Genomic DNA, 68,689 nt, shown 5'->3' on the forward strand with positions numbered 1-68,689 from the left:
AATAGAACCTTATTAAAATAGTAAAAGAAGTTTCCTATCAACATTTTTTAGATCTCAAAATCCAAAAAAAGAGTCATATCTTACAATACAACACATAATAATATGGGGTGGTACGATAATTCCGTCCCAATCACAGCCGTCTTGTCTACAGAGGCCTCATAGCTTAGGTTGCACCCGAGGGCAGCTTTCCTCGTTCAGTTGATATGGCACCCCCTAGGCTGCTAGTTTCAGCATCCGCACGCTATCGCTCTACTTTGGTCTCTAAATGTGCAGTTTCTGTGATCATTCTACTAAAAAAATGATTGAATTGATTGAACAACTCCTCGTGACTATGGTTCTTTAATCACTATTGATCTTTAACCCACCCGATCGAAGGTGCCCATTAGGGCAATAAGCGATGGACTTAACAAATACTTGTTTGTTATATAAGAGTGTCAAGGGCTAACACCATCTAAGGAAGTGAGTGCCCCCTATCGTCTCGTAGACTGGCTTGGTTATCCACTCAAGTGCTCCTTTAAGTACCCGGAGCGAGGCACTCCTGGGAGGAGGAGGGCTGAAGCGCAGCATGGTTTAATTAATATATCTATTAGGGCTGGGACGCAAGTAAGTCAATCAAGGAAGTAAGTCATGCCTGCCTGCCTGCCTGATACACATGTATGCTCCTTTCTATTGCATAAGAAGGTTGTATCATATCTTATGGACCTAATATACTACAACTTGTGGTATTCTTATCATATGTTTCTGTACCGTTTTGCAACATTGCATTGAACTATAAAGAGAGGCGGTAAACACATTTGAACGTCAAACAACAAAAGGGACGCAAGTCAATCGAGGAAGTAAGTCATGCCTGCCTGCCTGATACACATGTATGCTCTTTTCTATTGCATAAGAAGGTTGTATCATATCTTATGGACCTAATATACTACAACTTGTGGTATTCTTATTGTATGTTTATGTACCGTTTTGCAACATTGCATTGAACTATAAAGAGAGGCAGTAAACACATTTGAACGTCAAACAACAAAAGGGATGTCAAATTAATGAGACTAAAATCATTAAATTTGTGGCAATTCTTTCTTCGGCGATTCACACAAAACAATAAAGATATGGTCAATATGAAGTTAATAAGGTGCTTGTAATTTTAGACAAAATTAAAAAACTTGACCATAAAATTTTTGTTTAAATCCGAAAATGGAACACTTATGGGTGCATGCACAAAAAAGACTTATTTAACATTTAACAACCAATTAAACTAGTAACAACTAGGAAGATTATGTGAAAAAACCTAAAATTACATGGTTTGGGTGGGATATTGGTTGGACCCAACTCGGCTCGGTGTGGGACCCAACCCAGGGTATACCCACACCAAGTCTGGTACCAATACCGATGTCCTGTCGTGTCGACACAGGGGTCCTATGACGTGTCATTGTGACATAGTTGAGAAGTAAAAGAACTAAGGGCATGTTTGCAAGCCACCCTCTTGAGAATCTCTCTCAGGTTTTTGAGAGAATGGTTCTTTGCGCATCCATTTTCTCAATTTCTTGCCAACATGAGACAATGAAGCCTGTCATCCAATGTTGTGAAAAGTGTTGAGGTGTAGCATAGTGCTCCACCAAAAACTAAAATGAGGCGTAAGCCTCAAATTTTTTTTAAACTTAAAAAAAGCATTTAAAAATATCTACAAATACAAACAAATAAAAGAAATGCTTTATTGATGAAGAAATAACCAATAAAAAATAAAAAATCTCAAATAAATGCCGAAAATATGAGATTAACATGTAAAAGTAACATTAATGCAACAACTTGATCTATGTAGGTATCTAAGAAACAAAATATGAACATTCAATAAAAAATTAAGTAACAAAATCACTAATAATCAAAATTTTCAACATCTTGTTATCATCAGAAAATGCATATTGGCATTAACAACCAAATGTTAGTGTATTTGTCCAAGACAAAATTAACTATGCGTGCTTTCGGGCTTTTATAGAAAAAAATAATCAACAAAATTAACTATACATGCTTTCACAGAAAAATAAAAATCCAACTAATAAAATTTCGAAAAAATAAAAACATACAAATAACAATTAAAAGAAGAGGGAGGAGGCAAGCGAAAGGGAGGAAGAACAGGGGAGAAAAAGAAGAAGAAAAATAGGCGAGAAAAACAGGGAGAAGAGGAAGAAACAGTGGGGAAAGAATAAGAGGCGGAGGAGGAAGAAGAGAAAATACAGAGGGGGAGATGGAAGAAAGGAGAGGAAGAAGAAGGGAGAAGAAGAAGAAGAAGAACATGAGAGAAAAAAAATAAAAAGTGGGGGGAGAAGTGGCGGAGGAAGAAGAGAAAATACAGAGTGGGAGAAAGAAGAGGGGAGGAGGCAAGCAGAAGGGAGGAAGAACAGGGGAGAAGAAGAAGAATATGAGAGAAGAGGAAGAAACCGTGGGGGAAGAGGAGGCGGAGGCAGAGGCGGAGGATGAAGGAGAATAGAAAAATGAAGAGGGGGGAGAAAGAAGAAAGGGAAGGAAGAAGAGGGTGTGGTACCTGTAGGTCTGCTTCTTCTTAGAAACGAGACACGAGAGAGAGGCAGAGTCGAGATGTAGAGACAAAGGAGAGATGAGACGCGAGAGAGAGGGAGAGTTGAGAGGCGAGAGAGAAGAGGGAGAGATGCAGAGAGAGGGATTGGCAAGAGGCAAGAGAGAAGAGGGAGGGAGATGTAGAGAGAGGGAGAGACATAAGGTGAGCGAGAGTGAGAATCGAGAGGCCCCTCAAAATCTTGGTCAAATGGGGTTTTTGATCCCTATTTGACTTGGATTAAATGAGGCGCACACCTCATAACCCATGAGCCGTACGCCTTAGGGCTTTTACGTTATATTCCTGCACCTCAAGGCACAAAGGGCCTTGCCTTGGGGTGAGACACATTTTTTGCACCTTTAGGCACATTTTTAATAACACTGTTGTGATTTGCCTCTCACCTCAAAAAATGGAGGTCCAATCTCCCAAGAAAGGGAGTCACAAGTTAGAACCTATGGCTGCCTACCACCAGTCTACTGTGAGTGAACAGGTGTTTTCAGGTTGTTTTTGCAAATCTGACCCTACAGATGTGTTCAACGTGGTCGATTTGCTAGGAAATGAAACTTGGATCATGTTTTCTTGATAAAATAAATTATTTTTTTTAAACCTTGAATATTTATAAAATCTTAGACCCTCAATTTTATACCTTATAAAAGCCTACCTGTGTGTCGGGTGTGATCCAAGAGTCGACTTCTACAAAATCATGTAGAATACATTTGTACGGTAGGATTTAAGGAAAACATGGAAAAACACTTCAAAAGCTTGGTAGGTTCACGGTAGGCCAGAAAAGTGGCATGCAGCTACCACCTATATATATATATTGGATACTAATGAGTGGAAATCACTTTTTTCTTCAAAAAACACTGAGTTTTTTGTAAGTCAAATGTTATGAATATGATCTACATGGTTTGTTTAGTAGGAAACTTGTTTTGAATCATGTGATTATGGCAAGTAATTAGGTTTTTAAAGGGGTTAAAACATCAACGGCCCACAATGTGTCAAAATTTCATAACTCAAAAGATCACATTTTTATATCACAAAAGCACGATCCAAAGCTTAATCCTTAGCAAACAAACCATGCTGAACACATCTGTGTGGTTAGATTGAGTCGATACAACTTGCACCTATGATTTCTATTGCAAAAAAAAAAAAGATTGTGAATTACATGTTTGTGATTTTAATTCACATTACACTTCTGCAACATTAGAAAGTTGTGTCCTGGGAAAGATGATCATATGATTCACATTCTCAAGGAATCAACTTTCTCAGATGATTCATTTTCACAGTTTGCATGGTGCTTTCAAATGTTCCTGATAAATTGGTATATCTAGAAGGCAGTATCGTGTTAGTGTCATTTGTTAGTTCTGGATGTGGTCCACGTGGATAGAGTTGGCTGGTAGGCTTGTCCAGGTTATGTAGCATAAAAACTTGACAAAGGGGGTCAGTACTTTTCAAGATGAATGGTGAAGAACTCTAGGTTCTAGGTTATGCTGGTTTGTTTTGTCTTTTCTTTTCTTTTGCCTTATCTTCTTATTTGGTCTGGCTGTCTAACTATTACATCGATCAACCAAAATCCTTTGGTTGCTGAATTGGCTGCATAGATGATGGGAGAGAGTTAGAGAAGGGGCAATAAAAAAGTTTTGGGGTCGTTAAGATTATATGAGAATTTAAAAAGAAACTCTATTGACATGAAACAACATGAAGACATGTCTGGGGCAATGTAGAAAGAAACACAAGGTGTAGTTCCTCCTGCCTTCTAGATGATTCATCCTGCAGTGGAGAAAAGAAGATGCAACGAAGCCAATAATTCAAAAGCCTTGCAAAAAGACTAGATAGTTGAACATTGCAAGCTCCAAATATCTGGATGGGAACCTCAAGAACAAGCACCTGAAGAATTAATTGCCACCGTTGTGAGTCTTGTGACCCAGCAAGGCATGAACTATTGACTCGTTATTCATGTTACTTTTGAACCATATTGATATTGGGCAGCTACAGTGATGGGGGCTGGCTATTAGTGGAAGCCCCCTCCCATACTCCCAGATGAAGGATTTGAATAGCTTGGATTTGAAATCTGATCATGTCACATGGATTCTCCATTTTGGTTCCTGTTCCACAGCCTCTTAAATGTTAGTTGTGAAGAAAAACTTTATAGACATGTTTGTATCCTTGTGTATGCAGCAGTATCCATGTGACATAGAAATCTGATGATGTATCCTGATGTATCTCTGTGTAGGCTCCAGAAGGAGACATGAATGTCAAACCATCAAAAAGTATGGACTTGAAATCCTTTTTGAGTCTAAAGCCTAAGCTCTGAAACTGGTGCTATTTGGTTTCGGCCACCAATTTAGACACCTCAAATTGTCTACGAATACACCATTATTTGAGGAGGGAAACTTGTTTGTGTTTGTTCAGGAAATTATTAATTAACAGTGTTTACTGATTACAATTTTTTGAGTAACTGAAAGGGTAGTGTTTGGTTTTAAATTTAGAATGGTTGTGTGCTCCAAGCCTCCAAAGAGGACAACCATGAGATGGCTTGATGAGAATAGTTAGTTTTGGATGTTGTTTCTTAAATATATCAGGGGCCATTTATGTGTTTGTCAGACCACTTGATTTTTAATGAGTTTGTGCTGGTATTGCCACTGTTTCTCTTGATTAAGCTGTTTGATTTTGTAGGATGAGACTGGAGTGTACAAGAATTTGCTCCAAGAAACAGCACACAGAGCTGGTTTAAATCTACCTGTTTATACCACTGTGCGATCTGGACCAGGCCACATGCTGGTCTTTACCTGCACAGTTGAGCTTGCCGGGATGAGCTTTACAGGAGACCCTGCTAAGACTAAGAAACAAGCTCAAAAGAATGCTGCAATGGCTGCTTGGTCAGCACTTAAACTATGTAAGCAGTTTTTAGTTCTTTACTATGCTAAAAGCTAATAAGGATTCCTGATTTTTCTGCTGACAAATTTTCTCAAGTCTGAATTGCCCAAAACTGGGCAGCGAATCTACATTTTAGTTCTTTAGGCACTTAATTCCATAATCAACAAAGAGTAGTTGCTGGCTCCTCTCTAAAGCAGGAAGGTATTTTTCTAAAGACAGTTCAATATAAAAAGTGAAAGGTTCTCTCTAAAGCAAAATCAGCTACTGTGTCGGATGCATTGGCAAGTTTTGCATGTAATTTCACAAGCTTTTGTTTCGTAAAAAAGCATTAGATATGATGTTTAATGAGCTGTACAAGAACTGCTGTACTTAGTCCTGTGAAGGCTGACTTGTTTCCATGGTGCATGCATATTCATTCACAGCCTTGACTTATTTTATCTCTATTGCTTGTAGTGCCACATTCGGGTACTTCTTCGTCCTCAGCATCATCAGAGTCCGGATCCAATGAGGAACAGGAACAGGTTAGGATTGCTCGTGTATTAGCTAGTTTGAGACCCCCAGATGAAAATAGACAACTATCACAGCATGACTCTCAGCGTGGAAGGAAATCAATGCCAGTTCCAAGAGATAATAATTCATCCAGTTCTGTATTCTTGCATCCCATGCCATACCAAAGATGGTCATATCCCAGCTTCTCTCCAGAAGTTGCTATGTTCCAAGTGTGGCAGCAGCAGCAGACTCACTTTTTAGCACTTCCAGGACCAGCTCCAGTTACAGATCCAATGATCTTACCATTTATGCAGTCAATGATCCCATCAAATGATGCCCAATTTTTCCCTTCAATTGAGCAAGAACCAGGGCCTTGTGTTCCTTGTTTCCCATTTTATTCATCTCGCAGACCCATTCCCGTCCAAACCAGAAACAGGTCACAAGCTAAAATATTGGAGATACATGAGGAGAACCAGATGGAAGATAAGCACTGGGTTCCTGGTGGTTCTTCGGAGAACGTAACAGTTTCCAGTGGCCAAAATATTGATTTCAGTCCAAGGACCCAGAGCTTCCATGCATTCACTGTGCAGGGTTCTCATGTTGCAAATGATTTTCCGGAGCCGAAAACTCTGGAAACCGTGGATGAAGCACGAAAGGACAGTGGTTCAGATATGGATCCTGGGACTGCCGGTTTCAGGTCAGGAACATTAGGTTCATGCCCATCTACCACGCACAGCACCTGTTTCCCTAATGACATGCATGTGCATCCAAACAGACAGGAAACTCAGAGGGTGCACAGCCAGAAGGATCGACTTGATTGGGCATGTGATAGTTCAACAGATTCTTCAGTTATTCCACCGGATACAAATAACATGTGCAGTGATGCTGGATTTAGCCTTAGAAGGCATCTCCCTTCACATGGTCCACACTTATTTGACTCGATCCCATCCAATCTGGGACATCGACAGGCGGTGCGATCAGGTCCTTCATCTGTTATCAGAGGTTTCAGGCACCCTCGTACAATGGCTCCTCCCGTGACAATCAGATCAACTATTCCAGTGTGTTCGGCGAAGCCCAGGACAGACGGTTTAGTTAATCAGGTTCCTTCTGTTAATTTCATGGCCCCAGCGGATCAAATCAGATCTGTTGCACCAGTTTGTTCAGCACCCCAAGTCAATGAGTCGACAAAGATGAATGATGAACTGTTACAATCAGGTGAAAAAAGAGGTAGTGAGTCAGAAAGCATCTTAGTGATAAATTCTGAGCTTGGTAAGCTTCAGATATAATCAATATTAATTTTGGACCTTCCGCATCAGGCCTTTTTTAACCTTTCCTCTATAGAATTCATTGTCATTTTTGTGCAATTCCCCATATCCTTTTCGTGTAATTCTTGTTGGGTTGCAGTCACTGCCCATTCAGAGTCTGATTGCCGTATTTCTGGCTGTCACATGGATACGGATGTGGGAATGGAATAAGGTGCTGATACGTTTGGTATGACATACGATATTATTTCTCAAAAATTTATATCAAGGGGGCTTGTCGTACACATGTGCGTATTTGAAACAGTTCTATTCACTATAATTAGGAATATCAAATAATAAAACTAAGTTAAAATTGAAATGCAGTGTAATGAGTACAAATTTCTAAAAGAAAAAGAACTCAAATAAATACAAAATAATTAAGATTATAAGAGAAAATAAATAAAGGTAATTACATAATGTTGACCATGTGATTGTCAGGTCACAACGTTGCAAGTTCAAATCCCAATGGTATGGTTTTAGGGGAATGACACAATGTTGACTGTGCGAAACTAGTGTGATTGTATCCATATGAAGTGTGAGTGTCCACGCGGGATATGCATGCCAAGTGTATGCGATGTAGCATTCAGGCCACTTGAAAGTCACATCTTGAAGCCTCAACATATGGTTTGCATTGTTGACTATAAAAAAATATAGTTTGCATTGTCCTAGAAGGGATAAAAATGGCTTCTTAGCTTGGCCAAGAGGTTTTGTTGGGGATTTTCCAAAATATATCACCTGTGTCCAAGGATAATCCAAGATCCAGAATCAAGGATTACCAAAGAAGAGCAGCATACACCTAAGGAAGCTAAAGCTGGATGTAATCCAAATGATGATGGAAAGTTAGTAAACAAGGAAACTCGGTTACGTGAGGAATATCACAATCTTATCAAGAAAACAAGAGATGAGGATTGCCATCTCTCTCAAAATATATCCCTGCAATCAGTGAGACATATGAGTTGAAATTATAAGAATACCTTAGTGGAACCTCCATTGATATCATCTTGAATCAGTGGAGAGATCAATAGTTGAAGTACTAGGTCTCTGACCGAACTACTCTAAACATAGAGTGCTCTCTCTCAGCTCTGGTCTGTCGCGTTTATGGTATTAGAGTCATAAACGATCAAACGAGCCGTCATTTCTGCTGTTTCCATGGCCCCCTCAACCCTCTTCTCCCAAAGTTGGCAGCTCCCAACAACCTCCAACACTTTCTCATGATGAAGCTGTCATCCAAAATCTTCCTTTGGGAGCACCAGCTGAAGCCGCTCCTTAAGAGGTACGACCTCATGGGATATGTCGATGGCTCCAACCCCTACCTTGTGAACTTCCTTCCTGCTGAAGCTAGGAAAGAAGCATAGGTGAACCCGACTTTTCTCCAATGACAACGATGGGACCAACTCCTATTGAGTTGGTTGTTGTCATTCCTCATTATTAAACTTCAATAACAAAGATCGTGGGTTGCCCACCATTTGTGTTGTCTTATCTTTATCATGTATTTTAAATATTTTGTTGCAACTTTCCTATTTCGTAGGAAGTTGTTTTATGTACAAATAAAGCCAACATGATAATGTATCGTATGTAACGGTCTTTACTAAATAAAGAGAAGAGAGCTAGTTATTTTTCACATGGTATGAGAGCCAGTGGGATGATTTTAGTTTCGAGCACTCTTTTCAACATGATAGATGAAGGTGCTAGGTCAATTCAAAGTAGCGGATCTGGTGGCTATTAATCAAACTCAACTATCGACGAGTCGAACGATAATCTATTTTTTTTTACATCATTCGAATAACCCAAAACAAATATTGGTTACGAGCCCTCTCACGGGTGATAACTATGCGTCATGGAGTCGTGCCATGATGGTAACTCTATCAGCAAAAAATAAACAGTCGATGGAAAGTTATCAAACACATCTTCACCCACTTTTGCTATCTGAATCAGATGTAATAATATGGTCCTTTCATGGGTTTTGAATTCATTATCAAAGGACTTGATGGAAAGTGTAATTTATGGAAACACAACACTCGACGTATGGAAGAAACTTCATAAAAGTTTCTCTCAAACTAATGGACTATGAATTTTTCAAATTCGTTGCTCCATTGTAACCCTACATCAAGAAAATCTCTCTAATTCAACCTATTATACCAAGATAAAAAATTTATAGGATGAGTTGTCAACACAACTTGCTACCCTGGCATGTGTTTGTGGGGCTTCCAAGTTTCTCTCGAATTTACTCCAACAAGAAAGGCTCATAGATTTTTTGATGGGTCTCAATGAATCCTATGCTTTCATGAGGAGTCAAATTTTGATCATGGCGCCATTGTCGAATGTTAATAAAGCCTACAACTTATTGTTGCAAGAAGAAAGGCAAAAAGAACTTCGAGTTATGCCAATTATTGAAAATAATATGACTGTTGTTGTGGATCATAGTGGGTGACTGAATCGGTTCCCACCAAGCAATTCTCGTTTCAAAGGCAAAGGACAAAGAGAGTGATCAAAATGTGATCATTGTGGAAAATTGGGTCACACTAAAGATCATTGCTATTATATTCACGGGTTTCTAACAAAGAATGCCAACTTTTATAATCAGCATGTTGGGACCCAAAATGCGGCAAATCATCAATCTCCAAATTTTGCAGCGCAGGTTCAATCCGAGCCAACACCTTCGACCAATAGTCTTGCCCCTCAGCTCATCATAGACCAAAACAATAAATTCTTATCTCTTATATTAGTAGGTAAAGAACTAATGGTAAACATGACAAGTAATCACTTTGCCAACTTAATTCATTTTTTTTTCTAGCGTGTGGATCCTCGACTCTAAAGCAAGCAATCATATGTATTATTCATTACCCATGCTATCTTAAATTCAACCCCATTGTTCAAAACCTATTAAACTTCCAAATGATACACTTTCTAATGTGACCCATATTGGAAAAGCCATCCTTTCTCCAAACATTATGTTAGACAATGTTCTTTATGTGCTGGCAATTTAATATCTATTAGTAAACTCACTGAATCTTTGAATTATGATGTTTATTTCTTTTCTACCCATTGTGAAATCCAGGACCATCAATCGAAGATGATGATTGGTGTAGGTAAAGTGCATGCAGAACTATACTATCTAGAGACAGAGCCAAGCCACTCTGCTGCCATCTCCACCGACCAAATATCTCCTTTCGACTTATAACATTGATGATTAGGATATCCATCTTCTCAACGCCTAAGGCATTTATCCCAAAATAATGAATTGATTCTCTTTAATAATTGTTGATGTGATATATGCCCATTAGCAAAACAAACTCGTTTACCTTTCTCTGATAGTGACTCACGCTCTTGTATTTTTTATTTAATTCATGTTGATATTTGAGGAGGATATCCTATTCCATCCATTACTGGCACACATTATTTTCTTACTATTGTGGATGATTTTTCACATGCCACTTGGTCATTTTTTATGTGTTTCAAATATCAAAATAAGAAATCACTTCAAACCTTCATTAATATGATTAAAGTGCAATTTAACTCACAAGTTAAATGCATTAGGTCTGATAATGGTTACGATTTTTTTTCTCATGATATGTAGAATTTTATTTCCATTAATGAAATTTTATAACATTCTTCTGTTTCAAAACTCCAACAAAATGGAGTAGTTGAACACAAGCATAGACACCTACTAGAAATTGCTAGAGCTCTAAGATTTCAAGCAAATTTACCCATCAAATTTTGGAGTGAATGTGTTCTCATGGCAACCTATTTAATAAACAGATTACCGACTTCATGATTGAATAAAAAATTTGATAAAATCCCATATCAAGTGTTGCATAAAACTAAACCAAAATATCATCATTTAAGAGTTTTTGATTGGTTATGTTTTGCCCACAATATCAATTACAAAAACAAATTTGATGCTTGTATACACAAGTGTATTTTTGTTGGATATCCTCATGGATAAAAGGGATATAAAGTATTCGATCTTGAAAAACAAATTTTCTTTGTGAGTCATGATGTCATATTTCATGAGAAGGTATTAACCTTTCATTCACATGTTGAGAAAACCCTTAATGACCAAGTTTGACCCATTTCTATTTTAGATAACAAAAAATAAGATCCAAAACTCATTTTATCCAATCTAGCAAATCAAGCACACATCGAACCTAATGAAAACTCACCTGAAACTTTATCCATTCCACTCCCTATAGAAATATCAGCTCTATGCAGGAGATCTACTAAGACCAAAACCATACCTATGTGCCTAAATGACTACCAATGTTCGTATGTCGCACTCTACACACACATTAGACTCTAAGGTAAAGAAGTTCTCTTTTCCACTTTCACACTACTTGCCATTTTCCTAATTTTTAAGGAACATATAGCTTTCTTGGTTTTCATTTCTTCTCATGATGAACCAACGGATTATCGCGCTGCTATGAAATATGAGAAATGGTGTGAGGCCATGAGAGTTGAGATCAAGGCATTGGAAGAAAATAGTATTTGGACTGTTATCGACTTGCCCACAGGAAAGAAAACAATTGAAAATAAGTGGGTTTTCAAAATCAAATATAACTCTAACGAATCCATTGAAAGGTACAAGGCACGTTTGGTGGCAAAGCGATACACACAACAAGGATTGAACTATCATGATTCTTTCTCCCTAATTGCCAAACTTGTCACAATGAGGTGCTTATTATCGGTAGTAGTCATTTCTAATTGGGCCTTGTATCAATTAGATGTTAACAATGCATTTTTATATGGGGATCTTGAGGAAGAGATATACATGAAAATGCTATCCAAATATACCACAAAGGGGGAGAAACTGGTTTGTCATCTAAACAAATCTCTTTATGGCCAAGTTTTCACAAGCTCTAAAGAAAGCAAGTTTTAAGCAAGCCTTGGCTGATTATTCATTATTTTCCTTGATAATAGGAACCAAGAGGGTATTAATTCTTGTCTATGTGGATGATGTCATCATTACTAGGAATGATGACCTCCTTATATCCAAACTGAAGGCTAGAATTTATAAGCAATTTCATATTAAAGACCTAAAAAAATTAAAATATTTTCTAGAAATTGAGGTTGCTCAATCTAGACAAGGGATATTCTTGAATCAAATAAAGTATATTTTGGATCTATTGAAAGATGTAAGATATCTTGGATCCAAACCCAATGACATCCCGATGGAGCAACACTTGAAATTGGCTCATACTAGAGAAACTCTTAAAGATCCAACTTCATATCGACGACTTCTGGGAAGACTTATATATTTAACCATTACATGACCCGACATCATGTATTCAGTTCACATTCTCAACCAATTCATGTAGAAACCTCGCCAGCCTCACTGGGATGCAACCATGAAGCTGCTTAAATATTTGAAAGGAACTCCTGGAAAAGGAATTTTATTAAGTGTAAGTAGCACCGTGCAACTTTCATGCTATACTGATTCGGATTAGGTTGGTTGTCCTATCACAAGGCGCTCTACCATATGATATTGTACTTTTTGGGAGATAGTACTCTATTTTGAAAAACTAAGAAACAGAACATTGTGTCACGATCATCTGAAGAAGTTGAATACAGATCTATGGCCATGGCCACCAGTGAGATCATGCATCCACAATTTTATATTGTGACAATCAATCTGCTTTGCATATTATGGCAAATCCAGTATTTCACGAACATACCAAACACATCAAGCTAGATTGTCATTTTATCAGAGAAAAACTCCCACAACGCATCATTTGTACAAAGTTTATCCCAAGTAAATATCAGTGAGTTGACATTTTCACCAAGGCACTCGGTCAAGATTAATTTCAATATTTACTTGGCAAGTAGGGCTTGATCCATCCTCAAGCGCCAACTTGAGGGGGAGTGTTAAACTTATCTTAAATAATAAAGATCGTGGGTTTGCCCACCATTTGCGTTATCTTCACTTATCTTCAACAAAGATCGTGGGTTGCCCACCATTTGTGCTATCTTCAGCAACAACATCATATAAGGTTGATTTATCTTTATTTTGTATTTTAAATATTCTGTTGTAACTTTCCTATTTTGTAGAAAGTTGTTTTATCTTGTGTGGCTAATGTACAAATAAAGCCAACCAGTTAATATATCATATGTAATAGTCTTTACTAAATAAAGAGAAGAGAACCCGTTATTCTTCACACTCATCGACATCATGCACAATCAGGTGGTGGGCCTGACCACATCGCAAGACGTATGGATTGCCTGAGGAAGATGTATACTGCACACTCAATGTAACACCCCAAAAATCTTGACTTGTTAACTTTTGAAAATATTTAGAAAACCTTTTAAAAGTCAGAACTATATAATGGCCTCTAAGAGGGGGCAACCAAATGTTCCATGATGTGATCTTGAAGAATTGTTGGAAATGCATTTCATGCATCAACCCCTTCACTTCCTCAGTTAGTCTTATGAACCACTGGTGTACTTGGAACCAATAGAACCAGTGTGTGCGGGATGATGAATCTTCTAGATATGGATCCTGCAATTATAATTAATTTTATTAAAATCAATTAAATGAATCATTTTAATAGTTCATGCTTCATACACACATATATATAGCATTTTACACATTGTACTGCAAAAATCAAACTAGTTTTCTTAATGCGTTTTACGCATATACGAATCAATGAGAAAATAATAGTTCATGTTTTACACACACATATATATAACATTTCACTGCAATAATCAAACTATTTGTCCTAACAACATGTTTCACACATACATAAATCAAGAAGAAAATAATAGTTCATGCTTTACACACACACACACACACACACACATATATATATATATATATATATATATATATATATATATATATATATATATATATATATATATATATATATATATTTGTCCAGGAGCACCAAACCTTGTTTTTCACTGCATCTTCTTCAAAGCTTGCACTTTCTCCTCTAGGATTGAATGCTTAGACTCGTGAGGATGATCCCCCTTACGATCATTTAGTGCATTCTCCAGCTCAGCCTAAAAATCTCTCTTAGCATCTGATCTTACCATAAGACCTTGGGATACATCCACTTCCTGAGGATGATCCACATTAACCTCAGCCTTAGGTTTCTCATCATTCCCTTGGTGAGATGCTTTTATCCTCATCTCGTCACTGTCATTGCAACTGACCACATTTTTAGTCTTGTCTATCTAGGCATTTAGCTCTGCAACATCAGAGTGCACCACTCTTCTTTACCATTGAGTCACCCTCCCCCTCTTTAGATGTTTCTAGGTGAGAGACAATATTGCGACACAAACCCTTCAACTTTTTCTATACATTCTTTCTTAGATATGGGTCACTGTGAAACAGCTTGCTATTTTTTGACCAATTTTCTTTGCATTTTTTGCTGAGTGTTTGAGCATAATTTTCTGAGTTTACGAAATGTGCTTTTTTCATGAAAAATAAAACACCCAAACTCTTGACATTGGATATGGCTCTCTCTCTATCCACATGTCAAGCAAGCTTCTTGTTTTATAGAACCAATCATGACCCAATTTATAATTTTTCTTCTTTGACTTTTTCTGTCGTGCTCCAATAGTCGAAGATTATTCAGGTGTGGACCCCTTTGACATAGTCTTCCTAATTTGCATATTGTATTAAACAAGCTAAGAATTTTATACAATACCAAGATAAAAAATATAGGTAAATAGGCAAGCAATGACGACACAGAACAAAAACCAAAATCGTTAAGTAAACAACAATAAAAATCAAGCATTGTGCCTAACATACTATGTTTATTATACAAGATCAACAAAATATAAACAACAAAACTGGAGGATGGAATAGAAGCATACGAATCATCAAAACAAATAAAAAAATTTGTGTTTAAAAAAAACAATTGGTTCAGCCGTTAAATATGTGTTAATCGAAAAAATCATCGTCGATGATTCAAGAATACTTAATCATGAAGTCTCACCAGAATAGTTGTCAGAATTATTGCTGAAAAAGTCACCAACAAGAAGTAAGTTGGGGACCGCAAAGAACTCTAAAAATTTATGCGAAAAGAGCCATGGGTTGCAGTAGTGTTTCAAGTTTTATACTCACAAAGTTTGCACATAATTTTATGCGAACTTCGTGACATATGTCTGAACTTTACCAGATATATTCGATGTTCTGAGGTTTAAGAGTAAAATGAGGTTAGCATAAAATTATGTGTTAAATGTGTGATGTTCTGAAGTTTGTACATAAATTTTATGCGACCTTCATGATGTCTACAAGAAAAAATGTGCAGAACTTCTTCTAGGTAGTAGTTTGCATTACCCGATGAGTAGAGTGATATATCGCACAAACTTTGCCAATTTCGCACATGTGAGGGTTAAAAAGGTTATAACGGAATTGGGTATTTGTGATTTTGGACATGAGAAGAATAACAAAAATTTTGGGACATTTCAAAAAATATATTATATTTGTCGTACAATACGATTATTTTTCGTAAAAAATACAAGAACAAACAAATATCATAATTACAACAAAATATTAAAAGAGAAAACCAATTCAAACCGATTTTCAATAAACCGGTGAAGTGCTGATTTCGACAAGATGGGCGCACATACAATTTTTTTTACAATGTGTAAAAAATGGTCACAGGGTCATCTTATCTATCTTCATAGAACTTCAATATTCCTTCCAACACTGTCGATAGAATTAACAGTGGGAGCTTTTTCATACTGTTCATGGTACTTGGTCGTCTCATATGACATATGAGACAAACAATACGAGTAAAAAATTATCAATTAGAACCTATTCCAACAGGTAAAAAAAAGAAAAAGGAAAAGATGAACTGTACTCTCGTGATTTCCAGTGACCTCATCTCATTCTCATAGGTAACTTTTTTTATTTATTTATCACATGAAGAAACCACATATGGGCTCGAAAACCTAATCGTGCTGGCTCAGCCTGCCTACTTATGGCAGACAGCCCACAGAAAAACTCTGAGGCTAGGATCCTCTCTCCAGGGCCTATGCTGAGCGTTGGCTTGCTCAGGAGAGTGACACTTACAGGAACCAAAGCTCAACTGCCGGTCTAATGGCCTAGGGGGGGTGGGGGGTGGGCGTAGTGGGATGAGGGCTTGGCTGCTAGACACGCAGACAAGGTTCGATTCTCATGGGTGTCCAAGCCAATGCATAGCAGAGGCCCTGGGCAGGGGTCCTAGCCTCGGAGTTTTACGCTGTCAGGTCTTTGTGCCGAGTGTGATTTCTTTGGGTTATAAATTCAAAAAAGAAATGGAGAAATAAACTGGTCAAATTCAGGTCTCATTTGGATTACAAAATCCTATACGTGATCTAGTGTAGACCCAACCGAATTTGGACGTGGATGGCAAAAGCCCCCTACCGAACCCAGGTCCAATTAGCTAATATTCCCTGTTCCCATACAATAACACATGTAGGAAACAGGTAGGTTGAAGACAGAAACTGGATTTTGGATGTGAAAATGCCAAGTCAGATCCAACCCATTTATCGAATCAAAACAGGAAGGGGCTCACTGAATTATTAAATCCTATACGTAATCTGGTGTAGGACCAATTAGGTTTGGACGAGCATGGCAAAAGCCCTTACCAAACCCAGGTACAATTGACTAATTGCCCTGTTCATATACAATAACACAAGTAGGAAATAGGTACGTTTCATACAGAAACTGGATTTTGGATGTGAAAAAGCCAAAGCAGATCCAACACATTTATCTAATCAGACCAGGAAGGGACGTACTGAATCCAGATAACTGGTAACGGGCCAGTTGGATATCCAGATTTCAATTCAAGGTGCAAAGCACTTGTACAGAGGTGTCAATGGGTCGGATATTGTCCAGATCCAGGTGAGTCCATATTCAGATCTGTCTATGAGTTTCTGGTACCCAGTCCAAACTCAGGTAATATAAGGATTACATAAACCAGACCTGGTCCATACTAGGTAAAATAATATATTTTTTTTTATATTAAAAAATCATGAATCTTAATTGGATTTTGGGTTTGATATGAAATTTCACAAACCATACCCAGCTCCATATATTAATCGGACCCTTTGAGTCCAACACAGTTTCTAATCAGACCTTTTTCTATCACCAAACCCCGACCCCATAATGTTTGGTACGGGTCCAGTCTGGGTCAAACCCAACCCATTGACACCCTTAGGGAGAACGGTACAACACGCATGATCCTCATTAAATACGACCATCTCTGGTCCAGACTAACCTTGCTTTCGGTGGGCCAGGCCCATGTGGACAATATTTTTTGACGCAATCTGGGCCATCCATTCAAACTGTGGAACGGTGTTATGTGGTCCTGTGTGTGTTTAGGGTCCAGATCCACTGATCTCCGGACTCATCTCATGTGGTCAGGACCAATCAAATGAGGACATTCGGGTGGAATAAAATAGCTGGATGGTTAGGTATCACTATCATAACGAAGGAGCATGGATCAGGTGCAATCACATTCCATACTTTGAGTGTATGTGCCTCTGCAACTGGTCTGGTCGCCCTTCATCTTTAGCTGACAGCCTGTCAGTTGTGGGCCCAACAGCATATGGAGGGCAGCCAAGTACAGCAGCACACTCAAAGTGTCAAACGTGATCACACCTGATCGGGCATCATGACTGAGGGGTCTTAGGTTCCAATCCCACGGAGGTTTAGTTTATCCCCCACCCCCAAGCTTGCATACCAGAAATACAAAAAATTGAATAATAATTGGTGGGGTCTTCCTAACAATCCTAACCCCAGCTTGCCTTTAAAAAAAAAAATTACAAAAAATTCACATAGGGGGGCATTCTATGGGCCCACAGCAACATAATGCTGGTCCCACTCAAAATGCTGAGCATGTGACTGGCTGTGACCACACAAGAGATGAACTAAAGGTGTGACTGGATTCCGGTAGTGTTTAAGACCCTACATCTCACCGTCGATTATAGAAATCTACGGTGGAAGGCTACGGTCTCTGTCATCATACAGATTCCTAGTTGGCCACTGTTCAAGAAAAGGGTAAAATAGATCTGACCCAACTTGGCCCGTATGATGAAAAAATTACTGGTTTTTTTTTGTCAGAAGGCAACGGCCTCCTCCTGACTTTCAGACTTGAGCGGACTTTATATTATATAGAGGGGCCACCAAAAATTTGGTCGTCTTTTGTCTGCATTGTTCACGGGCAAATGTTTCTTCTTCCAATCCGTATGCCTTCTTCCTCTGTCACATGCTATTTTATACCAAGAAGCAAAATTCCACTACACTCACCCGAATTCCACGATGGCTTCCTTCCTTTCATCTGCTTCCTCCTCGTTCTCTGCTGGTAACAGCTTCCAAAGATTAGATCTGAATTCGCTAAGGGCCTTGACAATCTTAGTAGATGACTACATGTCTCAGCTCCTCATGCACCCCGAGCAACGTAAATCTTTGAAGCTCCGATGCGCTTCCAAGCTCAACATTCGGAAACAGCAAGAGTTTTTCGAATTCGCTGACCATTCTGTTATCTCCAACCTCTACTGGGGGATTGAGAAAATCGAAGCGGCACTCAGGCTCATGAAGCTATCAGAATCGAGAATTATTTGCTTGCAGAAAGCAGAGGAAATGCTGCAAATACCAGCACTGTTAGATGAACATGGAAGAACAGGGGGTGTTTCGAATCAGTATATCGTAGCGTGCGCTTATTTTTATTTGTCTTTGGTTTGGAAGCTCAGGAGCGAGGAACTGCAGATGACGTCTCATTTTCTTCAAGCCATGCTGGCATCGCCGCGCGACATGCGCAAAGAATTTGCACCCAGTCTGTGGAAGCAGATCTTTGTGTACCAAAGTCCTGCAGGAGAAAATATGTGTGACCTGCAACAGAGTCCAGAGCTTGAGTCTCTTGATGAGTATTGTGAGAATGCAATTGATGAAACAACGAGACAGCAGGCACGGAGATACAAAGATTGGTTGATGTATTATCAAGTGGTCTTCTATGGAGAGGGCAGTTCTTGTCAGCTATTTACCTGCAGCGAAGAAGTACAAGAAATCCGGTACATCAATTATTCTTTACGTAACTGTTTACATGTTCAAGTGAACGGTGGAAGCCTTCAAGATGTCCATGTGGTCTTTCCAACTATAATTTGTCCTATCAAGCAACAATTGCAGCTTTAGTTTCATCTGTGACACAGGACTTGACCTACATTTTGCATTTTTTGTTTCTACTTTCTTTTGAAAGACTTGCCTATTCTAATCTTCTCATTCACAAGAATTTACTAAAATGATTCCAAGTTGCTTCTTCTAGTGGAAATGATAGCTTCAAGGATAAATGCAGTATATTCCACTACCATAAGAGAAAAAGCATGGATATCAGCCATATGAAAACAGTGTCACATAGAAAATTATAAATTTGATGAATAAATAAAATTTAGGAAAAAAACATAAGCTTTTTTTTTAGGTCAATTGCAAAGTGTGTGCACGTGTGTCAAATTAATTGAAGATGAATGTTTGATGTATATTTCATCCAAGTAGACTTAGTCATGCCTTTGTTGTTGACTAGTGTATGCAATTGAACTTGATTGTAGAATGAAAAATAGCACTCTGGCACCTAGGAGTGCCAAGAATCTTTAAATGTGCGAAGTATAAAATTCACTCTTGTTGGTGCAATTTTCCTCTTACCACTGTGAAAATACTTTACCTTAACACAACTGCACATGCACAGAATGCAAACATTCACAGAACAGGATCACACAATGGGACATGTACCCCTAAATTTTCTTTAAAATTCACACGTCTGTATGTTTTTCCTCAGCATTGTGAAAATGCTTTGCCTGGACACAAATGCACACACACAGAATGCAAACATTCACAGAATAGAATCACAGAAATGGAACATGTATCCTAAATTTTTTCTTTAGAATTTGGGTATGTTGGTACAACTTTCCTCTTAGCATTGTGAAAATGCTTTGCCTGGATATAAGTGCACAAACACGCAAACATTCACAGAACAGAATCATACATTGGGGCATGTATCTCCTAATTTTCTTTCAGGAATACTATGGGAATTGCTATTAAAAGTACCTTGTACATATATAGCTGCTAAGGGGAAAAGATACTGGTATCTTGCTAGAAAAAAATCAACTGCTTTCATTCATAATACGCCCAATCCTCCAGTTTCTCGGATGCTACTTTGGTGTAAATGTAAGTCTATTATAAAGTTCACAAATGCACACAGGACACCTTACATGCTAATTGTATGTGTAGGTATCTCGATACGGGGACAAAACATCTGGAGTTCTGCCAACATGCTGAGAAAGAAAGATATTTTCACGAGGTAAACATTGGCTTTATCTGTCATATTAAAAGTTCTTTTTGCAACAGAACAATCGAAAATCACTGCATCATTTAGAGAACTGAAAATCTTCTTGTCATAAAATAATTTTACATCTCTTTAGGATGCAAATCAGTCAAGGTTCCAATGCATGTCAGATGCACATTTGACCGATCATTTCAGATCTATATGAATCTAGGTTGGATTGGGAACAAATACAGTTGGATCTAGTTGGATCTGGGTTATACTCAAGTCTAAATGGGCCCATTTTATAGATTTGTCCCATTTTAAGTGGATCCCATACCACAGGCGCCCAAATCATAAACATATCTGAGACTCCAGTGTGAGATCCAAGTCAGACCAGATCTAGAACCTGAGCCACTCTTCAAAAGTCAGATACCTGGTAAGGTCAAGCATAACCAGGCTCACATCTGACCTCTTTGCATCCTTAAACAGGGAAAAAGGAGACCAGAATGAAACGACTGATCTGGTTCTGCCAGTCTTCTCTATAAGAGCCTTAATAGAACTCAATTTTTCTAAAGAGAGGTTATACTGCCACAAATATGAGATAAATAAAACAAATTTCACGATACAGTATATATTACTAAAATGGCCTCAATGAAAGAGAAATGAATGATGGATGATTTCATTTTCCAGGACAGCCATTACAGCTTTACTCAACCCAATACTTGACAAACAATTATACTGTAAAACCCTTCATCATTCAACACGAAAATGACTCACCATCATGCTTTCCTTTTCCATTTCACCCTATTTCGTTACAAGTACTCAGCCTAAACCAATCAAGGTCCAATTTGAGTTTGGAACTTGAAACACAATAAGAAACTCATACATATAGGGAAATGGCATAACATAGTTCAACAAATAAAATACCTGGAATATCAAAAATTGGGTATGGAAGTGCTCAACAGAAAAGATCCAAGACTCGTATTTGATTGATGTGAGAAAGAAAAAAGAATGATAGTAAAAACTGATGGACCAACATGATGGTTCATGCATATTGTGTCCTTTACATGCTAGCTCATAAATTAAACATAAAAGGGCATATTTATCATATTTTATCAGACTGCTGCAGTCTAAAGTTGGTCAATGATGGGATGATCTGCCATCTACATGCCCATAGGCAAACTAATGAATGAATCACATTAAAGTTGGCATTCATCTTTGATGCATTGGGAGAATATAATATGCTTATGCAACCAAGAAGTCTCTGGACATATGCATTCATCTTTGATGCAGTGGGAGAACATAATATGCTTATGCAACCAAGAGGTCTCTGGACATATGCATTCATCTTTGATGCAGTGGGAGAACATAATATGCTTATGCAACCAAGAAGTCTCTGGACATACACTTTTTAAATGTGTTCAATACAACTAAGAATTTGCATACCTCCACATGGTTGATGAAAAAAATGCCTTAGTTCACTAGGAGAAGATCATTTGATACAAAAAATGTGCTTCATAATTGAAGCAGTCATGCTTGTTTTATTAATCACTCAAATTGAAATAAAGCAGCACATTTGATTCCCAAAGTGTCCATGCCTAACAAAGTTATTTTCAAACTAATGAAGGATAAAATAGCTATAAAGACTCTGGATACTAACTAAACTTCTTTAAATCAGGCAAAGGTGCATGCAAGTGAAAGTCCAGGAGTTATCCCAGACACTAATGCTAAAGTTCATGCATCAAAGGACCCTGACCGTTATCTAAATATGAGTGTGTTTGAGAGGTAAAATTCATACTCTCAAATCGAACGAGTTTTCCTTTTCAATGATGCAGTTAGTTTAGATTAGTGGAGAAGAATTGTGGAATTTCCAGGCTTTTATTGACTTTGACTGGTCCTCATAACACACAGAAAGATGTTCAGTCATCATTTGGTTCCAGTGTTGAAGTACACAGACAAATGTCCACTGGGGTCTAGAAGATGCCTACTGCAAGAAGCCAATGGAATGACTAACAGGTTCTCCATTTCTGGCAGATCTTATAGCACTTTCAGTGACTTGAACTTCTCTGACTCAGAACTCAGTAGTGCCGAGATACAATATTTGTTCAACTTGACTGATAATGTAACCAATATCTTTCCAACAAGCAATATTTCAACTCCGCTAGGAAGCAAAAGGGAAACAGCTTTACATAGTACAAGAATTACTGAAAATGTCAGATGTTTGGGCCACTGCTCATGCATGGCACCCGAGAACTACAACTTTTATACATTCAACAATGGGATAAGATCTCCATGGAAAAATATAGATTTTGCAGGACAAAAGATACATGGTGTTGTAAGCTTGCAATCCAACAGTGACATTTGCATGGAAATACAAGAGAGATTTGAAACAGCAGTATCAGCATTGTGCTCCTCTAGGGAGCTAGGGAACAGCGAAAATGCTATTTTAGAAGTTTCAACCATCTGGGGAAAATTAGAAAATGATATCCTAGAGAGGTGTATAATGCTGCAGGAAGCAGTGCTTAGCCAACTGATACATCTTATCTTGACATCCAAAGTTGAAGAAGTTATAAGGGCATGTATATCCATACTATGTTCTTTGATATTGAAAGATGGTTCCACACTTAATTACATCAAGAAGAAAAACATAGATATGTATTCATTGGCTAATGCTTTAAACAAAAAGATCTATGAAGCAGCTATCTTAATTTATCTGTTAAATCCAACTCCAGAAGAGATAAAATCTCTAGAAGTTTTGCCAGTACTAGTGGAGGTTATAAGCAATGCTGACCTTTATAAGAAGGGAGCTATATCCATTCCTCTAATTCCTGCAGTGGCAGCATTAATGATGATTGAAAGACTGGTAACTTCATTTGATGATGCAACTAATAACATGCATCTAACGGCAATATTGTCTCTGAGGATTCTACCTGGACTTGTGAACCTCGTTAGTTCTACAAATCTTGAGGAAAGGGTTTCTTTAGCAACCATATTGGTGAAGTGCATGAGATCAGATGGAAGCTGTAGAAATTTTCTGGCACAAGTAACTCCCATGGCTCCTTTTATCAGACTTCTTCAGAGCAAAGAAGAACAAGCAAGATGTGCTGTACTTGAATTCTTATATGAAATTCTCCGGTTGCCAAGGTATGTGCATGCAATCATATTGTTCCCCTTTGTTAGTAACAGTATGTGATCTCATCCTAAAAACATACAACCAACCTTTTCATGGGTACAAAGATTGGAAACATGTCATGCTTTTACTTTTGGAGTACGATGAGCTTTGCACTATTAGTTGTACATTGTGATATGTAGAATGAGACTCATCCTCGTCATGCAAACTAAACCAAAAAAATGGGTTAGATTACTCTTTTAATTCTACTCAGTTAGAAGCAATTTCTATTAAACATGGTGAAAACATAAAAACAGCAATTTAAAAGAGGAATAAAAGAAAAATTAAGAAAATTAGGAAACATGCAACCATTCGGAAATGATGAAGAAATAGCATGGAAATTTGGTAAAGAATAATGACCTGGATTCCAGAGAGGAAAAAGGGAAGATGCCAAATATACACGAGAAACACTCAAGGAAAAAGAATGCCCAAGGAAACTTTTATGCAAGGCTTCTTATTAATAATTAATTGTGTTATAAAGTCATGAGGACAACATGCAAGGAAAATAAGAACAAAAGGTACATGAGGATGATTACACCACAAAACACAGCAAGAAACAAACTCATAATGAAGACATAATATATGAAATATAGTACTAATCTAGATAATAACAAATGAATCCTCTTCAAACTTACATTAATGCTTGATTCAAAGATTGATCTTCATAGTTCATCCCCATATCCTGCAGAAATTCAAGTACATGACCTCATGCTCAAGATAAGAGCTCATGCCTACAACAACCAGAAAAACTTTTAATATTGTTCAACAAATTCTGTAATAAAAAATATAATTTCATGCAAACTTGGAATATGAAGAAACAACAAGAAACTACAAAATTCAGGCCAGCCAACATGGAAAAGATAGGAAGGTTTTCTGAGACAAAGAAATGTCAGCAGTTCTACTAGGCTGGAACAACTAACTAACTATAAGATTAGATCCTAGAATGGAAAAAGAAGACCCAAAATTCCACCTTAACACAGGGAAATTCCTAGGGATGGTCATGGATACAATATTCATCGAGTTGTTTGTGCTAGTCATGGACATCCTAGGCATCAAGAAAAGTAGCAGATCAATATGTTATATGTGTCAGCATTAAACTTATGATGTTGAGAAACTATGACAGTTCAGCCAACACAAGCTCAAGTTTCATGTATCCTAACATCCGCAAAACTGTAGGGATTAGGGAGGCTACATCACCATTGGCCTCTTGGTCTTCAACAGCAAATGTGTATCTTAAAAGACACAAACACCTGTTTACTATGCCATTGTCCTTGTTGTATGAGACTAGACGACATGGGTCATGAGTCCTTGTCTCATTGGTGACTTATATGCTAAAAAACATTAGATCTTGCACGGATTCATTCTTTTGAATATAGTGGCATAACAACTAAATGATCTACAAGATTTAATGTAATGTTCCCCAGATTCTGGCTCCTATTTTCTTTTCAGCTTGCTTTTTCCCCCAATATTCTTTAGTTCAGTTATCCTTCATATTGTAGTAGCATATTTCTGACCATTAAATTGCCAAGTTGTTTTTGCTAACAAACTTGAGAATGAAAGAGTTGTGATTGTCAATAATATTATTAATTTGTGAAAGCACCTAAGTGTATCATGGTAATACTATGATCAGCAAATAACTCATTTTTATTAGACAAACAATTAAAGAAGAGAATTCTATAACAAATTAATTGAAGCTGCCAACTTATCAAGAAGATACACAACATTTCCATAATGACTAAATATGTTTGACATAATGTTTGTCTATGCATCAGGTCATCAGCCATAGGTCTATTGCGTCAAATACGACAAGAAGGTCATGCCAACATTATGCACACATTGGTAACCTGCATCCAACAAGTACAAGTTGAGCACCAACTTTTTGCAGCAAGTTTATTGCTTGAGCTAGACATTATGGTAAATCTTCTCTTATAATAAAATTTCCATTTGAAGAAGCACTCCACTTTGAAGGGTGGCAGATTTTTTCTTGCACATACCCGGAATGAATCATGTCAAATCTTTTGTCAAAAAAAGGTGGGTGGGGGGATGATGCAGAGCAGGACCAGGTCAGGCCTGTCCCGCGTGACCCAGGCACGGCCAGGGAACCCGACCCACAAGGGATGGACGATCGGACCCAGGAGCTGGATCCGATCGCAGGTAAGGTGACCCGATGTAGGGACGTGACCTTGCGCACCTACTCCAGACGAGGGAAGGCCCAGATCATCCTAGATCCATCTGCAGAGTGAAGACGTCTCGGGTCCATGATCGGACCCGAGACCCGGGTCCACTAGCAGTCTTTAAAAACCCTCTTCTAGGGTTGCGTGAGGCAAAGAATCTGGAATATTGCAGCAGCCTTCTTCTTCTTCTTTTTTCTGTCAGCAGTTTTTCTTTGGGTTTTCTTTATTCTTTTCTATTGCTTGTCTTATTTTGTTTATGTTCACCCCATTGTTCGATTGAGAATCATATTAAAATAAAAGCAAGTGCCATCGTTTTGGTGGACATTCTTATTATCTTCTGCACATCGCACGACCGTGAGAGTCATGCCATCATCTTCCACAACCAAGTGCATCGAAGTCGATCCCCTCGCTGCATCAAAGTGGTATCAGAGCATCAACCTTCCTCCTTCATCAGCAGCATGGCTTAAGAGGCGAGGAACGATCCTGCAAGTGGAAAAGAGCGAGAGAAAACCGGTAACGAAGATCCGATGATGCGTATGATGGATATGATAACCAAAATGCAAGAAAATATGTTGCGCATGAACAAAGAAGTGACAGGGATATCAAAACGGCTGGATGGGATTGAAGGTCTGCTCATCGCCCTAGAGTCGCCAGCGGAGCCGCACACGACATCAACCCAAAAAATGGGTACGGGAGTGGGCGACGGTGCTGTCGGTCTTGTCAATGCTGCAGTGATTGACCCAGCCCAACTGAACTGTCAGTCTATTGTGCAACTGGAGGGCATCGGGGAGGATCTGCGCAGGAATGCCAGCCGCGAGACGCTCCAGCAAGGGGTGCCATTTCTGAACCCTAGCACGACTGCCGCTCGGGTGGTCGGCGGAGCCCTCCAACCGACCCAGGGGCCCATTGAAGGACCTCCCAACGTCGGTCTGGGTACGCAGGCTTGGCACCGACCCCCGACCCCCGACTCAGGGGCTGCAGGCTAGGCTGTAGGCGTGCCAGCTTCAGCCTGGGCGGGAGCTGGCCTATCGACCCTCTTAGCGCCCGTGCGTGGGGGCTCGGTCACAGCCCACCAGCGAGCAAAGGGGGGTGATCCCCTGTGGATCGGACCGAACCCGACAGGTCCGGCCAGGAGCCGAGACTAGTAGGGCCTGGACCCGGGTCTCGGGGACCATCCTTTGGGTCCTCGAGAGCGGGTCTGAGCCTCGAAACCCCATACCCGACCTACTTAGTTGGGTTTGGCTCGCGGTTCGCCCCGAACCAGACCCAACCACTACTTTTAATCCCCAAAATGGATCTAATGCCGACCCAAACCTATATCGGATCCGGACGGAGCTCCTGTTTGAATTTGAGCTGGGTCAAAACCAGACCTATCTTGTTGTGGATCAAGGATCGAGTTCAAACCAGGCCTTCTCACACCACAACTCGATTCATGATCCTACCTACCCCATACTGGGTCCAACGAATAGTTTAGGACTTGACCCGATCCAGATCCAATCGGGTGAGTCATCCCAATACTACACCAACCAAACACAATACCCGTACCAGACCCAACCAGTTAACCTATCCCCGATCTAGAACCCCACACTATACCCGACCCACTACATCCACCCAAACCCAACCCATAATCCAAACCCATATTATCCTGTTCCTACCCACCTAGAGCCCGAGACCCGACCAACCCTTCCACCTTTAGTTGGACCTCCTGTCGTACAGGTGCCTCAACGTCAGCCACAGATGGTTCCCACTCACGAGGGGGACAGGCCAAGGCCGATTCCAGCAGCAGCTATGCAGATTCAGCAGGGACCGGCGCGACCTGAGCGCTGACCACATGTCGTGGGAGTTCGTTAGCATTAGTTACCAGGTGAGCAGTACCGTGGAGAAGAAGATGAGATCGTGATGGATGATGACGTTTTCTGGAACGAGTACCCTGCAGGAATGGTGGAGACCCGTCAGTAGAGAGCACCAGAGCACCCCTTCACATATGGGTGAAGTTAGATCTTTCGGAGTTCGCAGGGCGATTTGATGCGGAGTAGTTCTTCGACTGGTCCTATGTCGTACAATTCTTCTTCGACTACCACATTGTTGCTGAGCACCGTCATGTCTCTCTAGCGTCCACTCGGTTGAGAGGCCTAGCATAGACATGGTGGGTTGAGTTGTAGAGGTCGAGAGAGCGACAGGGACTAGAGCGCATATAAACATAGGAGGGGATGCAGAGGTTGATGCAGTCCAAGTTTGTGTCGTCAGATCATGCTGAGAGAGCCTACAAGGAGTACCTGACCCTATGTCAAGGCACCCGTATTGTGGTGGAGTACACTGCTGAGTTTCATCGTCTATCCCTGCGAGTGCAGATCGAGGAGACTGCTCACCAACAGGTCACGAGGTATATTTCTAGTCTCTGTCTTGCTATTTCTGATGATTTCAATTATGTCACAGTCGAGTCCTTGGATCAGGCAAGCAATTATGTCATGAATATGGAGGAAAAATCGAAAAGGAGGCAGGAATATAGGACCTCCCATAGTGGCCAGTCCAGTCGACCCAAGTCGAGTTTCCCAACCAGGGGAGCGAGCTCCCCTAGGAAGGAAGACTCAAAGTCCACCCCTAGAATAGACCCTAGCAAATCTGACCAGTCTGGACCCACATACAATACCCGATCCAAAGCCAAACCTAGTGAGTCTACTATCCGTTGTTTTAGGTGTCAGGAGTTAGGACATGTCATGTCCAAGTGCCCCACCATGAACAAGAACGCCCATCTCGTCGAGGGTATTGTTGAGTCAGCATCCGATAGTGAGAGTGAGGGCGAGTCATTAGTTGAGGAAGAGGATGGGAGGGAAGTCGTAGAGTTCGACGGCAACGTCGAAAATTTATTGTCCATTTGTCATGTTTTGACCGCACCCCGAGAGTCGACCCCTGTAAAATGGTTGCAGAATAATATTTTTAGAACCTGGTGCAACTGTGAGGGTCATGCATGTGATGTTATTATCGACACTGGTGCGTGTGAGAATATGGTGTCCGAGAGTGTCGTGTCCACCTTGAACTTGAAAACGGAGAAATTGTCCCAACCATATAAGGTGACATGGTTCAAGAAAGAGAACGAGGTTCCCATCACCCAGCGTTGTTTAGTTCGGTTCTCCATGGGGAGCATTACCACGATGAAGTGTGGTGTGATGTAGCCCCTATGAGTGTGTGTAACATTCTTTTGGGTCGTCTCTGGCAGTTTGATCGCAAGACCATTCATGATGGTCGTAGGAACACGTACTCCTTTATTTTTAAGGGTCATAAAATAGGCCTTCTCTCTATCAAGGAGACCGGTTTTTCCACTGTGGATAAGCCTGAGCGAGTTCCCAAGCTCGCGGGCCTATCTTACCAGTCTTTCTTGAGCCATTGTCGGGAGGGTGATTATTGCTATGCCCTGGTGGCTAAGTTGTTGATGAGTACGTCGTTGTCCGTTCTCGCGGATATCGCCCTCCTTGTTGAGGAGTTTCACGATATTATGCCAGATGACCTTCCTGATGGTCTACCTTCGATGAGGGTGGTTCAGCACGCCATTGATTTTGTCTCGAGATCGAGTCTCCCTAACCTCCCCACGTATCGCATGTACCCATCCGAGCATGCCGAGTTGCTGAGGTAGGTTCAGGATTTACTGCAAAAGGGGTTTATTCGTAAGAGTATTAGCCCTTACGCCGTACCCACCCTGCTCACCCCTAAGAAAGTTAGGTCCATGCGCATGTGCGTTGATAGTCGAGCAATCGATCGCATCACTGTCAAATATTGTTTTCCCATTCCTCGTTTAAATGATATGTTTGATATGTTGGATGGTGCCTCTATTTTCTCCAAAATTGATTTAAAAAGTGGGTACCACCAAATCCGTATTCGAGAGGGGGATGAATGAAAAACGGCATTCAAGACACATGATGGATTGTATGAGTGGTTAGTCACGCCATTTGGGTTATCAAATGCCCTGAGTACTTTTATGAACATGATGATCCAAGTATTGCGTCCTTGTATAGGGAAGTTTATTGTTGTCTATTTTGATGACATTTTGATTTATAGCTCATCTTTGTCTGATCATTTGCGTCATTTGTGTCAGGTCTTAGAGATTTTAAGGAGGAAAAAGTTGTATGTCAATGCCAAAAAGTGTAAGTTTATGACGTCAAGTGTTGTGTTTTGGGGTTTTATTGTGTCGTCTGATGGAGTTACGGCGGATCCTGCTAAAGTCCGTGCGATTATAGAATGGCCTACCTCAAAGACTTTAGGAGAGATTCGTAGTTTCCACGGGTTAGCCACTTTCTACTATCGTTTTGTGAGAAACTTCAGCACCCTCATGACCCCTATCATAGAGTGCCTAAGGGGTACTAGTTTTCATTGGACGTCTGCCGCAGGAAAGGCCTTCACATTCATTAAAGAGAAAATGACTAGCCTGTCTTAGCCCTTCCTGATTTTAGCGCAGTCTTTGAGGTTGAGTGTGATGCCTCTAAAGTGGGAATTGGTGCAGTCCTGAGTCAGAACCGCAAGCCCATTGCTTTCTTTAGTGAAAAGCTGACTCAAGGCAGGTGTCAATACTCCACTTATGATGTTGAGTTTTATGCCGTGGTACAAGCCCTTCGTTATTAGAGGCATTATCTCATTTATAAGGAGTTTGTCTTGTACACGGATCATGAGGCGTTGAAGTATTTGAATAGTCAAAAGAAGTTGAGTGCTAGACATGCCAAGTGGGTCAGCTTCTTGCAAGAGTACACCTTCACTATTCGCCATCAATCAGGTACTCTGAACAAGGTAGTTGACACACTTAGCAGGATGAATAGTCTTTTGATGACTATGTCAGTGCAGGTCATTGGGTTTAAGCAGTGCAAGAAGTTGTACCCAACGGACCCTGATTTCCAGCAGGTAAGGGTGCCTCTCCCCTGATAGCACAGCTGACCCACGGTTCAGTATACATAATGGTTATCTCTTTTGAGGTAATAAGTTATGTGTGTCTGCCTTCTCTCTTAGACTTCAATTGATTTTCGAGTTACATAAAGGGGGACTAGCTGGGCATTTTGGAGATAATAAGATGTTCGCTCTGTTAGATGAACGCTACTTTTGGCCCAAAATGTGCAAAGATGTCAAGTTTGTTCAAAGTTGTCGAGTGTGTCAAGTATCCAAGGGTCGACATCAGAATAGTGGTTTGTATACTCCGTTGCCTATCCCTGAGCGGCCCTAGGAACATGTGTCCATGGATTTAATTGTGGGTCTTCCCAGAACCTCGCATCGTTTTGATTCTATCTTAGTTGTGGTTGGCCGATTTTCCAAGATGGCTATCTTTGTCCCGTGTAAGCGAACCACCGACGCCTCGTTAGTAGCCTCGTACTACTTCAAGGACGTGGCCCGCTTTCATGGTTTTCCCCCACACGATCAACTTAGATCGTGACACGCGCTTTATGAGCAATTTTTGGAAATCGTTATGGGCCTTATTGAAAACTAAGCTCCAGTTCAGTAGTGCATGCCACCCACAAACCTATGGCCAAACCGAAGTTGTGTACCGCACCCTAGGGAACTTGCTAAGGAGTCTAGTTGGGGAGAATGTCAAAACATGATAGTCTTACCGCAAGCCGAGTTCGCATATAACAGTTCCATCAACCGATCCACGGGCAAGTCTCATTTTCAAGTAGTTTATGGGTGGTCACCAACCCATGTCGTAGATCTAGCACTTGTGTCTAGTCTTCCGGACCCAGCCCCAGACACATTTGATGCCGTTGAGTACATGTGTGATATCTACAGGCAGGTTCGCACCAAACTTGTTGAAAACTACGAAGCCTACAAAGCTTTCGTAGACCAGTGTCATCGTGATGTTCAATTTCAAGTTGGTCAGTTAGTATGGGTTTACTTGCGTCCAGAGTGTTTCCCAGTGGGTACTTATGGTAAATTGAGTCCTAAGAAATATGACCCCTTCAAGATCCTTCGGCGATTACGTCTGAATGCCTACCTCCTTGAACTGCCTGAAGATTGGCACATCTCGCTTATCTTTAATGTGTCTGATCTATATGCTTACTGTGGAGACAACAAATCGTCAGAGCCGACTTCTTCTCAACCAGGGGAGAATGATGCAGAGCAGGACCAGATCGGGCATGTCCCGCGTGACCCACGCACAGCCAGGGAACCTGACCCACAGGGGATGGATGATCGGTCCCAGGAGCTGGATCTGATCGCAGGTAAGGTGATCCGATCGCAGGTATCAGAGCCGACTTCTTCCTAACCAAGGGAGAATGATGCAGAGCAGGACCAGATTGGGCCTGTCTCGCGTCACCCAGGCACGACCAGGGAACCCGACCCACAGGGGATGAACGATCGGTCCCAGGAGCTGGATCTGATCGCAGGTAAGGTGACCCGATGTAGGGACGTGACCTTGCGCACCTACTCCAGACAAGGGAAGGCCCGGATCGTCCCAGATCCATCTGCAGAGTGAAGATGTCTCGGGTCCAGGATCGGACCCGAGACCCGGGTCCACTAGCAGGCTTTAAAAACCCTCTTCTAGGGTTGCGTGAGGCAGAGAATCTGGAATATTACTACAACCTTCTTCTTCTTCTTTTTTTTCTGTCAGCAGTTTTTCTTTGGGTTTTCTTTATTCTTTTCTATTGCTCGTCTTATTTTGTTTATGTTCACCCCATTGTTTGATTGAGAATCATATTGAAATAAAAGCTAGTGCCATCGTTTCGGTGGACATTCTTCTTATCTTTTGCACATCGCACGATCGTGAGAGTCGTGCCATCGTCTTCTGCAGCCAAATGCATCGAAGTCGATCCCCTCGCTGCATCAGGGGAGGTTGTTGCTTTAGATAGACAATACAAATTACCAGTTCATAGCCTCATCCCATTATCTTTGCTTATGAAGACCCTAAATAGGAGAAAACACAAAAAGATCTAAAAAGAAGAAAAGATATGCATAGGGAATGCCAGCTGAAGCTCCTCTCCTACCAATCCAGCCTCATGTTTGATGGAGCTATATCATTGTTGATGTTGCAACATTGCAGGAAATTTCTTTTATATCATGTTCTCTTGAATAATGTTTGAATATGTAATGAAATATGCAAAAAATATAAAACAAAGGCCTCTAAGGGCTTACAAGATCACAAACACAAAGTAAACAAGCACAAGTCCACTATGGGACAATACAAGAGCCAACAATGGCAACACAAAAGATAAAAAACATTTTTTTATGGAGCATATGCTTGAGCTAAAAGCCTTGAAGAATGATGGAGGATAACACCCCTATTTATACAAAATACAAGAGAGAGAGGCCATATGGGAGCTCCCAAACAGAGTTGTTGGGAGCTCCCCAATGGTTATATTTATGATTGTTGGGGAGCTCCCAACGACTCTATGGTCAAAAGACCATAAATCCTATGTCCTAAAGAGTAAAAAACAAAAAAATAATACTAATAAAAAGGAAAAATAGTGTTCCTAATGAAAAATACATGTTACATATAAAAAGACTAAAAATGCCCCTATAGGGAATTTCATATTACAAAACTGTCCATAGCAGAAAATATATATACATAAATATATATACACATATAAATACCTCTCCTCAAACGTATGGTGAAGTGACTGAAAGTTTGTTAAGGAGAAAGATAAACCGAGGTGTAGGAAGAGCTTTGGTGAAGAAATCAGTCAACTGGTACTCTGATGTAACATACGACAACTCAATAGTTTCTCTTAGATACTCATCACGTACATAATGAAAATTCATCTCAATGTGTTTGGTTTGCTCATAGAAGATGTGGTTGCTCGCAATGTGGATTGCGCTTTTATTATCACAACATATCTTCGAAGGTTTTGAGATAATTACTTCTATGCCTCTGAGAAGACTTCTTGGTCACACAAGCTCTATTGTTGTCGTAGTCATTACACGATATTCAATTTCAGTAGAGGACAAAGATACTTTTTGTTGCTTCTTGCATCTTCATGAATTAGAAAGTCTCTTAAAAACACATAAAAACTCGTAGTTGAGACTCTGTCATTGGGATTTCCTCTCCAATTAGCATCAATATAAGCAAGTAAATCCAAGAAAGATGATGAAGATAAGAAAAGTCCATTTGTTATGGTATTCTTAATATATCTGATAATTCTTAACACAACACTCATGTGCATGGTAGTCGAAGCATGATTTAACTGACTAACGGAGTGAACTACATGAGCTATATCAAGTCTGGTGATAGACAAGTGAGTGACCCGATTAGTTGGCGATAAGGTGTGAGGTCTTCGAGAAGTGTCTCATCTTCAAGCCTTAATTTTGCATTGATCACTTCAGTGGTTTCTACTTTCTTATCATCTGAATGTCAAACTTAACGCAAATATCAGCAACAAGCTTCATTTAAGAAATGATATACCCTCTAGGAAAGTAAGCAACTTCAATACCTAAGAAATATCTTAAAAAACCCAAATCAAACATATCAAAACTTTCTTTTAAAACATTTTTAATAGTACTAACCCCCTATTTGTCACTTTCAGTTATTACCATATCATCTACATAAAGTAGAAGTATAACAACCTTAGAACATGTACTTTTGACAAAAAGAGCAGTGTCAGTATAGTAATGAAAACCCAGATAAGTCATAGCACTATTAAATCTATCATACTAGGCTTTAGGAGCCTGGTTAAGACCATATAAAGCCTTCTTAAGTCTAAGAGTTTTACCTTTTTCAATACTAAATCCCAGATGATATAAGTCAGTATAGTAAGAATAAAAACCCAGATGAGTCATAGCACTATTAAATCTATCATACCAGACTTTAGGAGTCTGGTTAAGACCATATAAGGCCTTCTTAAGTCTAAGAGTTTTACCTCTTTCAATACTAAATCCCGGTGAAGGATCCATATAAACCTCTTCATTTAATTCTTTGTTGAAAAATGCATTTTTAACATCGAGTTAATATATGGGTCATTTTTAATAGATGAAACGGCTATGAGGGTCTTAACACTAGCCATCCTAGCTCCTGGTGCAAAGGTTTTCTCATAGTCAATTATGTATTTCTGAAATTATCCTTTAGCCATTAACCTAGCTTTATATCTTTCCAAGGTCCCATCACTCTTGATTTTAACCTTAAAAACTCATTTACAACCTATGGCCTTCTTTCCTAAGGGTAATGTAACTACTTCTCAAGTCATAGTTTTTCTAAGAGCATCTAATTCTATATTCTTGGCTTCAACCCAATGTAGGGTATTTTTGGCTTCATTATAATGTGAGGGTTTATGATAGGAGTGTAAGGCTGTTAAACATGCCCTATAGTTTGGTGTCAAAGTGTCATAAGATACAAACCTACTTGGTGGGATAGAGACATGACTTGATCTTCTAAATAAGGTTTCTTCTATAGTAGAGTTGTATATATATTTCTAAAGCACTTGGAGGATTTCCTCGCTCATGCCAAGTATATATTCGTATAGTTTTTTCAACAACATTACCATTATTCAATGGTGATTCGGCATTCTCATCATTAGAATGCCCATTATCATTACTAACTAAATTTTCTTCATTATCATCCAAAGAAATATCACAAGGACCACCTTCACTTGGTAAGAGATCAAATAAAAACATATAAGCTACTTCTTCTTTCTCTTTAATTTTATCAAGCCCATTTTCATTTTTCAAGAAGGTCACATATTTAGAAACATAAAGTTTATTATTCTTAAAATCAAAGCATCTATATCCTTTTTAGTTTTTCTCATAACCAATGAAGACACATTTAATGACTTTTGGAGATAACTTATCTTTTTTATGTAAAAGAACAAAGCACTTACAACCAAAAATTCGTAGACGCTTAAAATTGGGTGTTCTTTCAAATAATTTTTCATATGGAGAATGTTTTATAAAGATAATGAGGAAATCCTATTTATCAAATAAGTTGATGTTAAAATGACCTCGACCCAAAAGCTCTTTAGAATATTTTTAGAAATAAATAGGGTCCTAGCGGTTTTCATAATATGTCTATGTTTTCTTTCGGCTAGCCCATTTTGTTGAGTTCTAGGACAAGATTTTTACGATAAATTTCATTTTGTTTTAAATAATTTTGAAATTCATTAGACAAGTACTCGACACCCGAGTCAGATCGAAGAATGAAAATATTGCTTTGAAATTGATTTTTGATAATCATATGAAATTCTTTAAAGAAGGAAAAAACTTCAGACTTGAGATTGAGGAAGTAATCCACACATATCTAGTGAAATTATCAATAAAAGTAACATAATATAAGTAGCCTCCTTTTGATATGACCGGAGAAGGTCTCTATAGTTCTATTAAGAAATAGAGTAGATTTCATTTTTTCAAGAATACAATATTTGCAAATAACATATTTTTCATTACAAAATTTTTCTGCAAAAGGAAAGAGATACATCTTTGAATAGCTAGGATGTCCAAGTTTTTTATGCCAAGTTTTAATATCTTTATCTTATACATAATTATAAAAAGATTTCAAAGGAAGATTTAAAGAATCCATAAAGTAGAGATCTCCCCTCCTATGACATTGCCCAATCTGCTTTCTGGACCAGAGATCATGCATGGAGTAACCTTTAGATGAAAAGAAAATTTCACATCCATGGTCGGAGATCTGAGAAACTAAAAAAAGATTTAAATTTAATTTTGAAACCACCTTAACTTTTGGAATACAAAATTTTTGAGAATTTTGAGTCTAAGATTCCAATACTTTTGAGTTACAAAGATGTACCATCCGTGGTATAAACACAAGATAATTTTGAATTAGTGCATATATCAGATAGAACATTCTCGTGTGGTGTCATGAAAGGAAGCCCCCGAATCAAGAATCTAAGAGCACATACTTGGAGGAGAGAATGAAACTATTGTGGCACCCGAAGTTGATGGGGATTTGAGTAATTGTTGAAGCACCTCCAATAGTTGAGATAGAGAAAATGTCTCTTCTTTTTTTAATTGAGTCTTCTTTGGTGTTAATTCTTCAACGGAAGCTACCTTGTTCTTGGAGGTACCATTGAGCTTGAGACAATCGAGCCTCGTGTGTCCCGACTTATTACAATAGTGGTAAATAGCTTTTATATATCCACCACTATAGTTATTATTACCACTATAGCTATTTTACTTCCCAAAGTGTGAAGGCTTGTAAAACTTTACATAGTTGCCGGGTTTAAAAAGCATCAATACTTCATCTCCTCCCTTAATTATATCAAGACGAGTTTCTTGGCATATTTTGGCAACTGCATCTTTCAAAGGAAGAGGTTTAGATCTATGGAAAAGAGAAGATCTAACTTGTTCAAATTCGGGCCGAAGCCCATACAAGAATTGAAAAAATTATTTTCTCTCCATTTGTTGATGCCTAAGTTCCACGTATTCAATGGCAACCCACTTAGGCCCCAAGAGTGTCAATTCATCCTATAAAGGGGATAGAGCACTAAAGAAATTTTGGACATTTAAGTCTCCTTGCGTGGTAGTCCTAATCTTTTCTTGTAAGCAGTAGTCTTGTAAGATCTTTTTTCGAATACATATCCTTCATAAAGAACCATGTCTCATTGGTTTTATGAAATTTTGCAATGTTGGCACATATTTTGAGCTCAACATTATTCATAAACCATGCAAGAATTTTTGCATGACTACTTTCTCAATCTTCTACCTTAGATTGATGATCTTGAATAGCTTTAATTCGAGCATCTCCTTCTAGTTTGGTGAGCTTGAGTTGAGGCTCCAAGATAGTGCCCATCACATATCCCCAAAGCTTCATTCTTATGAGGTTATTTTTTTTAGTGGATGCTCACACCATGTAATTGGAACCATTTAGCTTGAAAGAGATGAATTTTATGTTCATGCTCCATTTTGAATGATAGAAGAGATAGGGAGAGAGAAAGAAAAGAACGTGGAAGAACATGTCCACTTGAGTCACCACAAACACACAAACACTTTTGGATGCTTTCCTACAATCACGAACACTTGATCTTCCACTTTCCACAAGACCAAGAGCCCAATGCTTCATATACCATGTAATGAAATGCACGAAAAATATAAAACAAAGGCCTCTAAGGGCTTACAAGATCACAAACACAAAGTGCACAAGCATAAGTCCAATATGGGACAATAGCCAACAATAGCAACACAAAAGATAAAAAAAATATATCTTTATTGAGCATATGCTTGAGCTAAAAGCATTAAAGAATGAAGGGAGATAACACCCCTATTTATACAAAATAGAAGAGAGAGAGAGAGGCCACTTGGGAGCTCCCAAATAGAGTTGTTGGGAGCTCCCAACGGTCATATTTATGATCGTTGGGGAGCTCCCAACGATTCTATGGTCAAAAGATCAAAATGCCCCTATAGAGAATTACATATTACAAAACTGTCCATAAGAGAAAATATATATATATATATATATATATATATATATATATATATATATACCATAACAAAGTTACTTTGTTTGGACATGTTCATTACACCATATGTGGTTATAAGTAGCAAGGACAAACTCCCTGTCTGGCTGTCATTTTTTAACATGCCTATAAATGTCTACAAGAGCTTACATGATTAAGGGCTAACTCAATTTTGCTCCAGGAAGAGTCAGTTGGTAAGAGCATATTCAGAGAAGAGTCCATAGAGGTCCTCCTGAGATCAGTTTCGTGTGACCAGAACGCCAACACACAGATATTGGCTGCTTCTATCCTAGCGAATTTAGGAGGGAACTACACCATGACAGGGGAACCATCAACTATTGCATGGTTGATCAAGAAAGCAGGCTTACACTCCTCTACACATAGGAGCATGATAAAAAATCTAGACATTTCAGACCAAAGTTTACAGGTGAGACTCTTCTAGTTTAGTTAAATTACAGACCCAGTACAATAGTTATATTGTTTTTTTTTTTTTTGATAACAAGGAGAAACCACCATTATGGATCAGACGTCCTGTTACGGGCAGAGGAGTGCCACCTTGATCATAGCTCTATTTTGGTGTCTGCAGTGTAAAACACCATGAGTACTTCCCTCTGATCACCAGGGAATGTTATATTGATTGAATATAAAAGAGAAGGAAAAAGAAAACATGAAGCAGCTTTGCTTTTCATTCACTAGATACTGTTGCTTGTTAATCTTCATTGAATAATGAAGAATCAAATGTTAATAAATTGCTCATAACAAAGGCAAAAATTCTTGCAGGAAATAGACTCTGAAAGTTGGTGTCGCAAGATCTCAAGGAGCATTATTCTTATGGGAAATCCAGTCTTCCATGCACTAGGAAAGGGGCTTCAGAGTAAGATACTTAGAGTTTCAAGAGATTGCCTCATAGCTGTTGCACGGATGGGGTATGAATTTGCATCAGTGGGGAATTCTCTACAAGATTCTGCATGTAACACCTTGTTAACTGGAATAGCACATTTTCTACATCCTGGATCTGAGCTGGAAGACAGACTTCTTGCATGTCTTTTCCTCTTCAACTATGCCTCTAGCCATGGTATTGTACAGAAATTTGTGCTTCATATTGACAGTATCTCCTAAAGCATCTCTAATAGGCCCCTAAATTTTGATGTGTACTGCAGGAATGCAAAAACTTGTAAATATTTCTGAACAACTGCAAGAGTCACTAAGGCAGCTATCAAATGTGACTTGGGTGGCTGAGGAATTAGTGAAAGCAATAGATTATTCCATGCCATTAAATTCAGATAAAGTGCGTCATATTAACTTCCTCCTTACTTTTTAATGCTGACTTTTCCAAATATTAGACCCCTCAACTTAAGAAGTGTCTTCAGTGACTTTGACTTCTCTCTCCTATAAAAGCATCAAGCCCTTGTAGTAGATTACCTTTTTCTAATTTTAATTCTACCAATGGATTTTAGCATGCAAATGAGCACCTATCATGCTACCACTATAAATTAGTTATACATTTGATGGCCTTCGCAATCTTTTCACCATATGCCACTGCATTTATCTGCGAGTCTAACTTGTTTCTAAATTCACATAGATGGCATTGCTTTGAACAAATAAAATCATACTGAATGACTAGCTTCAGCTCACCTACTAGTTATTATGTTAAAAGCAGCATATTTCATGTGTCCACACACAAATTTTAGAGTTTGGACACAAAAGCAGTGGAGCAATACATGCACTTATATATTACAAGGGACAGCTTTACAGTGGGCATTCGGATGGTGCAGTTAAGGTAACACAATCATTCTCAGCTTCATGAATATTTCATAAAAGGTTCACAATTGTTTTCAATCTAAAGTTGAAGTAACATCAGCCATTCATTGCATAGTTGTAGCATTGTGTGATAATTCCTAGACTTAATATGTTGTTGCATTTATCATGTTTAAAACTGACATCATGGGGCACCACCTAAGGTGTGGGATATCAAGGAAAGGTTAGCTAAACTTGTACATGAGGTCAAGGAGCATAAAAAAGCAGTGACATGCTTCGCTCTCTTTGAGCCAGGAGATAGCCTCTTAAGTGGCTCCACAGACAAGACCGTCAGGGTAATGAACATGGGTTTTATTATTTGTTAGAGTACTAAAGATAATGTTTCTGTATATATTGTAAAAATTCATAGTTCTTTTACAGATTTGGCAGATGGTAAAGCATAAGTTAGAGTGTTTGGCTGTAGTTGAACTGAAGGAACCAATTCATAGAGTAGAGGCTCATTACCGCCTCTTTTTTGCCATTACAAAGAGCCGAGGTCTTAAGGTAAGACACAAGATCCTTCTTGTAGGAGCTCAAGTTACTCATGATGTTTCCTCATATCTTGAAAATACCAACTTTCCATAAAATAGTAAAGTGCCACCATCATCATCTAAAAAATATGCACTAAAACTCCTCAAATAGAATCTATCAGCACGTGTTAAACAGCTTATGAACCTAAGTTTTGATTAAAAGGATGATTTTTCAGGTCTGTGATGCATCAGGTATTGTCAAGATTATCTGCAAAAATAAATACTTACAGGCACTTTTTGTGGAACAAGGCAAGATTTACCTAGGTTGCAAGGATTCAAGTATTCAGGTGAATCTTCTTCTCCTTTTATTTTTTATTTTTTCGAATCTTATGGTGGACAGATGATCCTAGTGATAACTAAATATGGATGAAGTATATTTGACAGTTGGACACATTGATGATCTTCCATTCCAAGATCAAACTATAAAAGTGACATCAGAATGCCTATTCACATGATAAATGCTAAGATTTGGAGATACACACCTAAAATATACTACATGCTCCAGGCCTCCAAATTGATGAAAAGCAATGTGTTAGACATCAACCTGCCTTTGAATAGCCAGCTTAGTAGTGAAAAGGATCACCAGAGGAAAAGGAAATGAGAGAGAGACATGTCCATACATGTGTCTTTGTGTACATCCACATGTCAAAAGCATCTCTGATATGCTGATGGTCATGGTTCTTCTCGATAATAGTCCATAATAAAAAAAATTCATGATATTTCAACCTGCTTTTGAATAGCCAGCTTAGTAGTGAAAAGGACCACCAGAGGAAAAGGAAATGAGAGAGAGATGTCCATACATGTGTCTTTGTGTACATCCACATGTCAAAAACATCTCTGATATGCAGATGGTCATGGTTCTGATAAATGTAAACAAGCCCATCAACTCTTGTCTTCTTGTTGCTGTTAATTTTTAGAGATTGGTTTTCTTCTTCTTATCATTACTGTTGTTATTGCTGTTGTTCTAAAGATAGGAATAAACACAGTTCCATAATACTCCTAACAAAACTTAGAAAAGAGATTGTGATTTCATGCATTTAATTGTCACCAGAGTGGGCATTTTAGTAGTTAGCAAAGAGCTAGTGGCACGTTTAATAGCTGTACATTGGAAGTGCACAATGTATTAATGTTTCTTTATAACATCACCAGAATGCATATGGTGGTGACAATAATGCTTTTTGTAATAACATCACCAGAATGCCTACAGTGATGACAATTAATGCATCAGGCAACCATGTCATGTTAAATCCATTAACATGCATAGATCCAAATCTTTCTCAGGAAGTAGATTTGGTGACTGATCAGAGGCGTGAATTTGAAGGGCCTGCAAAGAGCTGGTGGATGAAAAACAAACCCGTCAACTCTCTTCTTGTCTACAGAGACTGCCTCTATACTGCAGGTGCTGCTGTCAAAGGTTCAAACATCAAGGTATGTATCTTCATGAAGTGTCACATTTAGGAAAAAAAAATGTCGCCGCTATTAAAAAAAATAAAAACTAATGCAGATAAGAAAAAGGCAGAATGGGTCACTTGTCACAGTGGCAACAGCTAGCAAGAAGGCTGTTGTGCGGACAATGGCAGTGGTAGAGGACTTCATGTACTTGACTTGCAAGTCCTCTCCAAGCATCCTTCAGGTGTTCTTTTTCTCTTTTTCGGTCAGCTAATTCTTTGTTGATCAACATTTTCTGTTTCCAAATATTCAGATATATGCATTGTACTAAGCAGAGCTTTCTAATCAGGTTTGGTTAAGGGAAAAACAACAAAAAGTGGGGGCATTTTCAGCCGGAAGCAGGATAACAAGCCTCTTGGCTGCCAATGACATAGTCTTCTGCGGAACTGAGATGGGGATGATTAAGGTCTGTGGTAGCCATCTAATCCATTTAATAGAGATGTAAGCAGTTCACTTCTAGTTTCTCTAACAAGCGTCACCTGACAACTTGTAGCAGGCATGGATTGCGTTCTAGCAAGAAGCAGAGTTGAAAAATTCATCTATAAGAATCATTATGACAAGCATACTTCTGTGCACTGGAATAAGAAGAGAAATCCTGTGATCTGAGTAGCTGGGATATAAAGCAGAAAAGATTTGAACTTATCTAGGTTTGCTGAAAAATAACAAACCTCTTTGGTAGCAATAACACCATAGCCTATGGGTACCAATACCATGCCAATCCAGGTGTAGATTGCCTATCTAGTCCATCTAGAAAGTCACTATAACCATGCTAAAAAGTACTCAATCCAGAAAATCAAATCGCATTTATCTGGAGGTTCTCAAACTAGCTTCTTTCTAGAGAATGGTCTTTGCATATTCCAAGAATAAGATAAAAAGCGAGAGAAATTGATGTTTTTATAATTTTGTAAATACTCATGGAATTATTGGGATATTAAAGAGTGATTTCAATCTTCAGTTAAAATTTTAAAGCATGAGAAAACAAAATCTGTTTTCCTTCAATAAAACCACGAGAGACCCCAAATTTATTCACTTTGGCTATGCTTATGAGTTGAAGTTTTGTGCTATTTCTTCATAACTTTTCAAATTTATTTATCGAGTTAGCAGGATGCATCACTCTCAAGTAGGGTGGGTAAATAAGCTGAACAAGTTGGGCTTGGGTTGTTCGGGCTCGGTTCGTTAAGGGTAAACCGCCACTTCAGCTCGTTTTGTGAGCTCATCATGAGCTGAGCTCTACAAGCCGATAATCAGCTCACTTGTTTTATAAAAAAAAAAAATCTTAAGTGTTTTTTAAAATTTGATAACTTATATAATGTATATAATATGTATAAATATATATGTTATATGTATATAATATATATAACAACCCTACACTAGCCAATTTTCCCCTGTTCATACTAGGCTCAGATACCTAAACGAGCTGGATCGTAGCCCGCTCGCCAAGCTCAATTCCCAAGCCAAGCTGAGCTGAACAGCAAGCTGTGCATCTCGTTTCCCAGCCCTACTCTCAAGAAAGCAATAAATGGTCCAGGTGGGAGTGATGTCATTATAAGGGGAAAAAATAGTTTAATTAAACGAACCCATGAGCAAGAAAGTAATTCCATGTAAACAATAATTGAGGCCCGCGCAAGTTTCACATCGGATGCAAGATACATGGTAAACCAGATGAAAACAAGATGTATGAGTAAAAGAATTCATTTCTATTATATCAACAAATTAATAGGGCCTGGAAACGATACAAACAGCTCATGACTGGGTTCAGCTCAATTCGTCATTTTTCAAAAGCTAACTCAAGACAATAAAATTAACTCAGAAAGCTGAGATGCAAACTGCTTGTGAAGGAAACAAGAACCAAGCATGAACACAAGGAGCACAACTCAACGCTGTACGTGTGGGTTTGTTATGAATAGGCATATATATATATATATATATATATATATATATATATATATATATATATATATATATATATATATATATATATATATATATATATATATATCACTGATAGTAGTAAAGAAAGAAATATCATGATATTTTCAAATATCACTAATAAAAATAACACACTGATATCACAATTAATATTGGAATCTTTTCAAAACAAATTTTTATTTTATATATTTTGAGTATATTTTTATTTGTTATTTTTATATATGTTTATCTATATTTTCATAAGAAAAAAATCACCTATTGTTTCTTATCTACTTTATTTTTCTTTATATTTTTAGGAAAATTTTCATATACCCCTCAAATGTTTAGGCCTAATTCATGTGCACACCAAACTTTTCAGAGTTTGCAAATGCCCACCAAAGTTTTTACCTAGGTTAAATCAAATGATCTCAATCATAAACTTGTAAAACTATGAGCTCCTTCAAAGATGTTCACTAAATCACCAACAACGGACACTCAAAGAGTTGCACTAAAAATACCGAAATGAACACTCAAAAGAACCACAAAAAAGGTTCACACACAAATACCCACTAAATGGGTTTAAGAACAAGAGAAACATAATGAATTTATTGATTGTAATCCACAATAAAATTCATACATTGAGTGGGGGCAATGCCCCATATTTATACACAAAGAAAAGGGGGATATAGAAAGTCATTGGGCTCCCAACAACTCTCTTTGTATTGACTAGTCAATACTCTAACTAGTTCAATACAAACAAAAAGCAAACTAAAAAAACTAAAAAATAAAAAACACTAGTTACTAAGTTTATATATTTGCATTTTTAACACCCCTCAAACTTACGGTTGGATAACCAAAAGTTTATTCAGAAGAAAGTGAAATCTAAGAGTTGCGAGAGGTTTGGTGAAGAAATCTGTCAATTGATATTCTGAAATAACATAGGGAAGATCAATAATGTCGTGTAAGCATTTCTCTCGTACATAGTGACAACCCATCTCAATGTGTTTGATTCGTGTTAAATATATATATATATATATATATATATATATATATATATATATATATATATATATATATATATATATATATATATATATATATAATTTTCTTTGTATTGCCCAATAGGGGCATTTTGGTCTTTTTAACAACTTATTCTTTTTATTTCTTATTTTCTTTTTTCTTTTTTCTTTTTTTAACTTTTCTTTCTTTCAAGCATTGGAGCCCCCACCTTGGAGTCATTGACCGTTGGGAGCTCCCCAACGACTCCATGTGTGGGGAGCTCCCAATGGCTCCTCCTCCTCTTGGTTGTGTATATATAGGGGTATTTTCCCTTCATTTTGTAAAGAATTCTCTCTCACTCATTCTCAATAATATTTATCTTTTTGCCTTTTGGCATTATCCTTTTGTGGATTTATGTGTGTGCACTTAAATTGCTTATATTTACTCTTTGTTTCTTGTCCATTGTTGGACTTGTAAGTGTTTTACACTCGATATTTGTATTTTTGCTTACTTCATTACAGTTCGTTCATGGAAGGTCAGGTTGCTGACAATGTAAATAAAACTTTTGTTGTCACAACATAATCGGGATGCTCCTTTACTCTGAACACCCATGTCATTCAACAATCTTTTTAGCTAGACCACTTCCATAATGGTTGTACCTTTAAGAAATCAATGATTCACCTAAAAATACACAAAAACCAGTAGTTATGTGTCAGTTATTTGGATCTCCTCCCTTGTCAGCATTAGTATAAGTAATTAAATCTAAAGAGGAAGAGGCAAACAAGAAAAGTCCTCAAAAAACAGAAGTTTTAATATATCTAATAATGCACAAAATAGCTCTCATATGAACAGTGGTAGGAGCATGCTGAAATTGGCTTGTTGTGTGAAGTGCATGTGCAATGTCAGACCTCGTAATTGAGAGATATGATAGTGCCCCAACAAGTTGTCTGTAAGGTGTTGATTTTCAAGTGGTTCTCTATCATTAATCTTCATTTTGACATTGACAACTTTGAGAGTGTCAACCTTCTTATCATCTGAGATATCAGACCTGCCAACAATATCTAAAGCAAACTTAAATTGAGTCAACAGATAACCTCTAAAAGAATAAACAACTTCTATACCAAGAAATTTAAAAAAAAAAACAAATCAGTCATTTCAAAATGTGTTTTGAGAAGTCATTTAATGTTTTCAACTCCTTGTTTATCATTTCTAGTGATAATCATATTGTCTATGTAGAGGAGAAAGATAATAATACTTGCATCAGAAATCTTAACAAGCAAAGTTGTGTCAGTCAGACAAGATTGAAAACCAAATTCAAGCATAACTTGACTAAACTTGTCATACCAAGCCTTTGGTGCTTATTTAAAACCATACATGGCCTTATCCAAATGAAAATCTTTTCCTTTAGGAATACCTATGTCAGGTAGTGGTCTATATAAATTTTTTTAGCCAAGCTTTCTTTAAGAAATGCATTTTTAACAACCATTTGATATATAGGCAATTTCTTTACAAAGGCAAGAGCTACTAAGATCCTAACTGTAGTCATTCTAGCAACTGGAGTAAAGATTTTCTCATAGTCTATTTCATACTCTTGGGAATATCCCATGGCAACTAATCTGACTTTGTATTTTTCAAGAGTTTCGTCACTCTTGGTTTTAACTTTATACACCCATCAACAACCTATAGGCTTTTTTCCTGGTTGAATGTCTTGAATAGTCCAAGTATTCACCTTTTCTAAGACATTCAATTTTACTCTCATAGCTTCTACCCACTTAGGATGTTCCTTTGTTTCAGCATAGTTGGAAGGTTCTATGTAGGAATGTATTAATGCAATGTAGGCTTGATACTTGGGTGAAAAAAACTCATAGGACACAATTTTTTTAGAGATTTGTAACACTCTAGATGACTTTGTTTATATTTCTTTTTGTTTTTCATTACTGGTATATTTTTTAGGGCACACGGATGTTCTAAATTACCATGCTTAGAATATTGAATACAATCTTGATCCTTATGGGATGATTCTTCACTTATCACATCATTTTTAACTTCTTGGTCTGAATTCAACAAAAAAGAATACTCATTTATTTCCTTAGTTTTTTCAGTTTCAAAAAAACTTTCCTTTTTAAAAAAAGATACATTCCTTAACACAACTTTTTAGTTTTAAAGTCAAAACATTTATAACATTTTTTATTATTTGCATGTCCTAGAAAAACACAAGGAATAGCATGAGGAGAGAGTTTGTTATTTTTGTCAATAAAAATGAAACACTTGCATCTAAAAACCCTTAACCTAGAGTAATATGGGATTTGTTTGAAAAGTTTTTCAATAGGAGATGCATTTTTTAAAGAAGAGGATGGTATTCTGTTAATAAGATAAATTGCAGTTAAAGTGACTTTAGCGCAAAAAAATTTAATTACTTGATTTGTAATAAGTAAAGTCCTTGTTGTTTCTATAATATGATTATGCTTTCTTTCAACAAAACCATTTTGTTGAGGGGTATAAGGACATAAATTTTGATGTGTTATACCGTATAGGTTTAAGTAATCTTTAAATTCTTTTGATAAACTCTCTCCCTGAATTAGTGCGAAAGATAAAAATATCATTCTTAAATTGATTTTTGACTAGATTATGAAATATCTAGAAGTGTGAGAAAACTTCAGACTTCTGTTTAAGAAAATAAATCCAAGTGTGACTCATAAAATCATCCATAAAAACAATATAATACATAAAACCACCCTTTGATATAATAGGTGCAGGTCCTCACACATTCAAATGTATTAACTCAAGTGGTCGAGAAGAAACAAAAGTTCTTTCTTGAAATGACAATTTCTTCATTTTACCAAGAATACAATTTTCACATGTAAAATTTTTAAAATTACAAAAACTTTTCATCTTTGAAAAAAATTGGATCTTAGATATACTAGGATGACCAAGTTTCTTATGCCATAGATCCAAATCCACTTTCTAAACATTACATCAAAAAGTATTCTTGGGTATTTATAATGTAATATATGTATTTTCACACTTAGTTAAATTTGAGATTTTCAAAAATTTGGCTAAGAATAGAAAAAAAATGGTAGAACCTCGATTTTAGGCCGATGTTCTTTGAGTCTGGGCTTGGCCTAGGTCTCATCAACAAGGTCTAGATGAGTCAATCAAAAGGTGATAAAGAGTTTTATTTTCAACCTTTAAATTTGAGCTAAATTCAAACAATTTTCAGAGGCAAAATTTGAGTTATATATCGTTGGATGCGTCTTGAAATTCTGAACGTAATGATATTTTATTTTTTCGAATTTGAACTCTGGTTGGCCTAAAAATCACATTTTTTTCAAAAAAAGACTGACTCGACAGGCCGAGTCCGGATTTGGATCAGACTGCATTTGATCCAAATTAATATGGATCTGGACTCTGTCCAAGACCCATATTAATTAAGAATTGATCCAACCCAGGATCTAATTAGAATTTGGATATGGATTTTGATCTTGGATCTAGATTCGGATCCAAAATCCATACCCAACGAAAATACAACTTTAAATTTAAATTTTATATTTAAATTGAAGTTAACTAGAGTTAAAAGACTCCTAGAGGGATAAAGTACCCTCTGAAAGTTTTTGGATATTTAACTATTATTAAATAATTTATTTATTATTAAATTAAAATTAATTCTAAATTTCAATTTTGGTTATCTAAATGGACTCCCTAAAAGAGTCCCTAAATTGCTAAGAGATAAGAATTAGAAGAGTATTAAAAAAAGAATGACTTCTTTAGGAAAGAAATATGGAAAAATCAAAAGAAGGAATTCTAATAAAATTGGAAAGTAAGAGAGAGACTCTCAAATAGGAGAGTACTCTCTCCAACCACTCTAGAAGAGGGGGGGGGGGGGGGGGGGTCACCCCCTATTCTCTCTATAAATAGTTAAAAAAAGAAAGAAAGAAGGAAAATAGAAGAAGAGAAGCTTTCTTCTCCAAATATTCGTTGATTTTCCGATCTTTGTGAACTTCAAAAAAATAAGGTATGGGTTTATTATTTTGATTCGAATGAGAAAAAGAGCATAGATTGTTTTTTTATGCAAGGTTTTAGTAAAAAAACCCAAGAGAAAAGAGTAAATCTGAATATTTACTCTAAGATACACATGTGTGATTAACGAGTTTTCCTTTCTGAAAATTTGATTTGGAATATAAATATGTATATGTATATATATACATGTTTATATCTATATATCTTGGAGTGCCATGTATAAAACATGAGCAAATCTGGTCTAGATCTAGTGCACTAATATCTTGAAAAAAAAGGGTATGATCTGCATGTAGTTATAAAATTTTGTTGCATGCTTGTTGTCATGTTAAAACATGAACTTTGCTTTACTTTTGCTCATGTTAGAACAACATGTTTAGTTGCATGTTCCATGGCAAATCATCTTATATAGCATCCATGTGAAATCTGAATGTAAAATCAGCATATGCATGCTTACTTGATGGTGAATTTGTTTATACATGCATATCTGAATGTAAATCTGTATAAGCATGCTTACTTGACTGTGAATCTGTATATATAGGCGTATCTGAATACAGCTTGCATATACATGCATGCCCAATAGAAATATTTTTTTGATATATAGATGCTGGGATTGATTGGTAGCTCAACCGAGCTGATGCAGCAGAAGTTCCTCGAGTTGACTCAGGGGAACATGAGTCTGATGGACTACACCACCAGGTTCAGGAGCTTGGAGCGTTATTGCCCAAACCTTTTTTGCTGATTCATGGGCTGAAGGACGAACTTCGAGTTCATGTGATAATGAGCCAACCTACCACCCTTAGTGAAGCCATAGAGGCTGCGACAGTCCTGAATGAGGAGTGAGAGAGGTACAAGGATGGGTCACAGAAAAGAGGCGGCAATGGAGGTAGCTCTATGGGCAGAGCGAGGAAGAACCCACCTGCAGGTAGCAAGGCGCAGGGGGGTAAGAGGCAGCGGACCCAGTAGGGTCAACCCAACAGAGGCAGCAACTACAGGAAAAGGCCCTATATGTGTGTCGCAGATGCAATAAGAGCCATCCTTAGGGCTCTTGTTCATTGTTCAAGAGAGTCTACTACCAGTGCTAGCGCCTGAGCACATTACGACCCACTGTCCGGACAGGCCCACAGCTCAGAGAGGACCACAACAATAGCTACCGTAGCAGAGGCCTCTGCAGTAGCAGGGACAATAGAGGATGAACGAGAGAGTTTATGTTGCCACAGCTGCCACACAGGGTGATTAGACTGATTTGATCGAAGGCATCTTCTTAGCTGTTGATCATTATGCTCGTGTGATGTTTGATTCTGGTGCTACCCAGAGTTTTATATCCATATCGTTTGCGAGTTTGCTTGATTTGGTTCCTTCTAGCCTTAAGAAGGCTCTTGATGTGATGTCACGTATGGGTGCATCTTCTTCTTATGAAAAATACTTTCCTACAATTTGCGTGGTGATTAAAGGGCATGAGTTGTTTGTCGACTTGATCATCTTAGATATGACTTTTTATGATGTCGTTCTGTGTATGGACTGGTTGTTCAGACACAATGCTACCATCTAGTGTTGGGAAAAGAAAGTCCTTTTGGAGCACTCTGATTTGTCTGTTTTGGTACTTCAGTCGACTAGACCAGTGAGTGAGGTGAAAGTAGTCTCATCATTGAAGATATCCAAGTATCACAAGCAGGGTTGCATGGTGTTCTTGGCCAGTGTGTCTACGCAGGACAGTCAGGCGACACCCTTGGATCAGTTAGATGTTGTTCGAAAGTTTTCGGATGTCTTTCTTGAGGATTTGTCCGGATTGCCACTACATAGAGAGATTGAGTTCTCAATTGAATTAGTGTCTGGTACGACACTTGTTTCTCAAGCACCGTATCACATGGCACTTACAGAGCTGGTGGAGCTGAAGAAGCAGATGCAGGAGCTTCTTGACAAGGGTTTCATTAGGTTGAGTATATCTCCTTGGGGTGCATCGGTCCTCTTTATCAAGAAGGATGGTTCCATGCGGCTTTGTATTGATTACTGCATGTTGAACCAAGTGACAGTGAAGAATAAGTACCCCCCTGCCTAGGATCGATGACTTGTTTGATCAACTAAGGAAGGCAAAAGTGTTCTTAAAGATAGGCTTTCGTTCGGGGTACCATCAATTGAGGATCAGGGTGGAGGATATTCCGAAGATCGCATTCAGGTCTAGATATAGGCATTATGATTTTCTGGTGATGTCTTTTGGACTCATCAATGCCCCTACAACATTTATGGACCTCATGAATCTGGTCTTTAGTTTGTGGCTGGTCTCTTTTGTCATTGTGTTTATCAATAATATTCATATATACTCAGAGAGCATGGATGAGCACCGAGAGCATCTATGGATTATATTGCAGATACTGAGAGAACATCAATTTTATGCTAAGTTCTCGAAGTGCAAGTTTTGGCTCGATAGAGTGATGTTTCTCGGCTACGTGATCTCTGTGAAGGGTGCTGAGGTCGCCAGCCAAGGTGGAGGTCGTGTTGTCATGAGAGCAGTTAAGACTGTGACAAACATCAGGAGTTTCTTGGGATTGGTGGGTTACTATCGTCGATTCATCCAAGACTTCTCATGTATAGTTGCCTCGATGACTCGGCTATTGCAGAAGAGGGTGAAGTTTGATTGGTCACCTCGGTGTGAGGAGAGCTTTCAAGAGCTGAAGAAGAGGTTAACCACGACTACAATTTTGACGTTACCTTCTAGGACGGGTGGATTCGTAGTGTACAGCGATGCTTCAGGGACCAGACTGGGTTGTGTTCTTATACACTACGGAAAAGTTATTGCATATACTTCTCGACAACTGAAGGTGCACGAGAAGAATTACCCCATGCATGACTTGGAGTTAGTTGCAGTGGTCTTCGCACTGAAGATTTGACACCACTACTTATATGGAGAGCAATTTGAGGTCCTGTTTGATCACAAGAGCCTCAAGTACATTCACTCAACGTGATTTGAATTTGAAGCAGTTTAGGTAGTTGGAGTTCCTGAAGGTCTACAACTTCTCCATAGCCTACCACCCTGATAAGGCGAATGTGGTGGTAGATGTGCTTAGCGGGAAGGCATCGGTCACAACGGTCAGTCTGATAGGACGCAGTTGGGATCTAATCGAGGAGTTTGTCAGCTGACAAGCTTTTGCAGATGATTTCAGATGCATCCTTTATGCTGGGATGCAGGCGCGATCAAAGATTATAGATCGGATCAAGGAGCTTCAGTCAGTCGATCCAGATTTCAAGAGGTCATGCATAAGTGCCCAGAAGACAGATGCACAGTTTCATCGAGAGGAGGATGGGACCATCATGTTCAGAGACAGATAGTGGGTCCCAAAGGCACTATGGGAGGAGCTGATGAGCGAGGACTACAGGTCTAGATATTTCGTGCACCCTGGTTTCACCAAGATATTTAAAGATCTTTAGCGGACTTATTGGTGAAATGGGATGAAGCAGGGCATCGCTGAGTTCGTGTCTCAATGGCTCACCTGTTAGCAGGCGAAGATCGAGCACCAGAGACCTAGTGGACTTCTGTAGCCACTAGATCTCCTAGAGTGGAAGTGAGATGATATATCGATGAATTTCAGCATAGGGTTGTCGAGGACCTGACGACAACACGATGCCATCTGGGTGATAGTAGACAGACTGACGAAGAGTGCCTATCAGGATCAGTCAGAGTTTGGAGAGTTTAGCAGACCTATACATGGATGAGATAGTTAGACTTCACGGAGTACCACATTTGATTATGACAGATCAAGATCATCATTTTATGTCTCGATTCTAGCACCAACTTCAGACGACCCTTAACACTATGTTGAAGTTCAGCACGACATTCCATCCATAAACTGATGGACAGACAAAGCGTATGATACAGACACTCGAGGACATGTTGAGACCGTGCACTTTGGATTAGGCAGGAGACTAGGACAAGCATGTGAAGCTTGCAGAGTTCTTATACAAAAATAGCTATCATGCCAGTATTGATATGTCCTCGTACGAAGCTCTGTATGCAAGACCATGTCGATCTCCCGTGTGCTGGGATGAGGTTGGAGTGAGAGCAGTGGAGTCTCTAGAGATTATTCAGTATTACGCGGATCAAGCGCGTTTGATCCGAAAGAGGTTAGTCACAACATAAAGCATATATAAGAGCTATGCTGATCAGCAGCGTAGGGAGCTCAGTTTTGATATGGGTGATCATGTGTTCGTACGGATCTCGCCTATAAAGAGTGCTTTTTGATTTGGGAAGAAGGGGAAGTTGAGTCCTCTGTATATGAAACCCTTAAAGATCCTTGAGAGGGTTGGGGAGACCGCGTATCGAGTGATACTTTCTCCTCAGTTTTTACAGATCTATAACGTTTTTCATGTCTCGATGCTGAGAAAGTACGTACCTGACCCCTTATATGTGATTCACTATGAGGCGATCGAGGTATAACCTGACTTGATGACAGAGGAGAGGCCGATAGAGATTGTGGATCACTAGGAGAAGACACTACGTAGTAGAATGATCCCATTCGTGAAGGTGTGCTGGCAACATCACAGACTAAACGAGTGCACCTGGGAGCCTGAGGCAGATATGCATCAACACTACCCACACTTATTCAGTATGTCCCAATTCCATGGATGATTTTTTTAAGGGGATAGGGATGTAATATCGTATATTTTCATACTTAGTTAAATTTGAGATTTTCGAAAATTTGGCTAAGTATAGAAGAAAAATCAGTAGAACCTCGATTTTAGGCCGATGTTCTTTGAGTCTGGGCTTGGCCCAAGTCTCATCGACAAGGTCTACATGAGCCAATCGAAAGGTGATAATGAGTTTTACTTTCAACCTTTAAATTCAAGCGAAATTCAAGTTAAATTTAGATAAATTTTAGAGGCAAAATTTGAGTTATATATCGTTGGATGCGTCTTAAAATTTTGAGCATAATGATATTTTACTTTTTCAAATTCAGGCTCCGGTTGGCCCAAAAATCATAATTTTTTCAAAAAAAGGACCACCTTGACAGACCGGGTTCGAATTTAGATCAGACTGGATCCAATGCATTTGATCCAAATTAATATAGATTTGAACTCGGTCTAAGACCCATATTAATTAAGAATTTATCCAGTCTAGGATCCAATTGGAATTTGAATATGAATTTGGATCTTAGATTTAGATCCAAATCCAAAATCCATACCCAATAAAAATACAACTTAAAATTTAGTTTTTATATTTAAATTGAAGTTAACTAGAGTTAAAAAGACTCCCAGAGGGATAAGGTACCCTTTGAAAGTTTTTGGATATTTAATTATTAATAAATAAATAATTTATTATTAAATTAAAATTAATTCTGAATTTCAATTTTGGTTATCTAAATGGACTCCCTAAAAGAGTCCCTAAATTGCTAAGACATAAGAATTAGAAGAGTATTAAAAAAAGAAAAAAGACTTTAGGAAAGAAATATGAAAAAGTCAAAAGAAGGAATTCTAATAAAATTGGAAAGTAAGAGAGAGAGAGAGACTCCCAAATAGGAGAGTACTCTCTCCAGCCACTCTAGAAGGGGTTGGAGAGAAGGGGGGGGGCATCACCCCCTATCATCTCTATAAATAGTTCAAAAAAAAAAAAGAGGAAGAAAGAAAAGAGAAGAAGGAAGGAGAAGAAAGAAGAAGAGAGGCCGCTTTTTCCAAATATTCAGTGATTTTTTAGTCTTTGCAAACTTCAAAAAAATAAGGTATGGGTTTGTTCTTTTGATTCGAATGAGAAAAAGAGCGCAGATCAGTTTTCTATGTAAGGTTTTAGTAAAAAACACAAGAGAAAAGTGTAAATCTGATACACGTGTGGGATTAATGAGTTTTCCTTTTTGAAAATTTAATTTGGAATATAAATATGCACATATATATATAGTGCCGCAGATCCATAGATCTGGGCAGATCTGCCATGTATAAAACATGCGCAGATCTGGTCCAGATCTAATGCACTAATATCTTGAAAAAAAAGGGGGTATGATATGCATGTAGTTATAAAATTTCGTTGCATGTTTGTTGTCATGTTAAATTGAAACTTTGTTTTGCTTTTGCTCATGTTAGAACATGTTTAGTTGCATGTTCCATGGCATATCATCTTATATATCATCCATGTGAAATCTGAATGTAAAATTAGCATATGGATGCTTACTTGATGGTGAATTTGTTTATACATGCATATCTGAATGTAAATCTGTACAAGGATGTTTACTTGACTGTGAATCGATATATATAGGCATATATGAATACAACCTGCATATGCATGCATGCCTGATAGAAATATTTTTTTGATATATAGATGCCTAGTTGTTGGGATTGACTGGCAGCCTAGCCGAGCTGGGCAGGCCTCAATCCTGCTAGACCTAGCCAATCGGCTGGGCTGGTGCAGGCCTGGCAAACCCTGCCAAACCCAGTTTATATTGTTTTTACAAAAAAAAAGTTTTTTTTAACAAAGTCCCAACCAATTGTCAGTCGGTTGGACACTATTTTGGGCTTTAGTCTCAGTCGATTGTCAGTCGGCTGGGCAATGGTTGGGGCCTTAGTCCCAGCTGACCTGCAGTTGGCTGGGCAAGGAATATACTGCTAAAGCCCAACCAATTTTCGGTTGGGCAGGGTATTTAAAAATATATATAATAAATTTTTATTTTCACTTGGGGTCTCAATTGACCCAGTGTTTGCTGGGTATTTGGCCCTGATTTGGCCCATCCAACAAGCTGGCTGGGCAGAGTTTGAGCCTCAGCCTATTGGATCGGCTTGGCTTGGTGGGCCCAATTTGTGCAGATTAAAAATAAATAAATTAATATATATATATATATATAGTTAAGAGAGGATTTGGCTACATGTTGTCCTTAAAAAATGTCCAGATTTCTTCATGTGATTCATGCATTGGATTCCATTGTATATTCAGATTCGAGCATGACAAATGTTCATATTTTTGCACACTAAATGCATTGATTTGAGCATAAATTTTTTTTAGTATGGTGTACTAAATTTCCAGATTTGCTTATTGTAATAGATTTGGCTTTATGCATGTTAAGAATGAGACTTTTTCATGCTTAGAATTGATTTCTTATGCTTGATCAATGTCTTTATGCAAAATTACTTACATGTGCACGTGTAAACTTGAAATTTATGTGTTTATGCATGTACATAATTGCATGAGTGTTCACATGTTTTAGTTTGAGATGATTCATGAATAGAAGCATGTATTTGGCATGATCATGTGAACATATGCATATGAGTATTGTTATTCTTGCACATCCTTGATTTACTTATATGAATGTGCATTGAAAAGCATGTGAAATGAATGCATGAGTGACATGTTCTTTATGATTTTTGCTTTAGATGCATCGATGATCAAAAGTGAATCATTGTAGGTTGTGTGAGCCTTGAGCATGTGTTGCTCTTTGTTTAGTTGTTTTTATGCATGAAAAAAATCAAACTTGATATTATTATTCTAATTGCATTGTTTCATATTGCCATGGGATGTGGTCCCCTGATGAGTTTCGCATGTTGATTTGTGAAACATGTCATTGATTTTGCATGTTGATTTACAAAATAAAGATATTGAAATAATAAAAAGATAAAAGAAGATAACAGTGTAATTTATGCTTTCTGGATGTTCCTTCTTTAGTGTAGAAATCCTGGACTTGTGGTTTTGGAGAACCGTAAAAATACTAAAACTTCGTGTGTGTTGTTATGCCCTGAACCCAACTAGGTGGTTCACCTCAAAGCCACGATTTTAGGAAGATTTTGTCACTTTGTCTGAGGGTGGTGTGTAAACACAACTATTATTTTTGGTATACCAAGAAAATGGTATTGATTTTCATAATGTCCCAGCATTAGATATTGATTTCTAATATTCTGATGGATGATGTAGATTTCTAATATCGGTCGAGGACTAAGTATGGAACCTAGTAATAAAATACAAGTTGTGTGCTAAGCTACAACTGGAGACCTAACTTGACCTTGCAAATTTTTTACCCGTTTTGAGTATCCGCAAACAACGGTAATAAAAAGAGAAACTAAAAGTTTGTGTCCATTTAATAAAGACATGAATATAAAAAAACTCTGATAAAAGATAATAATTTATTCATGCATGTGCATTAAAATCATGCATATTCCTGTTATGCATTAGATTATGCATATTTACTTATGCTAAATTAATGATTGCATGATATTTGCTCCTTCATGCATGATAATGTTCCCTATTGCTTAATTTATGGTCCCTATTATTTATTAGTTGTTCCCTCTTGCTTAATAATTGTTTCCTATTGCATGAATGGTTAACTGAATTATGAATTTGTTATAGTTGCATCTCTCTAAATTGTTGCATGAATTTTATTTGTATTCTTTTTACTTATTTGATTTATTAGAGGAACCTATACGCAGGATCTGTGATTCTGACACCCATACTTTTGTATTTTTCAGAGTCTCTGAGACCCAATGAAGATACTTGCTATTATGAGGAGCTACGAGAGCTATACGAGTACTTGACATATTCTTTTAGGGACATCGTGGCTTCATATTTCGCTTTATTTAAATTCATTTGCATATGTTTTAAAACTATATGATTTTAATTAATGAAGTTGGTTTGGATTGGATGATGGTAATGTAAGATCCCTTATAGTTGTTGATGTATTATAACTGTAAAGGCCTCGGGTCTCCGAGAATGTTTTCACAATCATTTAAAAAAATGCCACTTTTACTGAGTATGAGTTGGGGTCGTTACATCCATATAGTATAAGCTTCATTCTCTATGACCTTTCTCAATCAGTTTCCCTGATCGCGATCATGCACTCGACAACCACGAGAAGAGAAGGAAACATTACATCCATGGTCAGATAATTGAGAAACAGATAAAAAATTTAAGTTAAGTTTAGAAATATATCTAATTTATGGAATATAAAATCTTTTTGAGTTTTGAGACATGTTTTCAAAATTTTCTATTCCTTTTATCTCAAGAGAAATTTCATCGGCGATGAAAACACTTGACCCACTTAAATGATGACATTGGGATAAAATATTATAATTTGGTATCATATGAAAAGAGGCACTTAAGTAAAGAAGCCAAAGAGATTTATCAGAATCAGAGACGCCAAAGAGACCGTGGCTCCCATGGATGAAGATGATCCTTTGAGTAGCGGTTGAAGAGCCTCCACTAATTATGTTAGGGACATGTTTTCAATGAATGGTTCACTTATCTCCTCTGAAAGTCCAACAGAGACAACATTTTTCTCATAGGGTTTCTTCAATTTAGGATAATATGTTTTTACATGTCCTAGTTCACGACAATAATAGCAAATAACTTTCTTTCTTTCATATAGATTGTCTTGCTTCTTATCATTTGGCCTTCCATAGTGTGGGGGTTTGTAGGTACGAACATAGTTTTTTTGTTTAGATACGGTTAGAACTGAGTCATCATTACACTTTGAAATTCTCGTTTTAAAGCCTATTTTCCTCCATACTTAAATCTTCTATTGTATATTCTATCGAAGAGACTTTTCCTCCATAAAGAAGAGTGAATTTGATGGATTCAAACTTCGATCCCATTCATTAATAAATTGGAAAAAATGCTCTGTATCTATTTGATTTTGACAGAGTTTTATGTCTTCTGGATAATGCTACTTTGGTTCAAGAAGAGCCAACTCTTTCCATAATTCGAACAAACTATTATAGTATTCTCTAATGCTTTTGTCATCTTACCATATTATATACCTTATTTTGTAAGTTGCAGACATATGCAATATCTTTAAGTGAGTACATTCTCTTAAGATAATCCCATGCATTGTTCGCATATTCAAATTTTGCAAGACTGAAACACTTCTTGATGTCGATGCTACTAATGAGTTAAGACATAATCTTGGCATGTCTCATTCTTCATTCCTTCCACTTTTTCTCATAAGTGGTTATTGCCTTATTTTTCTCAACCTTCGTAAGAGGTGCCTCTTTCTCACCTTCTACTTTGGTAAGGATTAGTTTAGGTTTCGGATCGATCTCATCCACTAATCTTCACAACCCTTTTCTCCATATAAGTTGATTTATAATTGAAGCCCACGTTACATAGTTAGAGTCGTTAAGCTTAATGGGTTTTATGGTGACATTATCATTGTCATCCATTTTTATAAGGGTGAAGAAAAAAAGAAGAGAAGAATAGAGAATGACAAGAGAAAAGACAAAAAGTAAAGGTGGAAGTCATGAGCACTTTACCACCATGCAAATGCCACCAATCATGAACACTTGGAATAGAAAATATAAGAGAGCTCAAATACTTTCAATTTTGGAATGACACACTTCCCAATGTTCTGAACACAATTTCAGCTTGATCACTAAGCTCTGATACCATGTAAGAATACAAATTCCTTCAAAGATGTTCACTAAATCACCAACAATGGACACTTAAAGAGTTCCACTAAAAATACCAAAATGAACACTCAAATGAACCACAAAAAGGGTTCACACACAAATACCCACTAAATGAGTTTAAGAACAAGAGAAAAATAATGAATTTATTGATTTTAATCCACACTAGAAATCATACATTGAGTGAGAGCAATGCCCCATATTTATACACAAAGAAAAGGGGGATATAGAGAGTTGTTGGGCTCCCAGCAGCTTTATTTAGAGTTGTTAGGAGTCCAACGACTCTCTTTGTATTGACTAGTCAATACTTTGACTAGTTCAATACAAACAAAAAGCAAATTAAAAAAGCTAAAAAATAAGAAAACCTTGTTACTAAGTTCATATATTTACATTTTTAACAAAACTAATGTTGGATTGATCTTGGGCTATGTCACACAGACTCTCCTTAGAGGATGTCGCACCCGCATCGACGCAACAAGGGTGCATGTGCGGCAAATATGAAACTTTGTTGCACCAGGTGAGGTCAAACAATTGTGGGTGTTGTCAAGCCGCACCTAGGATTATGTTTGTCCAAAATAGACTCGGTCACTTTTGACCTAGACCATTTTAGTCCAAAACAAAAAAAGTGAGGGAGTGTGGGTGTTAGGGAACAACTGTGCCCCCCCTTCCCGACAGCTCCTTGCCCTCTCTGATTGCTCCCCATCCCCGACTCTCCCTCCCTGACTCTTTCGATGTCTGCGCCGGCGAGAACCATAGGTACCTCTCTCTTCCTCCTCTGCTTCCTCTCTTTCTTCTTCTTCCTTCTCTCTCTATCGTCTCCTTCTTTCTTTCTTCCTCCTCCTCTTCCTCCCTTCTTCTTCTCCTCCTTCCTCTCCATCCCCTTGTTGTCGTAAGGGTTGAACCTCTGGTGAACCCAGGCTTTGGTTTACCAAAGCCGAACCCAGGCATGCTAGGTTCACCTCTAGTGAACTCAAGCTTAGGTTCACTAGAGGCCCAAAGTCAAACCTAGGCCTGTTGGGTTCGAATCTGGTGAACCTAGGCATGAGTTCACCATAATCAAATTCAGGCTAACTGGTGAACCCAAGCCTGGGTTCGGCTTTGGTGAACCCAGGCTTGGGTTCACCAGATGACTAGAGTTGAACCCAGGCTTGCTGGGTTTAGTTCTGGTGAACCTAGCTTGGGTTCACCAGAGGTCCAGAGCTGAACCCAGGCTTGCTAGGTCTGGCTATGGTGAACTCAGGCCTAGGTTCACCAAAACTTAACCCAGGTATAACATTGTGTATGATATACTTTTGGCATTGTTTGCTTTTTTTATTAATATATTTTACTTCTTTTTTGCTTGACTTGTTGGATTGTTTCATGTTTTCTTAATTCACTTAGCGTAGCCATAATATATTTAGGTTGATTTAATTTGTGGTGTTATTTTTTAGTGTTGAGGAATAACAATCGTAGATTGCTAATTTAATTTATGCATGATGGTATGATAATTGATTTTTTTTTGTTAAATTCATTTGACCTAAAGAACGATTTTTAGTAAATAAAAAATGATAAGCACATCTACATGTTTAAATTAAGCAAAATGTACCTGTATGGCTGAATTATGTTTTTTGATGTGATTAGGATGTTATACACATACATTCATATACATATATTTGTATGTATATATCATAGTCACCTGTATCGTTAACGGTAATTTATCGGTGAGGGTATTTCTTGGAGAGTTTTTCAAAAGTTGATAAATTTTTGGAATATCTTGAGAGTTTAAAAAATTAAAAAATATAAATAACAACAAAAAAACTAAAAAAATAATAAGTTTTGCATTATTTTTCTTCCAAAAATATAAGGAAACATGTTTTAAAGGTTTAAAAATATAAAAGAAACAAAAAAATAGGAAATGCAAACTTAAAAAAAAGGTTTTTCCCACAAATATCATGATAATATCGTGATATTTTGTCTTCTGGCGATATTTTGAAAATATACTGAGATATATATTGGCTACCTTAAAACATCAATATTTCTCATGATATTTTCAAAATATCACTGATATCGATGAGTGGTATATATGTGTGTGTGTTTACAAGCCATTTGTACATACAATATAGTAGAAGACACTATTTTTTCACATTTTCGGCCTTTTTTTGCATATCTAACTTTATACGTGTGATCTACATAATATACTTATGTCATATACTACAGTGTAAAATAGTTGGAGAGAATCTGTAACTTGGAAAAAGGAGGTTAGATTTTCAAAACTTTTAATGAGTCAGCTCAAGCTCAACTAGTTTCAAGCACGTGCTTGAGCCTGTTTCAGCCTTGATGAGCCAAGCTTGAAGAGAACAAGCTCAAGTAGTTCAATGCGTTTACGTGTTGCACATTAAATTACAAAGTGCTAAATAATTGTTGAACCTTCACTATTCCTAGAAAAAGATATTGTTAAGACTTCAAAGCCCATGTTGCACATCGGCAGAAATTGCACATTACTGACCTTGGCAGGCTGCAAACCATGAAGAGAAAATCAAAGAACTGCAAATAAAATCACCAGTAGGAGATGATATATATTCCAACTCATCAAGAAACCAAACTTCCTAGTACCAACTAAGAAGGATCCTTGGCTATGAAACCTTGGATCAAAATCACTCCAAAACCTTTTAGACCTTAAGGAATACCATGCTACATTCATCATTTGAAACAACAGTAACTGTTAAAGAAGGTTGTTTCAGCAGTATAGAAAGTGCCATGAATCATATTCAGACCAGTCACGTGGCAGAGGAAACAAAAAACAATAGTCAATCCAGCTCTACATCTTCTAGAGTCTCTCATCACCTTCCTAATATGTAGAGGATTTGTTTCAATTGTTTCTTTCTTTGTAAATTGGTTGTAACAGTTTCCATTCTACCTGTGTCTCTTGCCTTCTTGTGTACCATTCAGATTCTTTGTTTAATTGAAATGCTCTGGTCTCTCAGTGTACAAGAGAGCACTACAGAGTTTCCATTGTTTCTGTTACCTTTTCAGTAACCATGTTTTAGATTTATGTCATAACCAAATGTGTGGTTAAGATGAATCATCAAGCACATTGTGCACTCTTGGCACTTGGCAGCAATGATCTACAACCTATGTTTGAAAGACATTCAGCATTTAAAAAAATAGATTCCACTGGACATGTTTGATATTTTATGTCATGACCAAATATGTGGTTAAGAATCTCAAGATGAATTGACCAAGAATACTGGGTCTTCTTGGCACCCAATGAAAATGACAACAACCAATGTTTGGAACATCTGTGTGTGTACCAAGAAGGAATAAAATGAGTGTTATGTTGGATTAATCACCACGATTTACGTGGTGGTTATCCATGATGTGAATTCATCCCCACATTTGGATTGATCGCTTCCGTTAAACCCTCACAGAATCAAGGGGGAACGGTTGAACAAACTGTTCCCACTCTATGCCTATAAAAGGGTATCATAAGCACCCCCCTTATTACGATAGATACAAAGTCAAAAATAGTTTTCATATACAGGGAAATATGAGAGAGGGTTTAGAGTCTTACCTCTCCATTCAGAGTATTTTCATCCGGTCACGGGAATCGGTCCTGCTCACCGACTGCATCCGGCAGCCTGCGCTTGTGGAGGGCCGCAGTCCGGCTGCGGAGAAACTGTATCCTCTGCTCCAGTGACCACCAGTCTGGTTTTCCCCAGCTCCAGTCGACCTCCACCTACAACAGTTATACAATGGCGGCATCAGGTACTCCAACCCCCCTGTTTTTTCTATTTTTACACCGATACAGTTTCTGCTGTGTATTTTTTTCTGTTTGTGCACGAGCTGCCCATAAGGAAGACCCATCATTAGGTTATGGGCCCACACCCCGCATTCGTTGTGCGGGGTGTGTCTCGGTCGTCCGACAATGCAGGTCGTCGGCATTGGCTACTGTCGTCGTAGGGCGACAGAACAAAAAAAAAAAGGGTTTTGGGTTTTTACCTGTGGTCGTTGGGTTGCAGGAGCATCAACCGTCGTCGGTGGAAGTCGCGGACAGTTGCCAATCTAATGGTCGGCATCTGTCCGGCAATGCACAAGGGTTTAATTTTTTTTTTCCTTTTTCCTCTACCGTCGGGCGAGGAGAGGTGTAGTGTCGATCCAGGCTCCTTGAAGGTCGTCGGCAAGCGTGGCGACATGGGTCATCGACAAGCGACATGGGTCGTCGACGGTAATTTGGGTTAACCCTAACCCCCTTTTACAGAAAACAGAAAACCCTCAGGTTTTCTGTTTTACGGTGTCGTTTTTAATCGGATGGAATCGGATCAGGTCCGGTACTGGTTCAAACCCGGATCCAGTTCATGCCGGGTCTGACCCAGATCAAGTTAAAACCGAGTTAGACCCGGATCCGGTTATAAACCGGGTCTGACCCATATCAAGTTAAAACTGAGTCAGACCCGAATCCGGTTATATACCGGGTCCGACCCGGATCAAGTGAAAACTGGGTCAGACCCGGATCTGATTATATGTCGGGTCAGACCTGAATCTAGTTCAAGCCGGGTCCGACCCGGATCAAGTTTGAATTGGTTCTGACCCGGGTCCAGTAAGGTCCAAACACTATTTGGCCTGAACCGGATCAGGGACTGATTCGGCCCCTTCTGGGACCGATTCGGAGCCATTTTTGACTGGTTCCTTCCAGTTTCTCACCGGTTCCGAGATGCCAAAACCCTGTTTTCATAAATATAAGAAAATACAGAGATTTTGGCATACGGTTATAGTGTTTTTATGAACCTTTGTTTATACTTGACACTGGTTCATAAGGTTTAGAACCGGTTCAGACCCTTGGATAACCGATTCGGGGTTGTTTCAGACCGTTTCAAAGTGTTTTCAGACCGGTTCCTGCTTGAGGACCCAGAGTTTTACCCAATTAAGCATGTTTTTGTTATTGTTTATGCATTTATTTGAAATTATGCATGCATAAATGATTATTTAATATTGGTATTAAGGATAGTTAGATGACTTAGTGTACTCACGCCACCAAAGTGATTGAATACACGTATGTCATTAAAGAATTTCAACACTATCATACAATTTAAGCCAATATTAACATTTTACTTAGATTCGTGAAACGATAAACGACTCAAAGGTAGTTTTATCATGTTTGGAATTTAAGTAGGGTAGAATAAGGTAAATATGTCGACATACATCACACATGTGTATCCAAAGGTACCTTGTGTAGATGGTCTTACTTCACAGGAACCTTAGTTTTATTGAATATGGTCGGTAGGCGAAGTGGTTTCGCGTGTCGGAGCTCTTACCAAAGTAGGACTTTGATGACCCCCTTCACTCGCCTGGAAATAAGCATATTAAGGGCCTTTTATCCTTTTGCTTTTTTCATTAAAATTTTAGTCTCGTACGAATGCTTCTTGATACATTTCTTTTGTCGTGTAGTTTCTAGTCCTGTGATTTTAGATGGTGCTAGCTGTATACCTTTTCTAGATTGATCAAATTTTAGTGATTGAAAAAAGATTATACTTCTTATATTAGGGTATATGGATCTGGATCTGTCCCTAAGGATAGAAGAACCTACTGCTCTAACTGATCAAAGCATTATTGATCAAAAGACTGCTTTTGAGAAGTGTGAGCGCTCGAATAGACTTAGCTTGTTGCTTTTGCAATCTAATGTGGCTGAGAATATTCGTAGTATCATACCATAATGTAGGATAGTTAGAGAGTTTTTAAGTACTATTGAAGCATAATTTGTGAGTTCAAACAAAGCCAGAGCCAGTACCCTAATGTTTAAACTCATATTTATGAAATATACTGAAGGAGAAAACATTCGCCAGCACATTTTGGAAATGAAGAACATAGCGTCTCAGCTAAATGACATGAAGCTCACCATCTCTGATTCTTTCTTAGTGCATTTAGTTCTAGCGTCATTACCCTTAGAGTACGAACCTTTCAAAATCTCTTACAACATACATAATGATGAATGAACGTTCAATGAACTTATGTCCAAGTGTGTTGAAGAAGAAGAAATGTTGAAAGGGGAGAAGGTGCAGAGTGCACATATGGCTTCTCATGCATCCAAGGTAGGACAAAGGAAGAATGCATTTAAGAGAAATGCTAGGAAGAAACCAACAGGAGATAAGACATCTCAAGGAAAGCAATCCAACTCTGATCCCATAAAGTACTTCTTTTGCAAGAAAAATGGATACAGGAAGATAGATTATATAAAGCACAAAAAGTGATTGGAAAAGAGAGGTAATTTGTCATTTGTTTATCATGAATGTAATTTATTATAAATTTCTGAAAATAGCTAGTGGATTGATTATGGTGCTACTGTTCAGATTTTCAACTGTCTACAGTTGTTTCTGAGAAGAAGGGAACCAGCAATGCATGAGAAGAGTATCTATTCAGGAAACAAGATGCATTCATATATAAAGGGTGTTGAAACCTGCAAGATTACTCTAGATACAGGCATAGTTTTGGATCTTCACGATGTCTTTTATATTCTATCATATAGTAGAAAATTAATTTCAATTTTGAAATTAGATAAATTTTGATATTATTTTAAGTTTAAAAATTCTAAATTGTTCATTTATAGAAATTTAATTAAAATTGGGTTTGCATCAGTTTATGATGGTTTGTATAGATTGAAAGTGAAGATCCAAACTCAGGAGTCCTTGACTTCTAAATACGCATTGGTTGAAAATAAACGTATCTTAATAAATGATAAATCTTACATGCTTTGGCATCGAAGGTTGGGTCATATCTTTGAAAAGAGAATAAAGAGACTCGTAAATAAAGAGATCTTGAAATCTCTAGATTTTACCGACAATGACCCATGTGTTGATTGCATAAAGGCTAAGCATACAAACACATATAAAGAGGGTGCCAAATGTAGTAGTGAGATATTAGAGATAGTTCACACAGATATATGTGGACTTTTTACCCCCTATTACACAGGCAAAAAATATTTTGTCATCTTTATTGATGACTATTCTCGGTATATGTATATCTACTTGATCTTTAAAAAATCTGATGTTTTTCAGATGTTTAAAGAATTTAAGAAAGAAGTAAAAAAACAAACCGATAAAGTTATTAAAATAGTCAAGACTGGTAGAGGTGACGAATATTATGGCAGGTTTACTGAGATGGGGCAAAGGGAAGAACCATTAGCGCGATTTCTCAAAGAGAAAGGCATTGTGCTTCAATATACCATGCCTGGTAGTGCCTATTAGAATGATGTAGCTGAAAAGAGAAATCGTACGCTTAAAGAAATGGTCAGAGCTATGTTGAATTGTTCAACACTTCCCATTAAGTTGTGGGGTGAAGCCTTAAGGACAATTGTGCATATTTTAAATAAGGTACCTACAAAATCTGTGCCTAAAACTCTTTACGAGTTGTGGACAGGTAGAAAACCATATTTCTCTTATATGCACATATGGGGATGTCCTGCAGAGGCTAAGTTGTATAACCTCCACATTAAAGCCTTTGATCCAAGAACAACCAGTGGATATTTCATTGGTTATCGAGAAAGATCAAAAGGGTACAGGTTTTATTGCCCATCTCATTCACCACAGATCGTTGAAATGGATAAGGCAAAATTCCTAGAAGATAGTTCAGTAGGATTAAGTGCACTTCAAAACCTTAGTTTTGAGGAAGTACATGATCCAGTTTTGTCACCTGTTAAGGAAAACACCAAAAGATACTGCATTATTATTCTTAATGATGATGTGGTTGATCATTTGGTTGTTGATGCACAAATCCAAAGTAAACCTATTGTAGACAATGCAGAAAAGCACAAACAGGATGATCAGGTTCAATCTGAACCTGAAGAACGACCTATTTGGAGATCTACAAGAATTAGGAGATTTGCCATACATCCTGATTATGTGGTGTACCTTCAGGAGCCTGGTAATTTTATAGATATGGATGATGGCCCGTTGACTTTTATGGAAGCTGTGGAAAGCAAACAATCTACACACTGGATAGAAGCCATGAAAGAAGAGTTAAACTCTATGGCTAAAAATAAAGTGTGGGATCTTGTTGAGTTATCAAAGGGAGTAAAACTCGTGGGGTGTAAATGGGTCTTTAAGACCAAGAAGGTCTCCAAAGGTAACATAGAGGGACATAAAGCAAGATTGGTTGCTAAAGGATTCACCCAGATGGAGGGCATTGACTACAATAAGATTTTTTCTCCTGTCTCAACTAAAGAGTCAATGAGGATAATTTTGGCCCTTGTAGCTCATTATGACTTGGAGCTACACCAGATGGATGTGAAAACAACATTTTTCAACGGGGATCTGAATGAAGAGGTATATATGGATCAACCTCTTGGTTTCTTTGAAAATGATTGTCTGGTTTATAAGCTCAACAAATCAATATATAAACTTAAATAGGCCTCCCGACAGTGGTATATCAAATTTTCCCAAGTCATTATGACTTTCAGGTTTACAGAAAATATTATTGATCAATGTATATACCTTAAGGAAAGTGAGAGTAAGTTCATTATGTTGATGTTGTATGTGGATGACATTTTACTTGCAACCAACGATATAAAGTTGCTTTCAGAGACAAAACAGTTTCTTGCATCACATTTTGATATGAAAGATATGGGTGTGATTGCTTATGTTCTTGGCATTGAGATCCGTCGAGACAGAGCAAAAGGTTTTCTAGGTCTCTCCCAGAGATCCTATATAAATAAGGTGTTAAAGTGATATGGGATGGAGAATTATTCTCCTAGTTCAACACCCATATCAAAACGTGACAAGCCGAGCCTAAAGGATTGTCCACAAGACGATATTGACAAAACACAGATGAGTGTTTATCCATATGCATCAGTTGTTGGCAGCTTGCAGTACGCGCAGACATGTTCTCGGCCAGATATTTCTTTTGCAATAGGGCTGCTTGGCAGATTTCAGTCTAACCCAGGTATACCCCATTGGAAGGCTGCCAAGAAAGTCTTGTAGTACTTGCAAGGGACAAAAGACTATATATTGACGTATCATAAAGTTGATCACCTCGAGGTCATTGGCTACTCAGATGCGAACTTAGGAGGATGCCTTGATAGTAGAAAGTCTACTACTGGCTACGTCTTCTTACTTGCTGGGGGCGCGATCTCTTGGAGGAGTGAGAAACAGACGACCACTGTTGCCCACACCATGGAGGCAGAATTCATAGCATTATACGAGACTATCTCACAGGCTATACGATTAAAGAACTTCATATCACAGTTAAAGGTAGTTGATTTCATTGGGAAGGCACTGAAGGTCTACTGTGATAATGAAGTTGCAGTGTTCTTTTCGAATAACAACAAAAGTGCTATGTCATGTAAGCATATGGAATTGAAGTATTTTATTGTTAAAGAAATGACGGAGAATCATTTAGTGCATATTATTAATATTGGTACCAAAGAGATGATCATTGATCCTCTTACTAAAAGGCTAGCACAGGGATTATA

At 38.1% G+C, this 68,689-nt stretch overlaps 3 protein-coding genes across 3 annotated transcripts in view; all 3 read left to right on the plus strand.

Annotated features, from left to right (window-relative positions):
- Positions 1–7,474, plus strand: part of LOC149846420 (double-stranded RNA-binding protein 2-like) — a 12,346-nt gene extending 4,872 nt beyond the window's left edge. Inside the window, exons 3-4 of the mRNA XM_089997985.1 lie at positions 5,243–5,462; positions 5,897–7,474. Of these exons, the coding sequence (XP_089854111.1) occupies positions 5,243–5,462; positions 5,897–7,218 (1,542 nt within the window). The 3' untranslated portion in view covers positions 7,219–7,474. The remainder of the gene's footprint in view (positions 1–5,242; positions 5,463–5,896) is intronic.
- Positions 7,475–18,475: 11,001 nt separating this feature from the next.
- LOC149846421 (putative E3 ubiquitin-protein ligase LIN-2) lies at positions 18,476–39,307 on the plus strand. The gene is made up of 7 exons (XM_089991215.1): positions 18,476–19,236; positions 20,447–20,516; positions 22,159–22,265; positions 22,392–23,624; positions 25,422–25,563; positions 38,370–38,615; positions 38,969–39,307. Exons 1-7 carry the CDS (start codon positions 18,488–18,490, stop codon positions 39,305–39,307), a joined length of 2,886 nt encoding a protein of 961 aa, XP_089847341.1. The 5' UTR covers positions 18,476–18,487.
- Positions 38,969–42,864, plus strand: LOC149846422 (putative E3 ubiquitin-protein ligase LIN-1). Its single transcript, XM_089997986.1, has 9 exons — positions 38,969–39,476; positions 39,849–39,968; positions 40,150–40,281; positions 40,367–40,489; positions 40,692–40,802; positions 41,797–41,943; positions 42,020–42,148; positions 42,254–42,370; positions 42,461–42,864. Exons 1-9 carry the CDS (start codon positions 39,336–39,338, stop codon positions 42,476–42,478), a joined length of 1,038 nt encoding a protein of 345 aa, XP_089854112.1. The 5' UTR covers positions 38,969–39,335; the 3' UTR covers positions 42,479–42,864.
- The last annotated feature ends 25,825 nt before the right edge of the window (positions 42,865–68,689 follow it).

The sequence above is a fragment of the Nuphar pumila genome, chromosome 2, assembly GCF_984573655.1.
Source record: "Nuphar pumila chromosome 2, dmNupPumi1.hap1.1, whole genome shotgun sequence".
Taxonomy (NCBI): domain Eukaryota; kingdom Viridiplantae; phylum Streptophyta; class Magnoliopsida; order Nymphaeales; family Nymphaeaceae; genus Nuphar; species Nuphar pumila.

Excerpts from the sequence above, each read along its gene's own strand:
- LOC149846421 (XM_089991215.1), top strand. The coding sequence starts at position 18,488 with ATGGCTTCCTTCCTTTCATCTGCTTCCTCCTCGTTCTCTGCTGGTAAC. Across the intron at positions 20,517-22,158 it reads AAGAAAGATATTTTCACGAG|GCAAAGGTGCATGCAAGTGA; the intron begins GTAAACATTGGC and ends TCTTTAAATCAG. Across the intron at positions 38,616-38,968 it reads TTTCAGACCAAAGTTTACAG|GAAATAGACTCTGAAAGTTG; the intron begins GTGAGACTCTTC and ends AAATTCTTGCAG.
- LOC149846422 (XM_089997986.1), top strand. The coding sequence starts at position 39,336 with ATGTGTACTGCAGGAATGCAAAAACTTGTAAATATTTCTGAACAACTG. Across the intron at positions 40,282-40,366 it reads CCACAGACAAGACCGTCAGG|ATTTGGCAGATGGTAAAGCA; the intron begins GTAATGAACATG and ends GTTCTTTTACAG. Across the intron at positions 42,149-42,253 it reads CCTCTCCAAGCATCCTTCAG|GTTTGGTTAAGGGAAAAACA; the intron begins GTGTTCTTTTTC and ends CTTTCTAATCAG.